The following is a 70,556-nucleotide window of genomic DNA, read 5'->3' as shown; positions in this document are numbered from 1 at the left end:
GCTGTGCCGGGCTCAGCCCTGGCCGGGGCTGTGTGGCAGCAGCTCTTCCCCCAGGGCCTGCCCTTGCCCGGCCCGGCAGCAGCCAAAGCTGGAGGCGCCACGGCTTCCAGGCCTCTGGAGCTGGTTCAGAGCCCCGGGGAAACGGGACTGGTGCAGCAAGGTCCCTGGCGCTGCAGCTGCTGCGGAGCTGGCCCTGAGTGCCCAGAGGCCCAAGGCACAGGAGCAGCCCCGAGCGGGAGCCCTGCCACCAGCCCAGGGCCAGAGCCAGCCCTGGCTCCTGACTGGGCAGGGGCTGCGCTGGGTCCTGACAGGACCTGAGCCTGTCCCCTGGGGCTGGGGGAGCTGTCACGGGGCAGGGAGGGCCAGGGGTGGCAGTGGCTGCTCAGGGATGGCTTTGGCCCGTGTCCCTGGCAGCAGCCACTGCCCAAGCAGCTGTGCTGCCCCCGGGCTCTCCTCCCGGCCTGCTGGGCTTTGTTGGCTGGCACAGCCTGTGCCAAGGGCCGGCAAGGTGCCTGCAGGCCCCAGCTCTGGGGGAAACAGAGAACGTCCTGCCCGTATCCACCGCGCTGCCAGCTCAGCAGTGCAGCACAGCACGGGCTCACGCTCCCCATTGCTCCCACAGATGCAGCCAGCACCACAACACGTCTTCCCCATACCCAGGAAGGCCTCGGAAGTGTCTTCTATATGGGAACAGGCTGCTGGGCAGGGTTAATGGCAGCCCTGCTTCTGTTGGACCTTATTCTCATATTGTTCTGTGTCAGAATCTGATGTAACTGGAAGAAGAAATGGTGAGTGGTCATCTTTCCCTGAAAGAGTTTCTTTTGAAAGTCTAATGTAGACAGGAAGCATTCCCACTGAGGCTGCATTGGTGCTGTGGCCAGTCCATGATTGTCCAAATAACTCTGCTGAGGGATCTGCTGCTGCCCAGTGCTTCCATTGGCCTCTCAATTGCTGGGCCTTGTCCTGAGGGCCCACTGGGGCAGCAGCCAGTGCTGGCTCCCACTGAGGCTGCCTGGCCAAGAGCAGCCCCAGGGGCACGGGGCAGAGGCAGAGGGAGGTGGGGAGGAGAAAGAGCAGGGCCGAGGTTGCCCTTGAAAGGCAGAGGCGCTCTGGGGCCCGCTCCTGGCCAGGGACCCTGCCCAGAGCCGTGCCCTGCTGGCCGGGGCCTTGAGGGGCAGCTGTCCAGCTGGGCCCAGCTGTGCCAGCAGCTCCAGCCGTGCTGGGGAGCCTTGCCAGCTCTGGGCCCTGCTGTGCAGGAGGGTCCCTGTGTGCCACTGGCAGCTGGGGCCTCAGCCACCTCCTCTCTCCACAGGAGCACCTCTGGACAGGAGTTTAAAGACGGTGGCTGCACCTCACTCCCAGACAGTTTGAGCTGCTCCTCTGGCCGTCATAAGGGCCTGGACAGCCCTCTCACCTGTTCTGTGTAGGGAACCCAAGATCAGCCATCTACAAGGAAACCTCCTCCTACCCTGTAGATCCCACTGCCACCTGCTCTCCCCGTACGTCTCCCTAAGATGACTTCATCCCTTTTTTGATCTCCCTGCATCCCATCCCAGCCAATTCTCAAGTTCTTCTGGAGACCCCAGGCCCAGCTGAGCACACTCCAGCCCCTCCTGAGACCAACACATCCCTTCCTCTGCCCCTCAGCTCCCTGGCCTTGCCCTCTAAACAACACTGGAGTTAAGCCCTGCTGCCCCGCCAGGGTAGGCGATGGCCCCTTCTTCTCTTGCACTACAGAGATGGAGCTGCCGCCCCAGTGTCTGGGAGGTAGCAGCAGCAAAGCCCACCCGGCAGCAGCACTGGCTGAGCTCCGTGCCCAGGGGCAGCTGGGGATGGCCACGGTGTGGGCAGGCAGGAGCCAGGCAGAGGCTGCTGTGACCAGCGGCGGGGCTCCGAGGGGATGGGGGAGCCCGGGGGGCAGGCAGCAGTGTGGGGCTCCTGAGAACAAGTGACACTATTTTGTCTTTGTTTTTCATTTTTAGAAATTTGACTTTTTAAAAAATATTTTAAAATTTATTTACTGTAGAGAGACATCCCTAAATATTTATTCCCGAGTAGTGTAGTAGTTAAGGACTTTACAAAATAGTATTAAAATCCTGAAAAGGCAAACCTATTTTTTCTTCACTTTTAATTTTTAGAAATATTTAGAAATATTTTTTGTAGAGACATATCACCAAAATATTCATCCCTTTTTCCAGAATACATTTGTATTTTTAAAGTAGTTTTACAGTTCTGGAAAGTTTTTTACACTTATACAATAAAAAATAAAATGGCATTTCTGTGGTCATCTTTACTCTGTGAAGAACTAAGACACCCTAAGACACCCAGCCTGATGCTTAGGCAAAGATCTTTTCCCACGGGAACTTTGTACCTAGTCACAACCAAGTGACGTAAAACCATTTCCCAGATATTTCCAGGGATTCTTGACCAGCTCAACTCTTAGTCTTCAGAGGCAAACCTTGAGCACATTGGGAATCTTTTCAAGTCACCATCTTTGTTTGCTTGTGCAAGAACTGCCTCAGTTCCAGAGCAGGGGCTTCTCTCAGCTTCCTGCTCGCCCCGGGCTCTCCTCCCGGCCTGCTGGGCTTTGTTGGCTGGCACAGCCTGTGCCAAGGGCCGGCAAGGTGCCTGCAGGCCCCAGCTCTGGGGGAAACAGAGGATGTTGTGCCCACATCCACCGTGCTGCCAGCTCAGCAGTGCAGCACATCACGGGCTCACTCTCCCCACGGATCTTGTAGAGGTTCAAAGCAAGACAGGAACACGTGCCCTGATTCCACTTTGATGAATCTCAATGATTTTCTGCTTGCAGGATGGGCACAAGCAGTGCATGATAGGTATAGCAGAGCCTCTGTTCCCTGTGTCTCTTGCCATGGCCTCTTTCACAGTTGTATCTTTCTCCCTTCATATGTCCTGCCAAACACCTAAGGGAGAACTGGACCTCTAATTGCATCGCACATCTCCATGCCCATGCCCGATGTCCCTGTGCCAGCTGCTTTAACAGCTTGTGGCTGTGCAGATGCTGCCTCCAGCCAGACAAGGTCCTCTCCCCGTGAAGGCACTGGCCCTGCTCTCTGGCCCCCACTGAAGGTGGGCAGGGCTTGGCCCAGCTCTTCTCTTGCACTAAAGAGATGGAGCTGTCACCCCAGTGTGCGGGTGGTAGCAGCAGCAAAGCCCAGCCAGGATCAGCACTGGCTGAGTTCCGTGCCCAGGGACAGCTGTGGATGGCCACGGTGTGGGCAGGCAGGAGCCAGGCAGGGGCTGCTGTGACCAGTGGCGGGTCCCCGGGGAGGATGGGGCAGCCCATGCTGAGCGTCCCTGGGCTGAGGGACCTTTCCTTCCCTGGGACCAACTGGGACTGGACCTCCTCCAGTGGCATGCCCAGGAAAAGAGGGAAGCCATCAAGCGCCTGTGAGTTACGCAGGGATGGGCTGCAGCTTCCTCCCTCCTTGGTTAGCCAGCGGATTAAAAGAGGCCTCTAGGGTTTGCGGCAAACAGGAGTGGGCAAACAGGGCCGTGGCATGTCTCTGAGGGACAATTCACGAGGCAGTGTGCACAGGCAGGGCAAGCAGGCAGGGTTGCAGGTTTTCTTGTTAGGAAGTTTTACTGTGTGTTGTTTGCAGTGTTTCTGTTGGTTGCTTGGTTTTGGTGTTTCTGGCAGTAGTGGTTTTTACGCAATCGAAAACTGTAGTTAGTACAAGTAACTAGATGGAACCCTCCAAAAAGGATGTGTCTGTCCTGACCCATTCCTGTGCAGAGTGTTTGAGCTTAGCAGTGGTTTCAGGGGGCAGTGAGGAGAAAAGCTGCCTGCGGTGTGAACAGGTGAATGATCTCCTTTCACTGGTGGCCAAGTTTAGGGAGGAAGTTTAAAGACTAAGGAGTATCAGGGAAAGTGAAAGGGAAATAGATTGATGGAGTTCAGTCCTTCCATCTTTACGGAAGGCCCAGCAAGAGTCACAGGACTCCTATGCCGCACACTGTCAGGCAAGAGAAGGACACCTGGTAGATGAAGGGGAGTGGAAATTGTCCTTGCACGGGGAGGTTATGATAAAAATTCCTCCCGACCCCCGTCCCCTAGCCAGGGGCCACTTCAGAATAGGTATGAGCCCCTGGATCTAGAGAGTCAGCCAAGTGATTAAGAAGAAAATTATCTGCCCAGAGAGCCTCCCAATTATGATTAATCTGTAACATGGATTGCCATCTCTAACATCAAAAAGGAAAGACGGGTAATCGTGGTGGGTGATTCCCTTCTGAGGGGAACAGAGGGCCCCATGTCAACCGGACCCACCCCACAGAGAGGTCTGCTGCCTCCCTGGGGCCCAGGTGCAGGATATTCCTGAGGGACTTCCTGGGCTGATTCAGTCCTCTGATTATTATCCACTGTTGAAACTCCAGGCTGGCAGTGATGAGATTGAGGAGTGTCAGGACCATTGAAAGGGACTTCAGGCCACAGGGACAAGTGGTTGATAGGACAGGGACACAGGTAGTCTTTTCCTCAGTCCCTTTGGTGGCTGAGAAAAATGGTGAAAGCAATAGGAGAGCTCATATCATCAACAAGTGGCTCAAGGGCTGGTGTCATTGGCAGAATTTTGGATTCTTTGATCATGGCTCAGCTTTGATGGCACCTGGCCTGCTGGAACCAGATGGGCTCCAGCTCTCTGTTAAGGGCAGAAGGTTTTTAGCTGATGAGCTTGCAGAACTTGTTGAGAGGGCTTTAAACTAGGTTTGAAGAGGGAACGGGATGCGGCTGGGCTGTCTGGAAGCAGGCCCAAGGGTGGTAAGCCTGAGTTAGGGATGAAATCAGCAGCCCAGCTGAGGTGCATGGATAGCAGTGCACACAGCATGGGTAACAAACAGCAAGAGCTGGAGGCCATGGTCCAGCAGCAGAGCTGTGATGTCATTGCCATCACAGAAACGTGGTGGCATGCCTCACATGGCTGGAGCACTACACTGGATGGCTACAAGCTCTTCAGGAGAGACAGGAAAGGGAGAAGAGGTGGAGACGTGGCTTTTTTTTATATTAGAGAGGCTTTGGACACCATGGATATTGAAACTAATGATGATGAAGTGGAATGCCTATGGGTGAGAATGAGGGGGAAGGCCAACAAGGCTGACATCCTACTGGGAGTCTGTTATCATCCACCCAACCAGGAAGAAGTGGTGGACATCTCATTCTATAAACAGCTAGAGGATGTTTCAGGATCATCAGCCCTTGTTCTTGTAGGTGACTTCAACTTGTCAGACATCTGCTGGGAACTTAATACAACAGAAAAAAAGCAGCCCAGGAAATTTGTAGAGTGTGTGGAGGACAAGTGTTGGTTGCAGCAGGTGGGTGAGCCCAGCAGGGGAGGGACTATGTTAGATCTGCTGTTTGCAGATAGAGGTGGGCTGGGGGGACATGTGGTGGCTGGAGGCCGCTTGGGGCACAGTGATCATGAAATGATAGAATTTGTTGCATTGCAAGCTGATCTGTAGTCAGCATTAATCAACTTCTAAGAAGCAGTCCAGCTCAGCTCCATGAACTAGCCTCTGTGTCTGACTGACAGAAGCTCACATGCAGTGGGAACTCTCCTAGGATGCAGACATTGTCTTGGTTCAGAGTCTGGGGGCACACAGATAGACCAATGAGCTGTCTCGGCCCAGGAGATTTGAATGGGCTATAAAAGAACGCTCCAGACAATAAACAAGGCTGTTTTTCTGAGGAAACACGAGTGGTCTGTTGTATGTTATGTCTCAGACAGGGGAACACCAATGTATGAAGAATTCTTGGTATTTTGTGAAAACAGGAGGAACATCAAGAAGACTTTTACACATGACTTCCAGAGGGCAGACTTTGGCCTGTTTAGGAGACTTCTTCAGAGAGTTCCTTGGCAAGCAGCCCTTAAAAACCAAGGAGTCCAGGAAAGGTGGGCATGCTTCAAACCAGAGATCTTGAGGGCACAGGAACAGTCTGTCCCTGGGTGCCAAAGAATGAGTCAATGAGGCAAACGCCCAGCCTGGATGGGCAAGGAGGTTTTGGAGGAATTTAGGAATAAAAAGAGGATGTGTCATCTTTGGAAGGAGGGTCAAGTCTCTCAGGAAGTTTTTAAAGGAGCTGCTAGAGCACGTAGGAAAAAAAAAATTAGGGAGGCCAAAGCTCAGTTTGAAATTTAAATGGCGACTTCTGTAAGGGATAATAAAAAAATGTATTTACAAATATATCACCGATAAAAGGAAGGGTAAGACCAACCTTTGTTCTTTGTTTGATGTGGGAGGGAATTTAGGAACTGCAGATGAGGACAAGGCAGAGGCGCTGAACACCTTCTTTGCCTCAGTCTTTAGTAGGAAGACGACTTGTCCTCAGGACAAGTGTCCTGCTGGGCTGGTAGATGGTGTCCGGGAGCAGAATGGGCCCCCTGTTAGCCAAGAGGAGGCAGCCAGAGAACTGCTGAGCTGCTTGAATGTTCCTAAATCTATGGGGCCAGATGGGATCCACCCCAGGGTGATGAGGGAGCTGGCAGATGAGCTGCTGAAGCCGCTCTCCATCATTTATCAGCAGTCCTGGCTCACTGGTGAGGATCCAGATGACCGGAAGCTTCCCAATGTGACGCCCATGTACAACAAGGGTGGGAAGGAGGATCCTGGTAATTATAGGCCAGTCAGTCAGACCTCAGTACCCACTGAGGTGATGGAACAGTTTATACTGAGTGCCATCACACAGCACTTACAGGATGGCCAGGGTAGCAGACCCAGCCAGCAGGGGTTTAGGAGGGGTACGTCGTGTCCAACCAACCTGATCTCCTTTCATGAACAAGTGACCTGCCTGGTGGATGCAGGAAAGGCTGTGGATGTGTCTATTTGGACTGCAGAAAGGCCTTTGCACTGTCTCCCACAGCACACTCCTGGAAAAGCTGCAGCCCAGGGCTTGGAGAGGAACACTCTTTGCTGGGCTCAGAACTGGCTGGATGGCTGGCCCAGAGAGGGCTGGTGAACGGTGCTGCACCCAGCTGTCAGCCAGCCACCAGTGGTGTCCCTGCGGGCTCTGTGCTGGGGCCAGCTCTGATCAATGGTTTTATTGACAACATGGATGAGGGGATTGAGTCTTTCATTAGCAAATCTGCAGACAACACTAAGCTGGGAGAGTGTGTTGATCTGTTGGAAGGTAGGAGGGCTCTGCAGGGAGACCTGGAATGGTTGGAGGGATGGGCAGAGTCCAGTGGGATGAAGCTCAGTAGGTGCAAGTGCCCAGTGCTGCACTTTGGTCACAAGAAGCACCTGCAGTGTTCTAGTCTGGGGATAGTGTGGCTGGACAGTGGCCAGGCAGAAAGGGACCTGGGGGCACTTGGTCACAGCCAGCTGAACATGAGCCAGCAGTGTGGCCTGGTGGCCAAGGAGGCCAATGGCTCCTGGCCTGTGTCAGGAACAGCGTGGCCAGCAGGAGCAGGGAGGTCATTCTGTCCCTGTTCTTGGCACTGCTGAGGCCGCACCTCGAGTGCTGTGTCCAGTTCTGGGCCATCAGATTGGGAAGGACATTGAGTCGCTCGAGCACATCCAGAGGGGGCAACGAGGATGGTGAGGGGCTGGGAGCACAAGCCCTGGTGAGGAATGACTGAGGGAGCTGGGGGTGTTTACCCTGCAGAAAAGGAGACTCCGAAGTGACCTTAATCACTCCACAGCTTCCTGAAGGGTAGTTGTAGTCAGGTGGGGTTGGTTTCTTTCTCCAGACAGCACTGACAGAACCAGAGGACACAGTCTCAAGCTGCATCAAGGGAAATGTAGGTTGGATATCATGAAAATATTTTCCACAGAAAGAGTGATAAAATTCTGGAATGGCCTGCCAGGGGAGGTGGTGGAGACACCATCCCTGGATGGGTTTAAATAAGACTGAATGTGGCACTCGGTGCCATGGTTTAGCTGTGGTGTTGGGACATGGGTTGGACTGGATGATCTTGAAGGTCTCTTCCAACCTGGTCATTCTGTGAATTCTGTATGAATACTGAGCATCTCCAGGGACACAGCCTGACCTGCAATGTCAGTAGGCGAAAAATAAGTTTTGTGAATGGCCCTTTGATGAAGCAAAACATTTACAATCAGGGCAGTCCATTCATAGAGATGGGGGCACACTCTGGGGGTACAGCTGAGGCCATGAGGTCACAGCAGGGCTCTGGGGTCACAGCAGGCTGAGCTCACAGCAGGCCCTGAGGTCACAGAGGTGCCAGAGCCCCGTGGTTGCACAGCAGCACAAGGAGCCAGCAGTCAGTCCCTGAGCACAACTGTTGCGGCAGCAGCGGCGGTGGCAGCAGCGGTGCTGACATTGGGACAGCGGTGTCGGGACAGCGGTGGCAGCAAGAGCTGTGGGACTGGCGGAGGACAAGGCACCATGGCCCTTGTTCTGCGCCTCCTACTCCTGCTGCTCCTGGCTGTGGCCTTGCCTGCCAGGGCTGCCCAGGCTGCTCCGCTGCAAGCGCGGGGAGCAGGTGAGCCGGCAGCCTGGCTGCCCTTTCCCAGGACAGCGCTCCCTGCTCCCTGGGAAGCGCTGGGGATGGTTTTGCCCAGGGCATTAGGGAGGGTTTCCTCTGTGGGAGGGAGAGGGTCCCAAGGGGCCCTGGACAGCCCCATTTCCCTTTCCTCTCCCAGAATGTTAGACAGGGCAGGGAAAGAGGGTGGAGAGTGGCCAGGAGCCAGCCCAGTGTTCCCCAGGCCCCTGTGCAGCTTTGGCCATGTCCATTCACAACTGGCTCCCATGGCCTTTCCTTTCCCATTTCCTGTACCCAGCTCCCTGAGGCAGAATGGGATAAAACACAGCATGGAAATAGTTATGATCTCTGCTCTCTCTAGATTTGGATGGCGACATAAATTATTTGCAAGTACTGGTGAATGACACTTTAAAGATCTTGGAAAATGCTGGAGGCAAGTTCTGAATTTCTGTTTTATCTGATAGAATAATCAGTGTCAATGTGGCAAGAGCTCATTCATGCCACTTTCCTCAAGGTTCTGTCAGGGTTGAAAGGCTGAAAAATTTGCTCTGCTCCCTTCTGGAGCCCTGAGGGATCCCACAGGATCGCTGTCAGTGGGAGGAAGGAGCATTTAGCTTTCAGTCTTCCTCCTGTGTGCAATGCCAGTGTGTCCTTCTGTGTGCTCTGTGCAGACACAGAGAAGAGCAGAGAGGGAAGGGGCCGGGCCCAGGGCTGTGCCCCGGGGCTGAGCCTTGTGGGCAGCCTGAGGATCTCCTGCAGTGCCACAGGAGCTCTTCTGTCCTGCCTTTCTTTGCAGCTGAACCTGCTGGTGAAGTTGGTGCAGCTTCCCAAGCCACGTCCAGGACTGAGGCTCTGGGAGATGCTGAGGGTAGGTCAAGGCCTTTCCCCCTGGGAGAGCTGCCAGCTCAGAGCCCAAAGCTGGGCCAGGGGGGCATCACTGCAGGTGCCAGCACAGAACCATGCACGTGTGTGCCCTCGCCCTGCGCCATCCCCTCACCGCTGCTGCGGCTCAGTGGTGCCCGTGCAGATCAGCAGAGATGGCAGAAGCTTCTGTGGCTGTTGTGTTACAGGTGTGTCTGCAGGGAGGACTTCTCCAGCTCCTTTGCTGATTCCTACAGAGAAGCCTGCCTCCCATGGCAGGGGTGAGTAGTGTGTCCCTGCTGACCCCACAGGCTGATCCCTGATTTTGTGGGATCTGTTCCGAGGAAATAGAAATATTCCTCTTAAGGTCCCCTGAGAATGGAGAACAAACCCAGAAGGAACAGTAAATCCCTGGAGGCATCCAAACACATGGAGAAGATGCTGAGTGATCTGGAATGATGCCATGGAGGATGCATTTCCCTCATGCTTCCCCTGGGACTCAGCATCTGGGGGCTTTGGCTGCACATCTGGACACGCCGTGCCAGGCACAGTGGGAAGGGATCCATGGCAGCCTCTCTGCCCCGCTGCTGCTTTCATGCCCTGCAGGGCTGTTTCCCAGCCTGGCCTGGCTGCGGCTTCTACCCAGCCTCTGCAGGAAGGCATTTGGCATCAGCTGACAGGCAGCCGAAACTGCACCACAGGCCATGCCCACCCTGAGAGCCCCTGCGATGTTGCAGTCTCCAGGCTGATCACTAATGGCGGGTGTTTTGATGAAAGTGGGCCCTGTCCTACCTAGGATGTTTATGTCTTTGACAAGAATTGCCTCTTGAAGATGCCGCCTCTCCAGTGGGGATCAGTCTTACCTGATGAGCTGTTGCTTTTCCTTTCTCCACAAGTGGATGGAGAGGCTGTACAGAAGGCGGCGTTTTCCAAAGGAAGCAGTGGCTCCGTGCCAGCCTCTGCTGCAGGAAGAGAGGCGATGCCAGGCACAGGCATGGGAGGTAATTGCTGTGCCTCTGGACTTGAGACCTGCTGCGGTTTGAGCTGCCCTCTCTGCTGCCTGGCAGTGCAGGCACAGCCCAGGGGAATTATCCCGAGCAGGCTCAGGGCACTCGGTACTGAGCAGTCCTGCTGGGGTCCCTGCGTGGGAGGCAGATCCTGAAACCTAGGAGCGACTGCATTCCCATGGTGGGGAATTGACAGAGCAGGACAGGAAGTCTCCAGTGTGTCCTGAGGGGCCTGGTTATGTCCTCTCCATTCAGGGAGGAATTTCAGGGGGGAGAGGAATAGAGGGAGAGAAGAAATTAGGAAGGGAGGGAGAGAGGGCAGAGGGAGGGAGGGATGATTGTGGCAGTGCCTGCTGCATTTTTTCACTAGTGCTTTAGCAAGAGTTTTAGCTCTGGGAGTGGGAGAGCCCAAATGCACCCCGGGCTGCTCCAGCCACCTCGCCAGGGATGTTACACAGGGCCTGCAGAGAGGATGGGGATTGGCCAGGAGCCTGCCCAGAGCTCCCCAGGCCCCTGTGCAGCTTTGGCCACATCCATTCACATCTGGCTCCCACAACCTTACCCAACCCACTTGCAATGCCCTGTTATCTGAGGCAGAGGGGGCCACAATACACCAGGGAAATGGTTCTGATCTGTGCTCCCTTCTAGATCGGGATGGCAAATTGCACTATTTGGATGCCCTGCTGGATGATGGCTTAAGGCTCTTGAAGAATGCTGGAGGCAAGTTGTCCCTGTGCCTTTCTTAACAATATCCTGACAGCGCTGCAGGTGCCAGCACAGATCCATGCACGTGTGTGCCCTCGCCCTGCACGATCCCCTCACAGCTCCTGCGGCTCAGTGGTGCCTGTGCAGATCAGCAGAGATGGCAGAAGCTTCTGTGGCTGTTGTGTTACAGGTGTGCCTGCAGGGAGGACTTTCCCAGGTCCTTTGGTGGATGTTGCACGCAAGCCCAGCTCCCATCGCAGGGGTGAGTAGTGTGTCCCTGCTGACCCCACAGGCTGATCTCTGCTTTTGTGGGATCTGTTCCTGGGAAATGGAACTCTGTTGCTCTAAGGTCCACCGAGGCGAAAGAACAAAGCTACAGGACACCAGAAACCCCATGAGCCACTCAAAATCACGGGACAAATGGTGAAAGAATTACTGCAAACCGAACAAGGTGGGTGCATTTCCCTCATGCTTCCCCTGGGACTCAGCAGTCAGGGCCTTCGGCTGCACATCTGGACACACCGTGCCCGGCACAGTGGGAAGGGATCCATGGCAGCCTCGCTGCCCCACTGCTGCTTTCACGCCCTGCAGGGCTACTTCCCAGCCTGGCCTGGCTGCAGCTTGTGCCCAGTCTCTGCAGGAAGGCATTTGGCGTCAGCTGACAGGGAGCCCAAACTGCACCACGGGCCTGAGATTCCCTGAAATTTCATAGTCTCCAGGATGATCACTAAGGGCGGGTGTTATCATGAAAGTGGACCCTGGCCTACCCAGAAAATTGTGTGGATTCCTGATCCTTAACCATGACTTTCACAAGTACTGGCTGCAGAAGATGCCACCTCCCCAATGGGGAACAGCCCCACCTGATCCAGCCGTCCCTCTTCCTTTCTCCAGAACTGGATGGAGAGGCTGGGCAGAAGGCGGCGTTTCCCGAAGGAAGCAGTGGCTCCATGACAGCCTCTGCTGTAGGACTGGAGGCGATGCCAGGCACAGTCACAGGAGGTAATTGCTGTGTCTCTGGGCCTGAGCCCTGCTGAGGCTTGAGCTGCTGTCTCTGCTGCCTGGAAGTGCTGGCAAAGCCCAGGGGAATTATCCCGAGCAGGCTCAGGGCACTCGGGTACTGAGCAGTCCTGCTGGGGTCCCTGTGTGGGAGACACTTCCTGAAACCTGGCAGTGACTGCACGGGGTGCCCATGGTGGGGAAAGGACAGAGGGGGAGAGCAAGGTTCCAGTGTGTCCTGAGAGGGCCTGGCTGGGTCCCCTTGGGCTGTGGGAGCTCTCCCAGCCCAGATGGAGGAAGGGCGGCTGGGAGGACAGGCAGGAGGGAGTTTGCGAGGGATACTTGCAGCACTGCCTGCTGCAGTTCTCCCCAGGGATTCAAGGAGCATTTTCCTTGTGCGACTGAGAACTGCCACGGGCCCTGGGCTGCTCCAGCCACCTCTCCAGGGATGTTGCACAGGGCCTGCAAATAAGATAGGGATTGACCATGAGCCTGCCCAGAGCTCCCCAGGCCCCTGAGCAGCTTTGGCCTTGTCCATTCACATCTGGCTCCCATGGCCTTACCTGACCTACATGCAGTGCCCAGTTCCCTGAGGCAGAAGGGGATCCCAGCACATCATGGAAATGGTTCTGATCTTTGCAAACTTCTAGGCTGGGATCAAGACATGGATTATCTGGGAAAGCTGCTGGATTATGGCTTGAGACTCATGGGAAATCCTGGAGGCAAGTGCTCAATGTACCTTTCCTGAGAGAATACACAGTGACCAGGTGGCAAGAGCTCATACATTTGCCCTTTCACTTAAGATCTTCTGAAGGTTGATGGAATATGGAAAATTTGCTCTGCTCCCTTCTGGAGCCCTGAGGGATCCCACAGGATCACTGTCAGTGGGAGGAAGGAGCATTTAGCTGTCCATCTACCTCCCGTGTGCAATGCCCATGTGTCCTTCCATGTGCTCTGTGCAGACACAGAGAAGAGCAGAGAGGGAAGGGGCCGGGCCCAGGGCTGTGCCCCGGGGCTGAGCCTTGTGGGCAGCCTGAGGATCACCTGCAGTGCCACAGGAGCTCTTCTGTCCTGCCTTTCTTTGCAGCTGAACCTGCTGGTGAAGGTGGTGCAGCTTCCCAAGCCACGTCCAGGACGGAGCCTCTGGGAGATGCTGAGGGTAGGTCAAGGCCTTTCCCCCTGGGAGAGCTGCCAGCTCAGAGCCCAAAGCTGGGCCAGGGGGGCATTGCTGCAGGTGCCAGCACAGAACCATGCACGTGTGTGCCCTCGCCCTGCGCGATCCCCTCCCTGCTCCTGTGGCTCAGGCATGGCAGCTGTTTGGAAACAGGAGAGCCCTGACACTGCCCTGAAAGCCAAGACATTTTCTGAAACGTATCCCCATGTTTAATGCACATGACATCCTGAAGATGCCAGCACCCAAATCAGGAACTCTTCCATCTAATCCAACTGTCCTTTTTCCTGTCTGAAGTGATGGACCAAACATCTGTGCAGAAGGAGGCACATCCTGGAGGAAGCATATCCTCATGGGTAGCCCATGCTGCAGGAAGGAAGGCGATGGCAGACACGGGCACAGGCACAGCAGGTAATTGCTGTGCCGGGCTCAGCCCTGGCTGGGGCTGTGTGGCAGCAGCTCTTCCCCCAGGGCCTGCCCTTGCCTGGCCCGGCAGCAGCCAAAGCTGGAGGCGCCTTGGCTTCCAGGCCTCTGGAGCTGGTTCAGAGCCCCGGGGAAACGGGACTGGTGCAGCAACGTCCCTGGCGCTGCAGCTGCTGCGGAGCTGGCCCTGAGTGCCCAGAGGCCCAAGGCACAGGAGCAGCCCCGAGCGGGAGCCCTGCCGCCAGCCCAGGGCCAGAGCCAGCCCTGGCTCCCGACTGGGCAGGGGCTGCGCTGGGTCCTGACAGGGCCTGAGCCTGTCCCCTGGGGCTGGGGGAGCTGTGACAGGGCAGGGAGGGCCAGGGGTGGCAGTGGCTGCTCAGGGATGGCTTTGGCCCGTGTCCCTGGCAGCAGCCACTGCCCAAGCAGCTGCGCTGCCCCCGGGCTCTCCTCCCGGCCTGCTGGGCTTTGTTGGCTGGCACAGCCTGTGCCAAGGGCCGGCAAGGTGCCTGCAGGCCCCAGCTCTGGGGGAAACAGAGAACGTCCTGCCCGTATCCACCGTGCTGCCAGCTCAGCAGTGCAGCACAGCACGGGCTCACGCTCCCCATTGCTCCCACAGATGCAGCCGGCACCACAACACATGTTCGTGATGCCCAGAAAGGCCTCAGAAGTGTCTTCCATATGGGAACAGGCTGCTGGGCAGGGTTAATGGCAGGCCTGCTTCTGTTGGACCTTGTTCTCATATTGTGCTGTCTCAGAATCTGGTGTAACTGGAAGAAGAAATGGTGAGTGGTCATCTTTCCCTGAAAGAGCTTCTTTTGAAAGCCTAATGTAGACAGGAAGCATTCCCACTGAGGCTGCAGTGGAGTTGTGGCCAGTCCATGGTTCTCCAAACAACTCTGCTGAGGGTTGTGCTGCTGCCCAGTGCTTCCATTGGCCTCTCAATTGCTGGGCCTTGTCCTGGGGGCCCGCTGGGGCTGCAGCCAGAGCTGGCTCCCACTGAGGCTGCCTGGTCAAGAGCAGCCCCAGGGGCACGGGGCAGAGGCAGAGGGAGGTGAGGAGGAGAAAGGGCAGGGCCGAGATTGCCCTTGAAAGGCAGAGGCGCTCTGGGGCCCGCTCCTGTCCAGGCACCCTGCCCAGAGCCGTGCCCTGCTGGCCGGGGCCTTGAGGGGCAGCTGTCCAGCTGGGCCCAGCTGTGCCAGCAGCTCCAGCCGTGCTGGGGAGCCTTGCCAGCTCTGGGCCCTGCTGTGCAGGAGGGTCCCTGTGTGCCACTGGCAGCTGGGGCCTCAGCCACCTCCTCTCTCCACAGGAGCACCTCTGGAACTTCACAAGACCAGCCAAAGGCCTCAGTGCGGGAGAACTGGGCCTGTCATCATGCATCTCTGTGCCAGTGTCCATTGTCCCTTCCAGAGGTGTATTACCAGCTTATTGCTGGAAATATGCTGCAGCCAGTACCTAGAAAAGAACCGTCTCTCCCTGAAGGGCCTGGCGTCGCTCTCCATCCAGGACAGGACGTGCAGCCCTCTAGCCAGGGAATGGATTGTTCCAGAAGTTATATTTACTTGTAAAAATTTTAAATGTTTATTAAAAACCTTATTAGAAATATAACAGGACACTGAATAAGGAAAATGTTATGTCGTTGGGAGTAGAGGTTTTTTCCCACCACATGCTCATCCACACCATGGAGGTTTCACCTTTTAACTCTTTTGCCCTTCTTAAAGTTCTGTCCATCGACTCCTTCTTTGATGTCCAGTGCTGGAGTTTACTTCCTTACATCTCACTTGGAGGTCAGGTGCTGCTGTCGTAGCAATTTGACCCTCTTATATGTCCCAAACTTAGGTAACGCCAAGATAACACATCAGGGGGTAAAACATATCTATAAATATATAAAACTTCTCTTAACATATATACATGACATTTATCCTTTAATTGTGAGAGTCAACTGTCGCATTATTCATCTATCACAGGCTTGAGTCCAGCTTCAGCTCAGGCGTCGGTGTGCTACCACCCGCACTGGCGGAGCTGCTCGTCTGGGCACAGCCAGGCATGGGCAGGCAGCAGCTGGGCATGGGGCTCATTCGACCAACAGCACTCTCATGTTATCTTTGTCTTTTCTTTTGAAACATTTAGATATGTTTTTCCTTTGTAGCATTGAGAAATGTTTTTCATAGAATACGGACACCAGATATTTGTTCCCCTTTCCTCCAACACTTCTGTATTTGTCCAAGTAGTTTTACAGTCAGGGAAACCTTGAATCTTCTGACACATTGGCAATAAATAGTAAAATTGCTTTTAATTCTTAATGTTTAGTCTTACTCAGCCTGGAAAGATTGGCATAGCTCAGGGGAATTATCCCAAGCAGGCTCAGGGCACTCAGGTTCTGAGCAGTCCTGCTGGGGTCCCTCCGTGGGAGACACATCCCGAAACCTGGGAGTGACTGCACGAGGTGCCCATGGTGGGGAAAGGACAGAGGGGAAGAGCAAGGCTTCAGTGTGTCCTTAGTGGGCCTGAGCCTGTCCCCTGGGGCTGGGGGAGCTGTCACGGGGCAGGGAGGGCCAGGGCTGGCAGTGGCTGCTCAGGGATGGCTTTGGCCCGTGTCCCTGGCAGCAGCCACTGCCCAAGCAGCTGCGCTTCCCCGGGCTCTCCTCCCGGCCTGCTGGGCTTTGTTGGCTGGCACAGCCTGTGCCAAGGGCCGGCAAGGTGCCTGCAGGCCCCAGCTCTGGGGGAAACAGAGAATGTCCTGCCCATATCCACCGTGCTGCCAGCTCAGCAGTGCAGCACAGCACGGGCTCATGCTCCCCATTGCTCCCACAGATGCAGCCGGCACCACAACACCTGTTCCTGATGCCGTGGATGGCCTGGGAAGGGGCTTCTATATGGGAACAGGCTGCTGGGCAGGGTTAATGGCAGGCCTGCTATTTTTGGACCTTATTCTCATGTTGTGCTGTGTCAAAATCTGGTGTAACTGGAAGAAGAAATGGTGAGTGGTCATCTTTCCCTGAAAGAGCTTCTTTTGAAAGTCTAATGTAGACAGGAAGCATTCCCACTGAGGCTGCAGTGGAGTTGTGGCCAGTCCATGGTTCTCCAAATAACTCTGCTGAGGGTTGTGCTGCTGCCCAGTGCTTCCATTGGCCTCTCAATTGCTGGGCCTTGTCCTGGGGGCCCCGCTGGGGCTGCAGCCAGTGCTGGCTCCCACTGAGGCTGCCTGGCCAAGAGCAGCACCAGGGGCATGGGGCAGAGGCAGAGGGAGGTGGGGAGGAGAAAGAGCAGGGCCGAGGTTGCCCTTGAAAGGCAGTGGCGCTCTGGGGCCCGCTCCTGGCCAGGGACCCTGCCCAGAGCCGTGCCCTGCTGGCCGGGGCCTTGAGGGGCAGCTGTCCAGCTGGGCCCAGCTGTGCCAGCAGCTCCAGCCGTGCTGGGGAGCCTTGCCAGCTCTGGGCCCTGCTGTGCACGAGGGTCCCTGTGTGCCACTGGCAGCTGGGGCCTCAGCCACCTCCTCTCTGCACAGGCATCACATTGAAGAAAAACTGAAAGCTACTGGCTGGTCACAAGATCTCTACTGCTGGAAGAGCAATAGCAGCATCTCTGATTCGGACGAGTTTTCATTTTAGCTCCACCAAGCTCTACGGTGACTTGAGGCCCCCTCCTTCCAGGGCCGAAGGCGAAAGCCCCCAGGAAAGGCTGTGGGAAGTTCTCAAGTGAAGATTGAATGAGAGCTTCCAAAATCAGCTTCCAAATTTTCAAAGTAGTTTTCGAATCCTGAGAAAGCAATCCTATTTTCTATTTGCTTTTCATTTTTAGAAATATTTAGAAATAGTTATTGTAGAGACAAATCCCCCATAGTTTCTTCCCCACTTCCACAATATGTCTGTGTTTTTGAAAGTAGTTTTACAGTTCAGGAAAGTTTTTTTTGCACTTATACAATAAAAAATAAAATAAAATGGCATTTCAGTGGTAAACTTTACTCTGCAAAGAACTAAGACACCCTAAGACACCCAGCCTGGTGCAGAGGCAAAGATCTTTTCCCACAGGAACTTTGTACCAATCACAACCAAGTAATGTAAAACCTTTTCCCAGATACTTCCTGGGATTCTTGACCAGCTCACCTCTTAGTCTTCAGAGGCAAACTTTGAGCACAGTGAGAATCTCTTCAAGTCACCATCTTTGCTTCTGCAAGAACTGCCTAAGTTCGAGAGCAGGGGCTTCTCTCAGCTTCCTGCTGCCCCCGGGCTCTCCTCCCGGCCTGCTGGGCTTTGTTGGCTGGCACAGCCTGTGCCAAGGGCCGGCAAGGTGCCTGCAGGCCCCAGCTCTGGGGGAAACAGAGAACATCCTGCCCGTATCCACCGTGCTGCCAGCTCAGCAGTGCAGCACAGCACGGGCTCACGCTCCCCATCACTCCCACAGATGCAGCCGGCACCACAACACATCTTCCCCATGCCCAGAAGGAAATTGGTTTCTGCCAGGGAACACACTGCTGGCTAGAGTTAATGCCAAGCCTGGCTTTTCTATGGCATGCAGGGCACTAGGGGACACCTGTAAGGATGGCAGTTGGCCAGGGTCCCTCATGTGGCACACCAGCTGGAGGGGGTGTTTTGTAGGTGTTGGGTTTTGCAGGAAGGCATGCAGGGCTTTGCGTCCTTTGTAAGTGGTGCATGGGGCATGGGGTTCCTCGTGAGGTTCTCAGGGGATTTGAGATCTCTTCTGTGGCACACAGGTGACTGGAGACATCTGTAAGGCTGGCAGGAGCTTGAGTTCCTCGTGATTAACATGGCGGTTTAGTGCTTGCCGTCAAGGCCTGGAGAGGAGCTGAGTCCTTCCTAAGGTGGGCAGGAGGCTGGGCTCTTTTGTGAGGCATACGAGGCTGCCCTGGGGTCTCTGCATTGGTGAGCACGGATTCCCTGCGAGGCACGCAGGGATATTTTGGGGTCTGTGCTGAGGGGTGCAGGGATCCCTCAGGAGGCACAAAGGAGTATTGATGGTCTCTACTAAGGTGTGCAGGGATCCCTCATGAGATATGCAGCGGGGTTTTTCAGTCTCCTCAGGGCAGCAAAGGGCCACTCTGGGTGGAGGCTGTGCAAAGTGGGCAGAAAGCTTCCTGCCAAGCCTTGCGGCCGGCGGGCGGAGCCCATCCTTGGGGGTCGGGCGGGGCCTCTGGAGCCGCCGCGCCCTTGTCGGGCAGGTCCCAGCCCCGGCGGGGAAGGGCCGCGGCCCCGGGCTCCGGCGGTGCTGCCGAGCAGCGGCGGAGGCACAACAAGGGCCCCGATCCGGCCTGGCCCTGTGCTGCAGCCGAGCACAGGGACAGCCACGGCCGCTCCCTGCGCCACAGGCGGCACCGGGGCTGCAGCTGAGGCCGTGCTACGTGTGGATGGGTTCTGCTGCTGCCCAGTGCTTCCAGTGGCCTCTCAATTGCTGGGCCTTGTCCTGGGGGCCCCGCTGGGGCTGCAGCCAGAGCTGGCTCCCACTGAGGCTGCCTGGCCAAGAGCAGCACCAGGGGCATGGGGCAGAGGCAGAGGGAGGTGGGGAGGAGAAAGAGCAGGGCCGAGATTGCCCTTGAAAGGCAGAGGCGCTCTGGGGCCCGCTCCTGGCCAGGGACCCTGCCCAGAGCCGTGCCCTGCTGGCCGGGGCCTTGAGGGGCAGCTGTCCAGCTGGGCCCAGCTGTGCCAGCAGCTCCAGCCGTGCTGGGGAGCCTTGCCAGCTCTGGGCCCTGCTGTGCACGAGGGTCCCTGTGTGCCACTGGCAGCTGGGGCTTCAGCCTCCTCCTCTCTCCACAGGAGCGCCTCTGCAGCTTCACAAGACTGGCCAAACAGTTCCATCAGGGAGACCTGTACCTGTACCTGTGCTTCTCATCAGCCTTCTCTAAGCCAGTGTCCAAAGACCCTGCCACGGCTGCATTACCAGCTTGTTGCTAGGGACATGCTGCCACCACTCAGAACAGGAGCCTCTGTCCCTGAACGTGCTGGCCCTGGTGTCCGGCCAGGACTGAAGGTGGGACTCGCCTGCCAAGGAAGGGCTTGAGCAACACCTTTCACCTCTGCTCTCTGGGTGGTAGCACCAGTTCTGCCTTTGCTGATTTTCTGGGCACAGCCAGGTTTGTGCAGGCAGCAGCTGGCCATGGGTCTCCTGAGACTAGGAGCTACTATAGTTATTTTTAATTTTGCAAGATTTAGGAACATTTGTCATAGAATATTCCCCTAATGATTCTTCCCTGTTTCTACAATAGTTCTATATTTTTCAACGTAGTTTTAGAATTGGGAAAAACACAGGATATTTTCACACTTCTAGAATAAAACATAGAATTGCATTTAATTGGTAATCTTTATTTCTGGAAGAGCTAAGACAGCCAAAAGCACCTGTGTACTGCCGAGGCTCATTTCCTAGGGCAGATTTGTGTCTTGTCAAAACAACTAACGAAAAACCTTTTCCCTTATATTTTCTGGGATTTCTGACTAGCTCTCCTCTTAGTCTTCAGAGGCAAACTTTGAGCACAGTAGGAATCTCTTCAAGTCACCATCTTTGTTTGTTTCTGCCAAGAACTGCCTCAGTTCCAGAGCAGAGGCTTCTCTCAGCTTCCTGCCGCCCCGCTCCGCCCCAAGCCTGTCCTGAGCCCTCTCCTGCAGCTGCTGTGCTGCCCTGGAGCTGCTGTAAAACACAACAGCTCTGCCACAGCCGCTCAGCTGGATTGGAGAAGCTTTCTGGCCGTGTTTACATTAGGCTGGTGGCTTCTTGAAACACAAGCTGAGCTTCTGAATGCTGTGTTTCACCTGGCACAGGAACTGATGCTGCCTTTCTCATGGAGCCTAAACTCCCATGGGTTTTCAACGCTTTCTGGCCAGCATACGGCCTGGAAAACCATTTAATGCAGCCATTTAGTACTGAAAATGGCCCAGTCTGTGTACCAAAGGAACTTGTTTAAATGCTGGAGCACACCAGCGCATCCTTCCAGGGCATATCTTTCTCCCCCACACCTCTCCCTCCATGACTGCCAAACAGCACCTTTGACAGTTCTTTCCTCCAGAACATGAATGGCACCATTTTATTTGGGGGAGGAAAATAAAGGAAATGTTCTGGGATACCATCATCATCATCATTGTCGTCATCATCATCATCATCATCATCATCACAATGAGCTGCAAATCAGTTAAATGACATCAACAACTCAGACTGTGGACTTACTTCTCAGGGTGCAGCACTGGCTGTACTACCTCCTGAAACTGCAGATGTGCTACAGTCTTTAAAATCAGGTGGATGCAGACAAACTTTGGAGCCAAGCCCAGCTCTGGGAGAGCTTTACGGACTGGGCCTCCACGGGCACCGCTGTGTGCCTGGAGTAACCTGCCCCAAGCCATCTGCCACCTGAAGAGCCAAGTGGGGCACGGAAAAGCACAGGCTGCAGAGGGGCTGGGAGTGCAGGGAGCCCATCCTGGTCAGGACTAACTCGCTCATCCCACCTTTGGACTGGGTTTGGATGGAGACCAGAGCTAATAGCTCGCAAAAGAAAAAGAGGGTACAAAGGTCCCTGGAGTCCCCTGCCCCAGGAAAGGAAGAGGGCAATATGTGGCTGGGGGTTTAAAAGGAGGCTGTGTTCCCCACTAGTTGAGAGAGACAACCCCACAAGCGGATGTCCCAATGGACTCGCTCCCTATGTTCAAACAAAGCTGCAGGACTCCTCTGGCTCCTTTATGGACACTGGCTTTTCACAGCGTGATTTTTATGCACACCTGTTTCCTTGTATCAGACTATCAGCAGCCTGCAGTGACTCACTGCCACTCTGGTCTGCAGGGGAAATGGAACTAATTTTCATTGGGGCCCTCCCAGAGGGACGAACAAACCCAGAGGAGACAAGCAACCCCTGCAGGCATCCAAACTTCTGCACCAGAGGCTGAGTGAGCTGCAGAGGGGGCCTAGTGGGTGCATTTCCCTCAGCCTTCTCCCGAGACTCAGCAGCTGGGCACTTGCACTGCACATGGGTGTTGGACAATATGCTAAGTTTAATTTTTGTTTCATGTCTCCAGTCAGGCTTGGTTTGCCTTTGCCTTGGGGAAAGGAATTCTCATGGCTTTTTTAAGGGATCTTGCACCACTCTCAAGGGAAATGAGCTTAACATCTCAACGAACTGGGAATAACCCAAAAGGTCCACAAAAAGATAATGACCATCAAGAACACATCAATGACCATCAGCAAACATCAAGGAACATCTGCCCCAGACACTGCCCCCTGGCATAGTTGGAGACACCTGGTCTGCAAGAGGCTGAGACGAAAATCAAGGAGGGTGGACTTTTTATTAACATCAGAGGCCAAGAAATCTGGGTCCAGGAGGAAAACAAATACTAAAAACTATGTGACTTGAGACCAACAAATATTAAATGAATGGAAAATTGCATCTAGTTGAATATTAGGAAGTCTGAAGCTTAATTATGGAGCTCTGTGTATTGTGATGTGTTTTTTCTTTTATTAATTTGATTTGTAATTTTGAAGTTTCCTTATGCTGTTCCTTTTGTCCCTGCCCTTTTCCCAGAACTTTCAGCACTTTTCTTTTATTAGATGCCAGTTTCTCCCAGAGCCTGCCTCCCCTCGAGAATTTTCAGTTTTGTATTTCTTCAAACTTTATTTGTTCACTGAAACTGTTTTGCTCCCTTGAAGTTCTTTATTGGTTTCTACATTGTATTTCCCGCCTTGTTTTTACTCCCAATTTTCCTGATTTGTTAAAGGTTGTATCCTCCCGCTGGGACCTGCCCCTGTCTATAAGTTACTGTTTGCCCTCAGTTCAGGGTCCTGGGATGATGAAGAGGGGAACTTTTACCATCAAATAAAGTTACCCCAGGACCCGTGTTGCTGTTCCTTTGTTTCATGCTGTGCCATCACTGGCAGCTGGGATTTAGTGGAGCTCGGGGGAGGGGGATTGTTGCCCCTCTGTCACCATCCAGCTGGGCCAAGCAACAGTGATGTGTAGTTATGTTATTTTAGTTTAGATGTCCTCTGTTCTCCCCATAGTTCCCTTTCCCCCATGTCTTGTTACCATCAGGCAGCCGGGGTTGTCAAGGCCAGGTAGAAGAAGGCGTGCACGTGTCCCTTACCTGGGGCAGTTGGGAATGGAGAAGCTTGTTGCCAAGGGGGTGCAGCATGGCAACACCTGATCTCCCATCAAGTTACAAGAAAGCAATCTCCACCAATAAATGGCAAAGAAGAGCTGACTGACAGACTTTGGCAGGGCCCAGGGCTGTCGGAAGCAACTCTCAGGGGTAGAAAAGTCTGAGTACCAATCTTGAAAATTAATCAGACACGTGGTCTCCATGAGGGCAGTTCCCAGCACTGCAAATTTTTTCTTATGTTGTCCTTTGCTGTATTTTTGTTAAGGTTTAATAAACCTTTTTTAAATTTTCAAAGTGAGCAGTTGTTTCTCACTGATAGAACTACTGTCAATATGCTTTTGCTTTGTGTGATTGGTCAAAAACTTTTGAAGTAAGTTGTAACATTAAGTTCTTGGTCTGCTGCCAGGGATGTGAGCTGCTGGCATCTTCCCATTGTCATAACCATGTAATGGGACTGATGCTGGAAAAGAAACAGCTCGAGACGTGTTCCCCAGCAGTCCCATCCCGTTCGTGATTTGTACGTAGACGCCCCCGGCCGGCAATAAATGGTGCTCCTCAGTGAGGAGGATTTTTAGACTAGGGGCATTTAAAACATAAAAAATAAGACCGTGGACAGTGCTATTGCCTGAGGCCCAGGCTGTTAAAAGAAGGAATGGATCATGCCCTTTGTTGTCTGTAGCTGGTATCCTTGTAAGTAACAAGTAGCAGTTTTAGGGGCTCCTGGGCAATGAGATGGGAAACCATCTATCTAAAACAGGAGGGGACGTCTTTTACCAGCTTCAGACAATTTTACAGAAAAAAGGATATTCAGACAGCTCAAAACATGAACTAAAAGACTTATTAATCTGGGTAAAAGTGAATACTCAAAATATAGACTTGAAGTCTGCTTTTGCCTTTGATTTCTGGGACCGGATAAACTGGAAAATTTACAATCTAGTCTCTCTGAAAAGGAAGAGACTTTAATCAAACCTGTTTCCAGAGCTTTATCATAGAGCTTTAAACAGAATGATCGTAATAGAGACTTTCTCAAACACCAAAACAGAACACCTAGTTCTAAGATGTTAATTCCGAGTGTTTCTAGGTCTTTGTCCTCCTCTGGGAGGATCTGGGGTTGTGCTTATAGCTCTTGCCCTTCTCCTGGCAGGTCCGGGGTTTCCCCAGGCAGTGTGAACAGCATCCCAATCCCCGCAAAAGGGGAATCAGATCAGCTTCCAGCTTCGGTCGTGTCCTCTGTTTCTTCCAGGATTCCCTGTGCCTCTGATGCTGTCACCGGGTGTCCTGCATTCCTCCACAAAATCACCCACCCCTGGATTTCCCGGGAAAGCATGTGGGATTTTCGTTGCGCTGCGAGAATTTGGGGGGTCAGGAGTCGTGTTCTGGGGAGATTGGGAGTCAAACGGGTGTGAGAGATGAGAGTTTGGGGAAGGTTTGCAAAACAAGGGCTGCTGTTTCTGCGCCCTGTTCCTCTTCCAAACAAGTTGTGGTTGGATCTTGTTCTGAAGTTGTTCAGCGGGGTCTGCCAAGGGGGGCTCCAGATCCACTTTGCCTGGCCAAGGGGCTGTGGGAATCACCCCTGCCATGGTTTCTTCCCGGGAAGTCATTCCCTCAGATTGGGCTCAGGCGGGCAGATTGTTTTGCAGTTCTGAGAATTCTTTTCATAGAGATTCCTCCACCAAGCCTCTTCCAGGGTGTTTGCCACTTTTAGCACCCCAGACTCTGGTTACAGCTGCTGGGCAGGCTTTAGATTTAGCTCTGCCTGCAGGGAAGCAGGCAGGGGACAAACAGAAGCAGCGGGAGGCAGCCAGGAGTCGAGCAGAGCTGGGATGGCTCTGCCCAGAGAGACTGTCAAAAATGCGTATTTTATGATTGGCTTTTCGTAAATATTAAAATGAATCTTTTATGTGTTATGCTACAACGTTATGCTGTATTAATTTTCTTAAGTAGTGTGTTAAATATAGTTGGAGGTTTTATCATAATAGAAACTTAAAATAGAAAGTATGCTATGTATGACATTTTTTTAAAGAAAGGACTTGCACCAGCTAGCAGCCACTGGACACCTACAACTTTCCGAGAAAGAGAATTTATTGTTCCCTTATCAGCAGTAAACTAACTTCTTCCTGTCTCACTCAGACATGAAGCTGGCATTAGCATTAAGACAAAGAAGTTGACCATGAACAGACAGAATCCTGTGTTTGAATAGAATTTATGCATCATGTATGAGATGTATGAATATGCAATAGGCTGTTGTTTTTAAGGGTTGGTCCTCTGTTAACAGGTGTCCTTTTTCGGGCTTGTGTTGCCCAGAAAAAGGTACACGAAAGTCTGTAACTTTGTCTCATATTATCTGAATCCAAATTGTCCAAATTTTTATTACTCTAATTATATTACTATTGTTATAACCATTTTATTATGATTAAACTTTTAAAAATTTTAAAAACAAGTGGTTGGCGTTTTTCACAGCAATTATTAAAATGAATGCTATATGTGTTATGTTAGAAAGTTATGTTGTATTAATCCTTTTAAGTAGTGTGGTAAATAAAGTTTTTCATCTACAGCATAATATTAAAATAGACCCTATATGATGTAAGATATGTTTTGTAACTAGCTCAAGGAATCTGTGAGAGAATGAAGAAATTCTGCGCATAGATATAACAGCTCCAAGACACCAAAATTCCACGAGAAGAATTATTAACTTCTTATCGGGAAGAACCAGACTTCCTCCAGACTCGAAAGAGGCAGAGGAATTGATTTACAAGATGAGGGGGGAGCAGAAGTTAAGCAGAAGACACCCTTTGTTTGAAAAGAATTTTTGAATCATGTATGAGATATATGAATATACAACAGGCTATTGCTTTTAAGGGTTAATCCTTTGTTAGCAAGCCATGCTTTTGGGGCCTTGGTGCCCAAGAAGCATCTGGACAATCAGAGTTAGGACAATAAAGGAGAATAAAAAGAAAAAAATTGCTTTTTATTCTCCTTTATTGTCCTAACTCTGATTGTCCAAATTAATATTGCTCTAATTTTTATTACTCATTTTAAAACTATTTTATTTACTATTAAACTTTTAAAATTTTAGAACAAGTGACTGGCATTTTTCGCAAGTGGTTATGTAATTTATTATATCAGCAAGTGTGTAACCAAGAAAGCCCTAATGCAGAAGAAGTAGAGTTAGTTACTTGCTGGGTCAAATTCTTAGAAGGAGATTCAAAGGTATACAAAGTAAAAAAAGATAAAGAGCAGAAATCTGAGGGAAAGGATAAAGAAAACAAGAGAGTTATTCAAAAGAGGTGGGATCCCCTTGATTATGTAGCCCCACCAACTCTTCTTCCCAACTATCAAGCCACCCCCCCCTGCTTAACACCCAGCCTCCTGCTTCTCAAAACCAACCTTTACCCCCTCCAGTGATCCCCACCTCTCCTCTGTATCCTCAGGGAATCTCCATGTCATTTTTACCCCCTCCAACAACTCCACTCCCCCATATATATCCACCCCTTGATGCTTTTCCTCTGCTGCCCCCTACACCCACTAACCTGCAGCATGCTCAACCTCTAAGTCAGAATACAACACTTTTCCCTGAGAAAAAGCCTCTGCATATATCCTCCAACCTAACAACTGCACCTTTCCGAAAATGATAACAAAGAATTAGAGAGCCAGTCGAATAACCCTTCAGATGCTGGCCCTTACTGTAATACCAGATCAAAAAGGGGTGTAAGGCCAGAGGTAAATCTGGACAAGCTGTTTCCCCTGAGGGAAGTCCCTCTAGGAGGGGGTGTGAGAGGAATAGGTTTGTAAATGCACCCCTGACAGCCTCTGAAGAAAGAACCTTGAAAAAGGAACTGGGTAACCTGGTAGAAGATCCCATTGGGACAGCACAGCAATGAGATCAGTTCCTGGGTCCCAATATATATACCTGGGGGGAGCTGCATTCTGTTATGAACATCCTCTTCTCCCCAGAGGAGATATGCCTCATTAGGCCAGCAGGGTTAAGATCTGGGAGAAGGAAAACTGCACCAGACCCCCAGGTGAGCAAAAACTGCCTGTAGTGGACCCAAATTGGAATCCCATCCAGGAAGAGGGCCAGGGAAACATGCAAGACTACAGGAACCTAATTGTAAGAGGCATAAAAGAATCTGTACCCAAAAGCAGCAATTAGCATTTGATGGGAGTCAAGAAAAGGATGAGTCCCCGGGGGCATGGCTAAATCGATTAAAACAAAATTTTCAGTTACATTCCAGCATTGATCTTGATGGACCAGAGGGCCAAGTATTATTAAAAGTATGGTTTGTTACCAAAGGTTGGCCTGACATCAGGCAGAAATTAGAAAAATTAAAAGACTGGAAAAATTGGAAGACTGGCAAGAAAGGGGAATTAAGGATCTGGGAAACTCTGAAAATTTATTTAAGGAGACATGAGGAGAACAGAACAAAAGCAAAAATTATGGTGGCAGTAACAAGAGGAAGCCTAGAAGTGGGAAGAGGGGAGCCAAAAGGGGGAGCAGAAAATAAAGTGAAGCTGGGTAAATGGAAAAAACCACCATTAGATTATGTGTATTGCTGTTACTGTGGCTAAAGAAAGCATGTTAAGCAGTCCTGTAAAAAAAATTACAAATGGATGAAGCAATTGAGAAAGAACAGGACACCCTAGTATTGTAAACAAAGGGCCCCAATGTAGGCAGGGATGACGTGGAGGACTCCATGTTCTCAAAAAGCAAATTTATTACTTTATAATACTATATTATATTAAAGAATACTATACTGTACTATACTAAAGAATACGGAAAAGATACTTACTCAATGCTAAATAGATAATAATGAAAACTTGTGACTCTTTCCAGAGTCCCAACACAGCTTGGCACTAATTGGCCAATGAGTCAAAACAACTCACACCAGAGTCCAAAGCGGCAATCACCCTTGGGTAAACAATGTCCAAACACATTCCAGACGAGCACAACACAGGAGCAGCAAAGGAGATAAGAACTGTTTTCCTTTTCTCTGAGGCCTCTCTCACTACCTTTCAGCTTCCCAGGAGAAAAACCCTGGGCAAAGGGTTTTTTCAGAGAATGTGAATGTCACATCCTAGAGAAGATTCTGAGAGGAGATGATGATTAGGGGTGTCAGGGGTCGACGCTGTGGGGGATGAGATTGGACACTAGATAGAGCCCCTGATAAACTTAGAAATTGGTCCCCAGAGTGAAGAATATGAGTTTTTAATGGACACAGGTGCTGATCGATCCTGTGTGACAAAGCTTCCCAGAGGGGCTCAGCTAAGCAAAAAGATCTGCCAAATGTGGGGAGCAAAAGGGGAACCGTTCAGAGCCCAGGTTACAGAGAGCATAATTATAAAAGGCAATTCAAAGGAATGTAGGGATGATTTCCTTTATATCCCAAAAATAACTTGTAACTTACTGGGGCGAGGCTTGCAAGTAAAGATGGGAATTGCAGTAGTGCCAAAGGAGGGGAGGATTTGGTGCCCCAAATAATGTTAACTGGACAGGATTTGGGAGAAATTAACCCAGTAGTCTGGGCGGAAGGAGGAGGGCCAGGGTTGTTAAATATCCCACCAATTAAGACAGAAATGCAGTCAGAAATTCCCCCTGCTCAGGTTAAAGAATACCCCATCTCCCCTGAAGGCCAGAGAGGACTAACAGCTGTGATCCAGGGACTCATGGAAGAAGGCATACTAGAACCATGCATGTCACCACATAATACACCAATGTTAGCTGTCAAGAAGGCTGACGGAACCTATGAATTGGTGCAGGATTTGAGGGAAATTAACAAACAATTTCCAGATAGCCAATAGTATCAAATCCATATCCTCTTCTCAGTCAAACTCCACAAGAGCATGCATGGTTCTCAGTAACAGATTTGAAGGATGCCTTCTGGGCCCGTCCATTAGAGGTGGGGAGCAGGAATTTGTTTGCCTTTGAACGGGAAGACCCACACTGCAAATGTAAACAACAACACAGGTGGACCTGCCTCCCACAGGGATTCACAGAGTCCCCTAACCTATTTGGACGAGCCTTAGAGGATCCTTTAAAATCCTCTGTACCTGGGGAAGAAATACAAATTCTACAATATGTGGATGACCTGCTAATATCAGGCAAAGATCAAGAACAAGTCAAACAGGCCAGTATAAGTTTACTAAACTTTCTGGGAGATAAAGAATTAAAAGGATCAAAGAAAAACCTCCAATTTGTAGAAGAAGAGATAAAGTACCTGGGACATCTAATTGGAAAAGGGTAGAAAAAGCTCAGTCCTGAAAGAGTTGTGGGGATCCTGTCAATTCCACCACCCAAGACTAAAAAAGATGTAAGAAAGCTAATAGGTCTAATGGGCTCTTGTATATTATGGATTGATCAGTATACTCAAGCTGTAAAATTTTTGTATGAAAAATTAACAAGCACAGAACCTGTAGTCTGGACTCTGGAGGATACCGAACGGTTCCAAGACTTAAAGGCTCGATTGACGAAAACCCCAGTTTTGAGTCTGCCTAATTGAAGAAAACCATTTGATCTGTTTGTTAATGTTAATGAATGGATAGCATATGGAGTGATAACCCAAGGCTGGGGGGGAAGCAGGAAGCTGGTGGCTTATCTGTCAAAATTATTGGATGTGGTTGCAAGAGGGTGGCCAGCCTCTATTCAAGCTGTGGCAGCCACAGCTACCTTATTAGAAGACACTCCAAATCCTACATTAAATGGAAGGATTTCAGTACACACATCCCATTATTTGAGGACAGTGTTAAGCCAAAAACTCCCCAGTGGCTAACACACAGCTGAATCCTGAGGTATGAAATAACCCTGATGAATGTCAAGAATCTAGAGATTGTTACCTCAAAAGGTTGAAATCCTGCTCAATTCTTAACCAGGGAACCAAAAATGGAAAATTTAGAGCATAATTGTATAGAGCTAATTGAGATGCAAACAAATGTAAGAGAAGAGCTAGAAGAAGACCCCTTACCATATGGAAGGATCCAGTATATAGATGGATCCTCCCAAACAGTAATGGGAAAATGGGCATCAGGATACGCCATTATTGAAGCAGAGGAAAACAAAGAAAAAGGGAAATTACCCTCAAATTGCTCTGCACAAACTGCGAGGTATATGCCCTAAAGAGAGGTTTTGATTTATTAGATGATATAGGGACAATCTACGTGGATTCTCAATATGCCTTTGGGATAGCTCATACCTTTGGAAAAATCTGGCCAGAGAGGGCATACCTTAACTCAAAGGGGAAAAATCTGGCACATGAAAGTCTGATAGGGAAGCACTTGAATCCCTCAGAGGACCAAAAGAAATTGCCACAGTCCATATTAAAGGCTACTAAAAAGGGGATACCCCTGAAATCCAAGGAAACAAATTAGCAGACCGGGCAGCCAAAAAAGCAGCCTTTGAAATGCTGGACTCAGTCATAGTCCTAAGGGTAAAAAAAGACCGGGGAAAATAAAGGAAGAGGGGGTTCCAGTTTTCAAGGACAAGGAGCTAAAAGAAATAGAGCAAATGGGAGCAGTAAAAACAGGGGATGGAAAGTGGTGGACCCCAGATGGATGATAAATATTCAACTGAATAATAACCAGGAAAGTGATGGAAGAGATATACCAATTAACTCACTGGGGAACACAATGAATATATGATCATTTCCTGAAATATTGCATGGGGACAGGAATATATGAAATGGCCAGATCCATCACAGGAGAATGTCTAACCTGCCAAAAAGTCAACAAAAAGGTAATGTGAAAAACAACTCCAGGAGGGAGGAAATTAGCCATAAGACCTTTCCAGAGTATTCAGGTTGATTTTACTGAATTAACTCCAGCCCCAGGGTATAAACACCTATTGGTCATAGTTAACCACCTAACCCACTGGGTTGAAGTGTTCCCCACAAGAAACTCAAACTGTGACAAAAGTTCTCTTGGAAGAAATTCTTCTGAGATATGGGCTAGTAAATCTTATTGATTTGGACTGTGGCCCCACTTTACATCCAGTGTTCTGCAACAAGTCATCAGGGCCCTGGGAATAAAGTGGGAGTTACACACCCATTGGCACTCTCGGAGTTCTGGGAAGGTCTAGAGGGTGAATCAAACCTTAAAGCATATCTTAACAAAATTGGTCTTAGAAACCCAATAGAACTGGGTCAAATGTTTACATCTAGCCCTATTACAAATAAGAACAAGAGCCAGAACAGATCTAGGGGTCTCTCCTTATGAAATGCTGCTTGGGCTGCCTTTCTTGCTTACCCTGTACAGTACCAGGGAACATCTAGAAGGGGGCATGACAATGCAAAAATACTTAGAAACAGTAACAGCAACCCTGGAAGAACTAAGGGAAAAGGGACACCTTCCCCAAACTTCCCCACTGAACTGTAAAATACGTAGTATTAACCCAGGAGACCGGGTATTGATTAAATCATGGAAAACCTCTCCACTCACTGCTCGCTTTGAGGGCCCCTTCCAGGTGCTGCTTACAACAAACACCGCAGGAAGAGCAAAGGAGCGGGGGTGGACACATGCAAGTCCAGTGAAGGGTCCAGTACAACCCCCAAATGAGGCAAGCAAATGGACTATAGGCAGCAGAGACAATAAAGACTTGAAATTGGTCCTGAGGAAAACAGCAAAAGAAGCGCAACCCTGAACACAACCCCCCACGGGAAGCATCTACATTGTTATCCTTAAATCCTTAAAGCTTGTTAATGTTTGTTATAGTACAAGGTCAAGTTTTGTTCAGCTAAGAATGACAATCAAAATAAGATCTCAGTTTCCGGTACTGTTCCATAGAGCACTCTCCTTGCAACCCTAATTGGGACCAAATTGAAGAAAGGGAGTCGGTACAATAAAGGTCATGGCAGAATGTCTCCAGAAGAAGGGAAAACCAGAAGTGGGAGGCAAGACTGGATTGGGAACTACCTCCAGGAAATACTCTCTGGGCACCGAGAAAACCCCTGTGGTTCGAGAGGTGAGGAGGCCAGCCCGTACCAGACTCCCACTGGTAGCAATGCTACTACTCACCCACTTTGGAGGAAGTGGAGGAAACACTTGTGAGAAGTGTTACTGTCCCTTGTATAGAGGAGATACAGTACGTGTATTCATCAGAGTACACACAGACATGAATCCCAAATGCATCAATCACTCCCAGTTAACAACCTGTAAAGAAGAAAATAAACTATATGGGCTGGCTAAAAATATTGCAAACCCAAGCCAGAGGATGTCAGGAGAGTGCCCTGTGAAAGAAAGATGGGTATGCTTTGAACAAGGAAGTGAAACCAACTCAGAGGATACATTCAAAGAGAAAGAAGTGCAATTGAAAAGACAAAGGGGTAGAGAGGGACAAATATACAGAAAGAATCTTTTTTATCAATATGGTATAAACGAATTTAATTTGATTCATTGTTGAGTGTGCAGGGGGACACACTTAAGTGAAATTTGGCCATGGGACAGTATCAGTTTAGGTCCCCTAGACATTTTTAAATGGATTACATCAAGAAAAAGCACAGTGGTACCCAAAAGAAGGTAAGGTGAGTGGAAGCTTAAATCAACAACAACAGAGGAAGAGTTCAATAACATTAAAAAGTGTGTGCTGGATTGGCACGGCTAACAAATCAGCCATGGCATTGCCTTCTGCTAAAAAATCTGGAAGAGAAGAATGTAAGTGAATGTGCATTACAAAGTAAAGTTCTTGTTGAATGGAAAGAAGTAGGATTAACTTTTTAAGCAAACCGTATAACTGATCATCAGAAACTTCTTTCAGCAGAGATCCTTCTGCTCTTTCCACCACACCTGCAACGTAAATTGAATCCGTTACTAAATTAAAAGGAAATGTGAATTTTGAAAAGACCTGTACAACTGCTGCTAGCTCTGTAATCTGTGCAGAACCATCTACTTCCTCAATATCTGATTCCCATTTTTTTGTCTCTGAATTTTGCCAAGCAATCACAGACCTTTTAGACATCCCAGAACCGTCTGTAAAAAATGTGATTGCCTCGAGGGGTGCATTACTTCTTAAAGGCTTATGAATTAATTTTAAAGATGAACTTAATAGCTCATGTTTGGGACAATTGACTGAAATTTTTCCTGCAAAATTTTCCAAAGCAAATTGCATGACTTCTGAATTTTGAATTAACCATTCTAAATAGATGGATGTGACAGGCAGGAAGATTTCTGCAAAATCTTTTCCTGCAAGGGAAAGCATTCAAGATCTAGCCTTGATAATCAATTGTGAAATAATTTCAGGGCAAGTTGTTATAGTTTTACCCAATTGACGAGACAGGAAAACCCACTCTAAGATTATCAGATGGTCCTTCTTCTCTAGATCCCACTGGAATATCAAACCATGAAGTTGTGGACTCTCTCCTAGAACTGCAAACAAAAAAGACAGGTTAGGATTATACCGATGAGCCTGGCACATCTGGATGGCTCTCATCACTTTGTCCAAAGCATTTTGAGTTTCTTTGTTGAATTCTCACGGTGAGTTTAAGGCTGTGTCTCCTCTCAACAAGTCTGCCAGAGGAGCCAAGTCCTGATTTGAAAGGCCTAGTAGTGGACGAAGCCAGTTCAGAGTCCCCACGAGCTGCTGCACTTCATTCCATGTCTTTGGATTTGTCCTTAGCTGGAGTGGCTGCGGGGTTACCGTTTGTTCTGTCATCCTGTATCCTAAATATTTCCAGGGAGGAAGTGTCTGTATTTTTTCCTTTGCTACAGCGAGTCCTGCTTTCTCCACTGCTGAGATGACCTGATCTGTTGTCTCCTGCATTGATGCTTGGTCCTTGGCTGCTACTAAGATATCTTCCCTGTAATGTAATATGAGAGAATTTGGATATTGTGCACGAACTGAGGAAAGTATTTTTGCAACCTACCACTGGCATATACTCGGGGAATTTCTCATTCCTTCTGGTAGAGAAAGCCAATGATATCTTTTCAAGGGTGCTTGCTGATTTATGGATGGGATGGAAAATGCAAATCTTGGTGCATCATCTGGATGCAAGGGAATATTGAAAAAACAGTCTTTTAAATCAATAACAGTTAACTTCCAATCTTTTGGAATCATAACAGGAGAGGGTAAACCTGGTTGTAAAGAACCCATTTCTTGAATCACTTCATTAACTTTTCTGAGATCCTGCAACAACCTCCACTTCCCACTGTTTGGCTTTTTGATTACAAAACCTGGGGTGTTCCAGGGACTAGTAGTTGGAGTTAAGTGACCTTTGTTTAACTGTTCCTGTACCAACTGCTCTAAAGCAGCAAGTTTCTCTTCGGGTAAGGGCCACTGGCTGACCCAGACGGGTGGATTAGATGTCCATGTCAGTTTTAAAGTGTTATGTCCATCAACAGCTTTTGTTAAAATCCAGTTTCTAACCTCAGACCCCATTGCGACAAAATGTCCCGGCCCCAAAGAACAAAATCAGCTCCTACAATGAATGGTCTTGTGGTGGCAACACGACCTGCAGGCCCCTCAAATGTGCCTGAGTGGGAGCTTCGAGAGCTCTCACAGTGACCACCAATAGCTGCCAGCTGAGCCAGCGCAGGCACCGTGGCCCAGTCCTGTGGCCATTCCGGTGCCAGATGCCGTCTGCTCCGGGATCTGTCAGGCCACTGAGGGTGATGGCTGCCCGAGGGGCTGCAGCACACAGGTGAGCTGAGGCCGCCCGCGGCTGATGAGCCTGGTCCAGGCCATGGCAGCTGTGCTGTTCTGGGACTCTGGTAGGAGGAAAGCTTGTGCTGTGGTCAGTCCTTTGGGTAAAAAGCATGGAGGGTCTGGACACAAAGCTAAGACTGTAATTTCCTGTGAACAGGTGACAGAGAGCACAGCTGGAATGACATAAAAACCTTCTGCATGGGATCTGCTCACTCCCACGATGAGGAACTGACGTGGTTGTGGTTCAGGCCCCAGCTGTCCTGTGGGCGCTGTGTGAGCAATGGCATTGGTCAGCACCACTGGCTGGGCTGGGGACAGCTCCAGTCTGGCACCTGGGGACATTGTGGTCGGCAGTCCTGCACAGACGTGCTGCAGCTCTGACCCTGGTGGCCTGTGGTGCTCTCTGCCCCTGGTGCAGGGTTCCTGTGTCATGGCAGCCACTGCCCCGTGCCGGGCTGCACGTTTCCCGGCAGATGGCACGGACAGCCCTGTGCTGGGTGACAGCTGTTAGCACGTGACAGAAACCTCTGCATCCACTGTTTCTGGGCAGTGGCCTTCTGCGGGCCCCAGGACATCCCCTTTGAAATGACCTCTCTGGCCACACGAATGGCACGTGTCCCTTGGAGTCTGCTGGTTTTCAATTGCACCTCTGAATGCTCTTAGAGCCTCTGCTAGGGCTTGTGTTTGCATTGCTGCTGCTTTTTCCTGCTGCTTTGGGGTGTTTTCCTGAGCTGCTGTGATGGCACTGGCCAGCACCTCTGCCTGCATGGCTGCTGCAGGCTCAGGGGTGCCCAGGCGGTTCAAGCATCCACGAGCTGGGTCAGGCTGGGCTCAGGATCCTGTGGCATTGCACCTAATACTTTTTTGCAGCTCGGGTTTGCATTAGAATTTGCGAGCCATTTTAATAACTCTTGTCTGGCTCGGTCTATTGGAATTTGCTTTTCTAATGCCATTTTCAAACAGTCCAAAATCTTAATATAAGGCTCATCTATTCTGTGTTTTATTTCTGTGAAATCTAATTCTGGTTTGTTGCCATCAGGAACCTGTAACAAAGCTGTTTTTGCTGCTTCTTTGATATCCTGTAATACTTGTTTATTGAGAGTTCGGGCTTGTGTTTGAGGATCTGTATGAGCTCCTTCACCCGAGAGCTGATCTATAGTCAAATTTGCAGTGGCTGGAGTTCCTGCATAACCTCCTAAAAGGTCATTTAACAAACATTTCCATGCCAGTTCCCACTGAGAAAATTCCGTTGGGGACAGCAGGGATGTGCAAAGCTGCTTTAAATCGTGTGGAGTAAATACATTTGCTGTAAAGGTGGCTTGTAAAAGACTTCTGAAATATGCAGAATTGCTACCATACAAACGAGAGGCTTTGCAAATCTCTTTTAACTCAGCAAAACTGATCTGCTGCCAGCTCCCTCTTGGTGCAGGACCTGCTGTGCACCTCACAGGAAAAACTTTTAACTTTGATGCAATTCCCCACTCTCCTTCCTGAACTGCATCCTTTCTTATCCTCTGCCAGGTATCTGTGACTCCTTGTGTGTTAAACTCTTCCTTAGATTATTTGGAATTACATTGTGGAACATAGGAATAATTCATTTTTTGTTCTGGCAAGGTGTCTGACATGGGCGCCGCCATCTTGGACAGGGTGACTTCCGGGGCATCACATCCGGTTCCCACGCTCGGCAGGGAGGGGGCGTGCCCTCCCGGGCTGTGGGCGGGGAGCAGGGGCGGGGACACCACCCGGGCTCCGCCCACAAAAGGGGCGTGTCCCTGCTCTGATGGGCAGGAGCTCAGGGAGGAGCCACCCAGGGACTGCTGGGAGCCCGAGGAGGAGGGCGAGCCACGCCCACGAAGGGCGGGGCTGGGCCGGGGCCATCATGGCGTCTGCCATGAGCTCCTCTGTTCTCAGAGCGGGCACAATCGGCTCGGCTTTTTTCCATTGTACTGCCAAAATCACCAATTTCGAGCGCCAAAGGGAGCTTTTCAGAGGGAATACAGAGGACTTAGGTATGGCAGGGATTCTGAAAGATGTGGTTTGCAGAGGAGCCTGGCCAGGGCTGGTCTGCTCCCCTCTCTCCCAGGACGGGGGTGGGGAAGGGGGAGGGCGGCTGGCCTGGCCACCTCCCGGCCACTCCTCCGGGGTTTCTGGTTCTCGACTGGGATAAGGGAAGGCTTCTGGGTCCCCTCAGAACTCCTCTTTCTCCTCTCCTCCCGGTCCTGCTGTTGCTGCCTGCATTCTGCCCTCTCCCTGATCTTTGCTTGCTTGTGTGCATTCTTTGCTTGCTTTGCACTTTCCATTGTTACAAATTTTAACACCGTCCTGAATATTGGACGCAGCTTTAAGTTGAACTTCTTATTCTTTTCCATGTTATATAATTTCAGTCCAACCAAATCCCAGAAGTCTGGATCGAGTTTCTGAGATATGTCTGAGTTTGGGAACTCTGTTAAGACCCATTTTACAAGCTTTTTAAGCTGTTTCTTGTCAAACTGAATATCTTGAATTTCTAACTTATAATTGAAATATGAAAAAAAATCCTGCTCAGCTAAAGACAACCGATTTCCCATGGTGGCACTCACCAGAGTTTTCCAGTTGTCCTTCTTGGTATGAAATTCTTCCCCGGTCCTGGGTCACAACAGTGACAAATCAGCTGAGCTGAGTGGCAGAGTCCTCTGAGGCTGCGGTGCTGCTCCAGTCCCGTCTCTGATTACAGCCTCCTCTTCACCAGTATGAGGCTTTGATTCGAGATTCCCTCTCAATCTCAAATGCCTTCTTCTGGGTTTTCTATTTTAAAGCGACAAAAAACTCAGGTGCAGGCCTGCTCCCCCAAAACACGCAATTATCAAGTAAAAATGTCCTATTTTGATGGAGGTAATCAAAAAATCCCTAGACCATCTTCCTCAATATGAGAAATACTGTCCGGGCGCCACGTGCTGGGTTCTTTTTTCTGGGGCCAGGTGTTATAAACCTTCAAAAAGGGAACCCAGCACACCCAAGGATAGCTCAGCTATTACCTTTGGAGGCAAATAATGAGCAGGATGGCTTCTGCTGCAGTGTTAGAAAAAAAAAGGTTTAATAAAAGGCAAAATGACAAACAGAAAAATCCGATGCAGGTACAGCAGTCTGCCACTGGTATAAACACCTTCACGAAAGCCCTTTGGTTCTTTTGTCCTCCCCTTTTCTACCTGATGGGTCAGGCAGGACTTTTTGGCTACTATCCAATTAGGTGACCCAGAGTTTTTAGTGAAGCCTCTGGGGTCTTACGAGGTGGCTTGTCACCTGATCGTTGGGAGAAACTTCTGGGCTTCTTTCCTTTTTTGGGGGACAAAGGCTAGCTTTGCCACTCTGTCATTAGGGGGGCACTCTCCTACACCTCCCCACTGGGGAACAGCTCCATCTGATCCAGCTGTGCCTCTTCCTTTCTCCAGAAATCAAAGGAGAGCCTGTGCAGATGGAAGCATTTCCCCGAGGAAGCAGTGCTTCCATGCCAGCCTCTGCTGCAGGAAGGGAGGCCATGCCAGGCACAGGCACAGGAGGTAATTGCTGTTCCTCTGGGCCTGAGCCCTGCTGAGGCTTCAGCTGCCCTCTCTGCTGTTTGGCAGTGCAGGCACAGCCTGGATTGGACCGGCACAGCCCAGTGGGAATTATCCCGAGCAGGCTCAGGGCACTCGGGTCCTGAGCAGTCCTGCTGGGGTCCCTCCGTGGGAGACATGTCCTGAAACCTGGCAGCGACTGCACGGGGTGCCCACGGTGGGGAAAGGACAGAGGGGGAGAGCAAGGCTCCAGTGTGTCCTGAGAGGGCCTGGCTGTTTGCCCTTGGGATCTGGGGGGTTTCCCCACAGAAGGAGGGCAGGAGGGACAGAGGGAGGGCAGGATGGATAGCTGTGGCACTGCCTGCTGCAGTTTTCCCCCATGCTTTAGGGAGGATTTCTTCTGTGTGTGAGGGGGAGAGTTCCAGGTCCCTGCACTGCTGCAGCCACCCCTCCCAGGGATGTTGCTGAGGGCAGGGAAAGAGTGTGGAGAGTGACCAGGAGCCAGCCCAGAGCTCCCCAGGCCCCTGGGCAGCTTTGGCCATGTCTATTCACATCTGGCTCCCATGGCCTTAGCCGACTCCCTGGCAGTGCCCAGTTCCCTGTGGCAGAAAGAGATCCCAGCACACACTGGAAAATGTTCTCATCTGTGCTGCATTGTAGATGAGGGTGCTGGGAAGGCTTCTCCATCAGCTTGGATGAATAAAGTTTTGAAGCCCTTGGAGCCTCCTGCAGGTATGTTCTCAGTGTGCCACCAAGGAAGAATTGTAGACAAGCGGGCAGGCACCAGGTGACAGAAGCTTCTGTGGCTGTTGTGTTACAGATGTGTCTACAGGGAAGACTTCTCCAGCTTCTCCAGCTGCTACCTTGGATGCTGCACTCAAGCCCAGCACCCATCTCAGGGGTGAGTAGTGTGTCCCTGCTGACCCCTCAGGCTGAACCCTGCTTTTCTGGGATCCATTCCTGAGAAATGGAAATATTTTTCTCTAAGGTACTCCAACAGGGAAAGTCCAAGATACAACAGATAAGATATCCCTGGAACCATCCAAACAGATGAGGCAAGAGCTGAAGGAACCCCTGCCGACAAGAGAAGGTGGGTGCATTTCCCTCATGCTTCCCCTGGGAGTCAGCAGCCGGGGGCTTTGGCTGCACATCTGGACACGCCGTGCCCGGCACAGTGGGAAGGGATCCATGGCAGCCTCGCTGCCCCGCTGCTGCTTTCATGCCCTGCAGGGCTGTTTCCCAGCCTGGCCTGGCTGCAGCTTCTGCCCAGCCTCTGTAGGAAGTTATTTGGCATCAGCTGACAGGCCATGCCCAAACTGTAACACACCCTGAGATCCCCCACAATATCTAGCCCTTCAGATTAGGAAAAGGGTGGCTGTTTGGTGGTGGAAGTGCTCTCATCATGCCACTGTAACCTGGCCATTTTCCTGCTCCATAAATTTCACAAATATTACCTCTGATGCCACCACCCAAGTGGGGAACAGCTCCATCTGATGCAGCTGTCTCCCTTCCTTTGTCAAGAGATGGACATAGTGCTTCAGTGGAAGGTGGTATTTCTTGAAGGATGTACTCCATCTTCGGTGCCAGCCCCTGCTGCAGGAAGGAAGGCGATGGCAGACACGGGCACAGGCACAGCAGGTAATTGCTGTGCCGGGCTCAGGCCTGGCCGGGGCTGTGTGGCAGCAGCTCTTCCCCCAGGGCCTGCCCTTGCCCGGCCCGGCAGCAGCCAAAGCTGGAGGCGCCTCGGCTTCCAGGCCTCTGGAGCTGGTTCAGAGCCCCGGGGAAACGGGACTGGTGCAGCAACGTCCCTGGCGCTGCAGCTGCTGCGGAGCTGGCCCTGAGTGCCCAGAGGCCCAAGGCACAGGAGCAGCCCCGAGCGGGAGCCCTGCCGCCAGCCCAGGGCCAGAGCCAGCCCTGGCACACAATGGAAACAGTTCTCATCTTGGTTTGCTTCCAGACTGGGATGCTGGGAAGGATTCTCCATTAGCCTGGCGCTCTGAAGTTGTGAAGCCCTCTGAGCATTTTGCAGGTATGTTCTCACTGTCCCACCAAGGCGTAATGTTTGACTGACTGGTAAGAAGCAGGTGACAGAAGCTTCTGTGGCTGTTGTGTTACAGGCGTGTCTGCAGGGACGACCTCACCAACTCCTACCTTGGATGCTGCACAAAAGCCCAGCTCCCATGGCAGGGGTGAGTAGTGTGTCCCTGCTGACCCCTCAGGCTGAGCCGTGCTTTTGTGGGGTCCATTGCTGGGAAATGGAACTACTTTCTCTTAAGGTCCTCTGACAGGAAAGACCAAAGACATGGCAGGCAGGAAATTCCAGGACCCATTAGAAATCATGTGGCAAATGCTGAAGGAATGTCTGCAGAGAAGACAAGGTGGGTGCATTTCCCTCATGCTGCTCCTGGGACTCAGCAGCCGGGGGCTTTGGCTGCACATCTGGACACGCCGTGCCCGGCACAGCGGGAAGGGATCCATGGCAGCCTCGCTGCCCCACAGCTGCTACTGCTGCTTTCACGCCCTGCAGGGCTGTTTCCCAGCCTGGCCTGGCTGCAGCTTCTGCCCAGCCTCTGCAGGAAGGCATTTGGCATCAGCTGGCAGACAGCCCCAATTGCACCACAGGCCATGCCCACCCTCAGATGCCCTGCAATTTCCTGGTGTCCAGACAGATCAGATGTTGGGGCTGTTTGGGGAAGGAAGCAGCCTTGGGTTGTCCCAAAATCCTGGGTGTTTTCTGATCCTTATGTATTCCTTTCACAAGTGATGCCTCCTGAAATTGTCCCCTTCCCCATTCCCAGTCAGGAATGTTTTCATCTGATGCAGCTGTCTCTTTTCCATTCTCCAGAAATGAAAGGAGAGCCTGCGGAGAAAGAAGCATTTCCCGGAGGAAGCAGTGGTTGCATGCCAGCCTCAGCTCCAGGAAGGGAGGCCATGCCAGGCACAGGCACAGGAGGTAATTGCCGTGCCTCTGGGCCTGAGCCCTGCTGAGGCTAGAGCTGCCCTCTCTGCTGTTTGGCAGTGCGGGCACAGCCTGGACTAGAGCAGCACAGCCCAGGGGAATTATCCCGAGCAGGCTCAGGGCACTCGGAACTGAGCAGTCCTGCTGGGGTCCCTCCATGGGAGACATGTCCTGAAACCTGGCAGCGACTGCACGGGGTGCCCACGGTTGGGAAAGGACAGAGGGGGAGAGCAAGGCTCCAGTGTGTCCTGAGAGGGCCTGGCTGTTTGCCCTTGGGATCTGGGGGGTTTCCCCACAGAAGGAGGGCAGGAGGGACAGAGGGAGGGCAGGATGGATAGCTGTGGCACTGCCTGCTGCAGTTTTCCCCCATGCTTTAGGGAGGATTTCTTCTGTGTGTGAGGGGGAGAGTTCCAGGTCCCTGCACTGCTGCAGCCACCCCTCCCAGGGATGTTGCTGAGGGCAGGGAAAGAGTGTGGAGAGTGACCAGGAGCCAGCCCAGAGCTCCCCAGGCCCCTGGGCAGCTTTGGCCATGTCTATTCACATCTGGCTCCCATGGCCTTAGCCGACTCCCTGGCAGTGCCCAGTTCCCTGTGGCAGAAAGAGATCCCAGCACACACTGGAAAATGTTCTCATCGGTGCTGCATTGTAGATGAGGGTGCTGGGAAGGCTTCTCCATCAGCTTGGATGAATAAAGTTTTGAAGCCCTTGGAGCCTCCTGCAGGTATGTTCTCAGTGTGCCACCAAGGAAGAATTGTAGACAAGCGGGCAGGCACCAGGTGACAGAAGCTTCTGTGGCTGTTGTGTTACAGATGTGTCTACAGGGAAGACTTCTCCAGCTTCTCCAGCTGCTACCTTGGATGCTGCACTCAAGCCCAGCTCCCATCTCAGGGGTGAGTAGTGTGTCCCTGCTGACCCCTCAGGCTGAGCCCTGCTTTTCTGGGATCCATTCCTGGGAAATGGAAATATTTTTCTCTAAGGTACTCCAACAGGGAAAATCCAAGATACAACAGATAAGATATCCCTGGAACCATCCAAACAGATGAGGCAAGAGCTGAAGGAACCCCTGCCGACAAGAGAAGGTGGGTGCATTTCCCTCATGCTTCCCCTGGGAGTCAGCAGCCGGGGGCTTTGGCTGCACATCTGGACACGCCGTGCCCGGCACAGTGGGAAGGGATCCATGGCAGCCTCGCTGCCCCGCTGCTGCTTTCACGCCCTGCAGGGCTGCTTCCCAGCCTGGCCTGGCTGCAGCTTCTGCCCAGCCTCTGCCGGAAGTTATTTGGCATCAGCTGACAGGCCATGCCCAAACTGTAACACACCCTGAGATCCCCCACTATATCCAGCCCTGCAGATTAGGAAAAGGGTGGCTGTTTGGTGGTGGAAGTGCTCTCATCATGCCACTGTAACCTGGCCATTTTCCTGCTCCATAAATTTCACAAATATTACCTCTGATGCCACCACCCAAGTGGGGAACAGCTCCATCTGATGCAGCTGTCTCCCTTCCTTTGTCAAGAGATGGACATAGTGCTTCAGTGGAAGGTGGCATTTCTTGAAGGAAGCACTCCATCTTCGGTGCCAGCCCCTGCTGCAGGAAGGAAGGCGATGGCAGACACGGGCACAGGCACAGCAGGTAATTGCTGTGCCGGGCTCAGGCCTGGCCGGGGCTGTGTGGCAGCAGCTCTTCCCCCAGGGCCTGCCCTTGCCCGGCCCGGCAGCAGCCAAAGCTGGAGGCGCCTCGGCTTCCAGGCCTCTGGAGCTGGTTCAGAGCCCCGGGGAAACGGGACTGGTGCAGCAACGTCCCTGGCGCTGCAGCTGCTGCGGAGCTGGCCCTGAGTGCCCAGAGGCCCAAGGCACAGGAGCAGCCCCGAGCGGGAGCCCTGCCGCCAGCCCAGGGCCAGAGCCAGCCCTGGCACACAATGGAAACAGTTCTCATCTTGGTTTGCTTCCAGACTGGGATGCTGGGAAGGATTCTCCATTAGCCTGGCGCTCTGAAGTTGTGAAGCCCTCTGAGCATTCTGCAGGTATGTTCTCACTGTCCCACCAAGGCGTAATGTTTGACTGACTGGTAAGAAGCAGGTGACAGAAGCTTCTGTGGCTGTTGTGTTACAGGCGTGTCTGCAGGGACGACCTCACCAACTCCTACCTTGGATGCTGCACAAAAGGCCAGCTCCCATGGCAGGGGTGAGTAGTGTGTCTCTGCTGACCCCTCAGGCTGAGCCCTGCTTTTGTGGGGTCCATTCCTGGGAAATGGAACTACTTTCTCTTAAGGTCCTCTGACAGGAGAGACCAAAGACATGGCAGGCAGGAAATTCCAGGACCCATTAGAAATCATGTGGCAAATGCTGAAGGAACGTCTGCAGAGAAGACAAGGTGGGTGCATTTCCCTCATGCTGCTCCTGGGACTCAGCAGCCGGGGGCTTTGGCTGCACATCTGGACACGCCGTGCCCGGCACAGCAGGAAGTGATCCATGGCAGCCTCGCTGCCCCGCTGCTGCTTTCACGCCCTGCAGGGCTGTTTCCCAGCCTGGCCTGGCTGCAGCTTCTGCCCAGCCTCTGCAGGAAGGCATTTGGCATCAGCTGGCCGACAGCCCCAATTGCACCACGGGCCATGCCCACCCTCAGATGCCCTGTAATTTCCTGGTGTCCAGGCAGATCAGATGTTGGGGCTGTTTGGGGAAGGAAGCAGCCTTGGGTTGTCCCAAAATCCTGGGTGTTTTCTGATCCTTGTGCATTCCTTTCACAAGTGATGCCTCCTGAAATTGTCCCCTTCCCCATTCCCAGTCAGGAATGTTTTCATCTGATCCAGCTGTCTCTTTTCCATTCTCCAGAAATGAAAGGAGAGCCTGCGGAGAAAGAAGCATTTCTCGGAGGAAGCAGTGGTTGCATGCCAGCCTCAGCTCCAGGAAGGGAGGCCATGCCAGGCACAGGCACAGGAGGTAATTGCCGTGCCTCTGGGCCTGAGCCCTGCTGAGGCTTGAGCTGCCCTCTCTGCTGTTTGGCAGTGCGGGCACAGCCTGGACTAGAGCAGCACAGCCCAGGGGAATTATCCCGAGCAGGCTCAGGGCACTCGGAACTGAGCAGTCCTGCTGGGGTCCCTCCATGGGAGACATGTCCTGAAACCTGGCAGCGACTGCACGGGGTGCCCACGGTTGGGAAAGGACAGAGGGGGAGAGCAAGGCTCCAGTGTGTCCTGAGAGGGCCTGGCTGTTTGCCCTTGGGATCTGGGGGGTTTCCCCACAGAAGGAGGGCAGGAGGGACAGAGGGAGGGCAGGATGGATAGCTGTGGCACTGCCTGCTGCAGTTTTCCCCCATGCTTTAGGGAGGATTTCTTCTGTGTGTGAGGGGGAGAGTTCCAGGTCCCTGCACTGCTGCAGCCACCCCTCCCAGGGATGTTGCTGAGGGCAGGGAAAGAGTGTGGAGAGTGACCAGGAGCCAGCCCAGAGCTCCCCAGGCCCCTGGGCAGCTTTGGCCATGTCTATTCACATCTGGCTCCCATGGCCTTAGCCGACTCCCTGGCAGTGCCCAGTTCCCTGTGGCAGAAAGAGATCCCAGCACACACTGGAAAATGTTCTCATCTGTGCTGCATTGTAGATGAGGGTGCTGGGAAGGCTTCTCCATCAGCTTGGATGAATAAAGTTTTGAAGCCCTTGGAGCCTCCTGCAGGTATGTTCTCAGTGTGCCACCAAGGAAGAATTGTAGACAAGCGGGCAGGCACCAGGTGACAGAAGCTTCTGTGGCTGTTGTGTTACAGATGTGTCTACAGGGAAGACTTCTCCAGCTTCTCCAGCTGCTACCTTGGATGCTGCACTCAAGCCCAGCTCCCATCTCAGGGGTGAGTAGTGTGTCCCTGCTGACCCCTCAGGCTGAGCCCTGCTTTTCTGGGATCCATTCCTGGGAAATGGAAATATTTTTCTCTAAGGTACTCCAACAGGGAAAATCCAAGATACAACAGATAAGATATCCCTGGAACCATCCAAACAGATGAGGCAAGAGCTGAAGGAACCCCTGCCGACAAGAGAAGGTGGGTGCATTTCCCTCATGCTTCCCCTGGGAGTCAGCAGCCGGGGGCTTTGGCTGCACATCTGGACACGCCGTGCCCGGCACAGTGGGAAGGGATCCATGGCAGCCTCGCTGCCCCGCTGCTGCTTTCACGCCCTGCAGGGCTGCTTCCCAGCCTGGCCTGGCTGCAGCTTCTGCCCAGCCTCTGCCGGAAGTTATTTGGCATCAGCTGACAGGCCATGCCCAAACTGTAACACACCCTGAGATCCCCCACTATATCCAGCCCTGCAGATTAGGAAAAGGGTGGCTGTTTGGTGGTGGAAGTGCTCTCATCATGCCACTGTAACCTGGCCATTTTCCTGCTCCATAAATTTCACAAATATTACCTCTGATGCCACCACCCAAGTGGGGAACAGCTCCATCTGATGCAGCTGTCTCCCTTCCTTTGTCAAGAGATGGACATAGTGCTTCAGTGGAAGGTGGCATTTCTTGAAGGAAGCACTCCATCTTCGGTGCCAGCCCCTGCTGCAGGAAGGAAGGCGATGGCAGACACGGGCACAGGCACAGCAGGTAATTGCTGTGCCGGGCTCAGGCCTGGCCGGGGCTGTGTGGCAGCAGCTCTTCCCCCAGGGCCTGCCCTTGCCCGGCCCGGCAGCAGCCAAAGCTGGAGGCGCCTCGGCATCCAGGCCTCTGGAGCTGGTTCAGAGCCCCGGGGAAACGGGACTGGTGCAGCAACGTCCCTGGCGCTGCAGCTGCTGCGGAGCTGGCCCTGAGTGCCCAGAGGCCCAAGGCACAGGAGCAGCCCCGAGCGGGAGCCCTGCCGCCAGCCCAGGGCCAGAGCCAGCCCTGGCACACAATGGAAACAGTTCTCATCTTGGTTTGCTTCCAGACTGGGATGCTGGGAAGGATTCTCCATTAGCCTGGCGCTCTGAAGTTGTGAAGCCCTCTGAGCATTCTGCAGGTATGTTCTCACTGTCCCACCAAGGCGTAATGTTTGACTGACTGGTAAGAAGCAGGTGACAGAAGCTTCTGTGGCTGTTGTGTTACAGGCGTGTCTGCAGGGACGACCTCACCAACTCCTACCTTGGATGCTGCACAAAAGGCCAGCTCCCATGGCAGGGGTGAGTAGTGTGTCTCTGCTGACCCCTCAGGCTGAGCCCTGCTTTTGTGGGGTCCATTCCTGGGAAATGGAACTACTTTCTCTTAAGGTCCTCTGACAGGAGAGACCAAAGACATGGCAGGCAGGAAATTCCAGGACCCATTAGAAATCATGTGGCAAATGCTGAAGGAACGTCTGCAGAGAAGACAAGGTGGGTGCATTTCCCTCATGCTGCTCCTGGGACTCAGCAGCCGGGGGCTTTGGCTGCACATCTGGACACGCCGTGCCCGGCACAGCAGGAAGTGATCCATGGCAGCCTCGCTGCCCCGCTGCTGCTTTCACGCCCTGCAGGGCTGTTTCCCAGCCTGGCCTGGCTGCAGCTTCTGCCCAGCCTCTGCAGGAAGGCATTTGGCATCAGCTGGCCGACAGCCCCAATTGCACCACGGGCCATGCCCACCCTCAGATGCCCTGTAATTTCCTGGTGTCCAGGCAGATCAGATGTTGGGGCTGTTTGGGGAAGGAAGCAGCCTTGGGTTGTCCCAAAATCCTGGGTGTTTTCTGATCCTTGTGCATTCCTTTCACAAGTGATGCCTCCTGAAATTGTCCCCTTCCCCATTCCCAGTCAGGAATGTTTTCATCTGATCCAGCTGTCTCTTTTCCATTCTCCAGAAATGAAAGGAGAGCCTGCGGAGAAAGAAGCATTTCTCGGAGGAAGCAGTGGTTGCATGCCAGCCTCAGCTCCAGGAAGGGAGGCCATGCCAGGCACAGGCACAGGAGGTAATTGCTGTGCCTCTGGGCCTGAGCCCTGCTGAGGCTTGAGCTGCCCTCTCTGCTGTTTGGCAGTGCGGGCACAGCCTGGACTAGAGCAGCACAGCCCAGGGGAATTATCCCGAGCAGGCTCAGGGCACTGAGCAGTCCTGCTGGGGTCCCTCCATGGGAGACATGTCCTGAAACCTGACAGCGACTGCACGGGGTGCCCACGGTGGGGAAAGGACAGAGGGGGAGAGCAAGGCTCCAGTGTGTCCTGAGAGGGCCTGGCTGTTTGCCCTTGGGATCTGGGGGGTTTCCCCACAGAAGGAGGGCAGGAGGGACAGAGGGAGGGCAGGATGGATAGCTGTGGCACTGCCTGCTGCAGTTTTCCCCCATGCTTTAGGGAGGATTTCTTCTGTGTGTGAGGGGGAGAGTTCCAGGTCCCTGCACTGCTGCAGCCACCCCTCCCAGGGATGTTGCTGAGGGCAGGGAAAGAGTGTGGAGAGTGACCAGGAGCCAGCCCAGAGCTCCCCAGGCCCCTGGGCAGCTTTGGCCATGTCTATTCACATCTGGCTCCCATGGCCTTAGCCGACTCCCTGGCAGTGCCCAGTTCCCTGTGGCAGAAAGAGATCCCAGCACACACTGGAAAATGTTCTCATCTGTGCTGCATTGTAGATGAGGGTGCTGGGAAGGCTTCTCCATCAGCTTGGATGAATAAAGTTTTGAAGCCCTTGGAGCCTCCTGCAGGTATGTTCTCAGTGTGCCACCAAGGAAGAATTGTAGACAAGCGGGCAGGCACCAGGTGACAGAAGCTTCTGTGGCTGTGTGTTACAGATGTGTCTACAGGGAAGACTTCTCCAGCTTCTCCAGCTGCTACCTTGGATGCTGCACTCAAGCCCAGCTCCCATCTCAGGGGTGAGTAGTGTGTCCCTGCTGACCCCACAGGCTGAGCCCTGCTTTTCTGGGATCCATTCCTGGGAAATGGAAATATTTTTCTCTAAGGTACTCCAACAGGGAAAATCCAAGATACAACAGATAAGATATCCCTGGAACCATCCAAACAGATGAGGCAAGAGCTGAAGGAACCCCTGCCGACAAGAGAAGGTGGGTGCATTTCCCTCATGCTTCCCCTGGGACTCAGCAGCCAGGGGCTTTGGCTGCACATCTGGACACGCCGTGCCCGGCACAGTGGGAAGGGATCCATGGCAGCCTCGCTGCCCCGCTGCTGCTTTCATGCCCTGCAGGGCTGTTTCCCAGCCTGGCCTGGCTGCAGCTCCTGCCCAGCCTCTGCCAGAAGTTTTGGCATCAGCTGACAGGCCATGCCCAAACTGTAACACACCCTGAGATCCCCCACAATATCCAGCCCTTCAGATTAGGAAAAGGGTGGCTGTTTGGTGGTGGAAGTGCTCTCATCATGCCACTGTAACCTGGCCATTTTCCTGCTCCATAAATTTCACAAATATTACCTCTGATGCCACCACCCAAGTGGGGAACAGCTCCATCTGATGCAGCTGTCTCCTTCCTTTGTCAAGAGATGGTCATAGTGCTTCAGTGGAAGGTGGTATTTCTTGAAGGAAGCACTCCATCTTCGGTGCCAGCCCCTGCTGCAGGAAGGAAGGCGATGGCAGACACGGGCACAGGCACAGCAGGTAATTGCTGTGCCGGGCTCAGGCCTGGCCGGGGCTGTGTGGCAGCAGCTCTTCCCCCAGGGCCTGCCCTTGCCCGGCCCGGCAGCAGCCAAAGCTGGAGGCGCCTCGGCTTCCAGGCCTCTGGAGCTGGTTCAAGCCCCGGGGAAACGGGACTGGTGCAGCAACGTCCCTGGCGCTGCAGCTGCTGCGGAGCTGGCCCTGAGTGCCCAGAGGCCCCAGGCACAGGAGCAGCCCCGAGCGGGAGCCCTGCTGCCAGCCCACGGCCAGAGCCAGCCCTGGCACACAATGGAAACAGTTCTCATCTTGGTTTGCTTCCAGACTGGGATGCTGGGAAGGATTCTCCATTAGCCTGGCGCTCTGAAGTTGTGAAGCCCTCTGAGCATTCTGCAGGTATGTTCTCACTGTCCCACCAAGGCGTAATGTTTGACTGACTGGTAAGAACCAGGTGACAGAAGCTTCTGTGGCTGTTGTGTTACAGATGTGTCTGCAGGGACGACCTCACCAACTCCTACCTTGGATGCTGCACAAAAGGCCAGCTCCCATGGCAGGGGTGAGTAGTGTGTCTCTGCTGACCCCTCAGGCTGAGCCCTGCTTTTGTGGGGTCCATTCCTGGGAAATGGAACTACTTTCTCTTAAGGTCCTCTGACAGGAGAGACCAAAGACATGGCAGGCAGGAAATTCCAGGACCCATTAGAAATCATGTGGCAAATGCTGAAGGAACGTCTGCAGAGAAGACAAGGTGGGTGCATTTCCCTCATGCTGCTCCTGGGACTCAGCAGCCGGGGGCTTTGGCTGCACATCTGGACACGCCGTGCCCGGCACAGCAGGAAGGGATCCATGGCAGCCTTGCTGCCCCGCTGCTGCTTTCACGCCCTGCCGGGCTGTTTCCCAGCCTGGCCTGGCTGCAGCTTCTGCCCAGCCTCTGCAGGAAGGCATTTGGCATCAGCTGGCAGACAGCCCCAATTGCACCACGGGCCATGCCCACCCTCAGATCCCCTGCAATTTCCTGGTGTCCAGGCAGATCAGATGTTGGGGCTGTTTGGGGAAGGAAGCAGCCTTGGGTTGTCCCAAAATCCTGGGTGTTTTCTGATCCTTGTGCATTCCTTTCACAAGTGATGCCTCCTGAAATTGTCCCCTTCCCCATTCCCAGTCAGGAATGTTTTCATCTGATCCAGCTGTCTCTTTTCCATTCTCCAGAAATGAAAGGAGAGCCTGCGGAGAAAGAAGCATTTCCCGGAAGAAGCAGTGGTTGCATGCCAGCCTCAGCTCCAGGAAGGGAGGCCATGCCAGGCACAGGCACAGGAGGTAATTGCTGTGCCTCTGGGCCTGAGCCCTGCTGAGGCTTGAGCTGCCCTCTCTGCTGTTTGGCAGTGCGGGCACAGCCTGGACTAGAGCAGCACAGCCCAGGGGAATTATCCCGAGCAGGCTCAGGGCACTGAGCAGTCCTGCTGGGGTCCCTCCATGGGAGACATGTCCTGAAACCTGGCAGCGACTGCACGGGGTGCCCACGGTGGGGAAAGGACAGAGGGGGAGAGCAAGGCTCCAGTGTGTCCTGAGAGGGCCTGGCTGTTTGCCCTTGGGATCTGGGGGGTTTCCCCACAGAAGGAGGGCAGGAGGGACAGAGGGAGGGCAGGATGGATAGCTGTGGCACTGCCTGCTGCAGTTTTCCCCCATGCTTTAGGGAGGATTTCTTCTGTGTGTGAGGGGGAGAGTCCCAGGTCCCTGCACTGCTGCAGCCACCCCTCCCAGGGATGTTGCTGAGGGCAGGGAAAGAGTGTGGAGAGTGACCAGGAGCCAGCCCAGAGCACCCCAGGCCCCTGGGCAGCTTTGGCCATGTCTATTCACATCTGGCTCCCATGGCCTTAGCCGACTCCCTGGCAGTGCCCAGTTCCCTGTGGCAGAAAGAGATCCCAGCACACACTGGAAAATGTTCTCATCTGTGCTGCATTGTAGATGAGGGTGCTGGGAAGGCTTCTCCATCAGCTTGGATGAATAAAGTTTTGAAGCCCTTGGAGCCTCCTGCAGGTATGTTCTCAGTGTGCCACCAAGGAAGAATTGTAGACAAGCGGGCAGGCACCAGGTGACAGAAGCTTCTGTGGCTGTGTGTTACAGATGTGTCTACAGGGAAGACTTCTCCAGCTTCTCCAGCTGCTACCTTGGATGCTGCACTCAAGCCCAGCTCCCATCTCAGGGGTGAGTAGTGTGTCCCTGCTGACCCCACAGGCTGAGCCCTGCTTTTCTGGGATCCATTCCTGGGAAATGGAAATATTTTTCTCTAAGGTACTCCAACAGGGAAAATCCAAGATACAACAGATAAGATATCCCTGGAACCATCCAAACAGATGAGGCAAGAGCTGAAGGAACCCCTGCCGACAAGAGAAGGTGGGTGCATTTCCCTCATGCTTCCCCTGGGACTCAGCAGCCGGGGGCTTTGGCTGCACATCTGGACACGCCGTGCCCGGCACAGTGGGAAGGGATCCATGGCAGCCTCGCTGCCCCGCTGCTGCTTTCATGCCCTGCAGGGCTGTTTCCCAGCCTGGCCTGGCTGCAGCTTCTGCCCAGCCTCTGCCGGAAGTTATTTGGCATCAGCTGACAGGCCATGCCCAAACTGTAACACACCCTGAGATCCCCCACAATATCCAGCCCTTCAGATTAGGAAAAGGGTGTCTGTTTGGTGGTGGAAGTGCTCTCATCATGCCACTGTAACCTGGCCATTTTCCTGCTCCATAAATTTCACAAATATTACCTCTGATGCCACCACCCAAGTGGGGAACAGCTCCATCTGATGCAGCTGTCTCCCTTCCTTTGTCAAGAGATGGACATAGTGCTACAGTGGAAGGTGGTATTTCTTGAAGGAAGCACTCCATCTTCGGTGCCAGCCCCTGCTGCAGGAAGGAAGGCGATGGCAGACACGGGCACAGGCACAGCAGGTAATTGCTGTGCCGGGCTCAGGCCTGGCCGGGGCTGTGTGGCAGCAGCTCTTCCCCCAGGGCCTGCCCTTGCCCGGCCCGGCAGCAGCCAAAGCTGGAGGCGCCTCGGCTTCCAGGCCTCTGGAGCTGGTTCAAGCCCCGGGGAAACGGGACTGGTGCAGCAACGTCCCTGGCGCTGCAGCTGCTGCAGAGCTGGCCCTGAGTGCCCAGAGGCCCAAGGCACAGGAGCAGCCCCGAGCGGGAGCCCTGCTGCCAGCCCAGGGCCAGAGCCAGCCCTGGCACACAATGGAAACAGTTCTCATCTTGGTTTGCTTCCAGACTGGGATGCTGGGAAGGATTCTCCATTAGCCTGGCGCTCTGAAGTTGTGAAGCCCTCTGAGCATTCTGCAGGTATGTTCTCACTGTCCCACCAAGGCGTAATGTTTGACTGACTGGTAAGAACCAGGTGACAGAAGCTTCTGTGGCTGTTGTGTTACAGATGTGTCTGCAGGGACGACCTCACCAACTCCTACCTTGGATGCTGCACAAAAGGCCAGCTCCCATGGCAGGGGTGAGTAGTGTGTCCCTGCTGACCCCTCAGGCTGAGCCCTGCTTTTGTGGGGTCCATTCCTGGGAAATGGAACTACTTTCTCTTAAGGTCCTCTGACAGGAGAGACCAAAGACATGGCAGGCAGGAAATTCCAGGACCCATTAGAAATCATGTGGCAAATGCTGAAGGAACGTCTGCAGAGAAGACAAGGTGGGTGCATTTCCCTCATGCTTCCCCTGGGACTCAGCAGCCGGGGACTTTGGCTGCACATCTGGACACGTCGTGCCCGGCACAGCAGGAAGGGATCCATGGCAGCCTCGCTGCCCCGCTGCTGCTTTCACGCCCTGCAGGGCTGTTTCCCAGCCTGGCCTGGCTGCAGCTTCTGCCCAGCCTCTGCAGGAAGGCATTTGGCATCAGCTGGCAGACAGCCCCAATTGCACCACGGGCCATGCCCACCCTCAGATCCCCTGCAATTTCCTGGTGTCCAGGCAGATCAGATGTTGGGGCTGTTTGGGGAAGGAAGCAGCCTTGGGTTGTCCCAAAATCCTGGGTGTTTTCTGATCCTTGTGCATTCCTTTCACAAGTGATGCCTCCTGAAATTGTCCCCTTCCCCATTCCCAGTCAGGAATGTTTTCATCTGATCCAGCTGTCTCTTTTCCATTCTCCAGAAATGAAAGGAGAGCCTGCGGAGAAAGAAGCATTTCCCGGAAGAAGCAGTGGTTGCATGCCAGCCTCAGCTCCAGGAAGGGAGGCCATGCCAGGCACAGGCACAGGAGGTAATTGCTGTGCCTCTGGGCCTGAGCCCTGCTGAGGCTTGAGCTGCCCTCTCTGCTGTTTGGCAGTGCGGGCACAGCCTGGACTAGAGCAGCACAGCCCAGGGGAATTATCCCGAGCAGGCTCAGGGAACTCGGAACTGAGCAGTCCTGCTGGGGTCCCTCCATGGGAGACACGTCCTGAAACCTGGCAGCGACTGCACGGGGTGCCCACGGTGGGGAAAGGACAGAGGGGGAGAGCAAGGCTCCAGTGTGTCCTGAGAGGGCCTGGCTGTTTGCCCTTGGGATCTGGGGGGTTTCCCCACAGAAGGAGGGCAGGAGGGACAGAGGGAGGGCAGGATGGATAGCTGTGGCACTGCCTGCTGCAGTTTTCCCCCATGCTTTAGGGAGGATTTCTTCTGTGTGTGAGGGGGAGAGTTCCAGGTCCCTGCACTGCTGCAGCCACCCCTCCCAGGGATGTTGCTGAGGGCAGGGAAAGAGTGTGGAGAGTGACCAGGAGCCAGCCCAGAGCTCCCCAGGCCCCTGGGCAGCTTTGGCCATGTCTATTCACATCTGGCTCCCATGGCCTTAGCCGACTCCCTGGCAGTGCCCAGTTCCCTGTGGCAGAAAGAGATCCCAGCACACACTGGAAAATGTTCTCATCTGTGCTGCATTGTAGATGAGGGTGCTGGGAAGGCTTCTCCATCAGCTTGGATGAATAAAGTTTTGAAGCCCTTGGAGCCTCCTGCAGGTATGTTCTCAGTGTGCCACCAAGGAAGAATTGTAGACAAGCGGGCAGGCACCAGGTGACAGAAGCTTCTGTGGCTGTGTGTTACAGATGTGTCTACAGGGAAGACTTCTCCAGCTTCTCCAGCTGCTACCTTGGATGCTGCACTCAAGCCCAGCTCCCATCTCAGGGGTGAGTAGTGTGTCCCTGCTGACCCCACAGGCTGAGCCCTGCTTTTCTGGGATCCATTCCTGGGAAATGGAAATATTTTTCTCTAAGGTACTCCAACAGGGAAAATCCAAGATACAACAGATAAGATATCCCTGGAACCATCCAAACAGATGAGGCAAGAGCTGAAGGAACCCCTGCAGACAAGAGAAGGTGGGTGCATTTCCCTCATGCTTCCCCTGGGAGTCAGCAGCCGGGGGCTTTGGCTGCACATCTGGACACGCCGTGCCCGGCACAGCAGGAAGGGATCCATGGCAGCCTCGCTGCCCCGCTGCTGCTTTCACACCCTGCAGGGCTGTTTCCCAGCCTGGCCTGGCTGCAGCTTCTCCCCAGCCTCTGCCGGAAGTTATTGGGCATCAGCTGACAGGCCATGCCCAAACTGTAACACACCCTGAGATCCCCCACTATATCCAGCCCTGCAGATTAGGAAAAGGGTGGCTGTTTGGAGGTGGAAGTGCTCTCATCATGCCACTGTAACCTGGCCATTTTCCTGCTCCATAAATTTCACAAATATTACCTCTGATGCCACCACCCAAGTGGGGAACAGCTCCATCTGATGCAGCTGTCTCCCTTCCTTTGTCAAGAGATGGACATAGTGCTTCAGTGGAAGGTGGTATTTCTTGAAGGAAGCACTCCATCTTCGGTGCCAGCCCCTGCTGCAGGAAGGAAGGCGATGGCAGACACGGGCACAGGCACAGCAGGTAATTGCTGTGCCGGGCTCAGGCCTGGCCGGGGCTGTGTGGCAGCAGCTCTTCCCCCAGGGCCTGCCCTTGCCCGGCCCGGCAGCAGCCAAAGCTGGAGGCGCCTCGGCTTCCAGGCCTCTGGAGCTGGTTCAAGCCCCGGGGAAACGGGACTGGTGCAGCAACGTCCCTGGCGCTGCAGCTGCTGCGGAGCTGGCCCTGAGTGCCCAGAGGCCCAAGGCACAGGAGCAGCCCCGAGCGGGAGCCCTGCCACCAGCCCAGGGCCAGAGCCAGCCCTGGCACACAATGGAAACAGTTCTCATCTTGGTTTGCTTCCAGACTGGGATGCTGGGAAGGATTCTCCATTAGCCTGGCGCTCTGAAGTTGTGAAGCCCTCTGAGCACTCTGCAGGTATGTTCTCACTGTCCCACCAAGGCGTAATGTTTGACTGACTGGTAAGAACCAGGTGACAGAAGCTTCTGTGGCTGTTGTGTTACAGATGTGTCTGCAGGGACGACCTCACCAACTCCTACCTTGGATGCTGCACAAAAGGCCAGCTCCCATGGCAGGGGTGAGTAGTGTGTCTCTGCTGACCCCTCAGGCTGAGCCCTGCTTTTGTGGGGTCCATTCCTGGGAAATGGAACTACTTTCTCTTAAGGTCCTCTGACAGGAGAGACCAAAGACATGGCAGGCAGGAAATTCCAGGACCCATTAGAAATCATGTGGCAAATGCTGAAGGAACGTCTGCAGAGAAGACAAGGTGGGTGCATTTCCCTCATGCTGCTCCTGGGACTCAGCAGCCGGGGGCTTTGGCTGCACATCTGGACACGCCGTGCCCGGCACAGCAGGAAGGGATCCATGGCAGCCTCGCTGCCCCGCTGCTGCTTTCACGCCCTGCAGGGCTGTTTCCCAGCCTGGCCTGGCTGCAGCTTCTGCCCAGCCTCTGCAGGAAGGCATTTGGCATCAGCTGGCCGACAGCCCCAATTGCACCACAGGCCATGCCCACCCTCAGATGCCCTGTAATTTCCTGGTGTCCAGGCAGATCAGATGTTGGGGCTGTTTGGGGAAGGAAGCAGCCTTGGGTTGTCCCAAAATCCTGGGTGTTTTCTGATCCTTATGCATTCCTTTCACAAGTGATGCCTCCTGAAATTGTCCCCTTCCCCATTCCCAGTCAGGAATGTTTTCATCTGATCCAGCTGTCTCTTTTCCATTCTCCAGAAATGAAAGGAGAGCCTGCGGAGAAAGAAGCATTTCTCGGAGGAAGCAGTGGTTTCATGCCAGCCTCAGCTCCAGGAAGGGAGGCCATGCCAGGCACAGGCACAGGAGGTAATTGCTGTGCCTCTGGGCCTGAGCCCTGCTGAGGCTTGAGCTGCCCTCTCTGCTGTTTGGCAGTGCGGGCACAGCCTGGACTAGAGCAGCACAGCCCAGGGGAATTATCCCGAGCAGGCTCAGGGCACTGAGCAGTCCTGCTGGGGTCCCTCCATGGGAGACATGTCCTGAAACCTGGGAGCGACTGCACGGGGTGCCCACGGTGGGGAAAGGACAGAGGGGGAGAGCAAGGCTCCAGTGTGTCCTGAGAGGGCCTGGCTGTTTGCCCTTGGGATCTGGGGGGTTTCCCCACAGAAGGAGGGCAGGAGGGACAGAGGGAGGGCAGGATGGATAGCTGTGGCACTGCCTGCTGCAGTTTTCCCCCATGCTTTAGGGAGGATTTCTTCTGTGTGTGAGGGGGAGAGTCCCAGGTCCCTGCACTGCTGCAGCCACCCCTCCCAGGGATGTTGCTGAGGGCAGGGAAAGAGTGTGGAGAGTGACCAGGAGCCAGCCCAGAGCACCCCAGGCCCCTGGGCAGCTTTGGCCATGTCTATTCACATCTGGCTCCCATGGCCTTAGCCGACTCCCTGGCAGTGCCCAGTTCCCTGTGGCAGAAAGAGATCCCAGCACACACTGGAAAATGTTCTCATCTGTGCTGCATTGTAGATGAGGGTGCTGGGAAGGCTTCTCCATCAGCTTGGATGAATAAAGTTTTGAAGCCCTTGGAGCCTCCTGCAGGTATGTTCTCAGTGTGCCACCAAGGAAGAATTGTAGACAAGCGGGCAGGCACCAGGTGACAGAAGCTTCTGTGGCTGTGTGTTACAGATGTGTCTACAGGGAAGACTTCTCCAGCTTCTCCAGCTGCTACCTTGGATGCTGCACTCAAGCCCAGCTCCCATCTCAGGGGTGAGTAGTGTGTCCCTGCTGACCCCACAGGCTGAGCCCTGCTTTTCTGGGATCCATTCCTGGGAAATGGAAATATTTTTCTCTAAGGTACTCCAACAGGGAAAATCCAAGATACAACAGATAAGATATCCCTGGAACCATCCAAACAGATGAGGCAAGAGCTGAAGGAACCCCTGCCGACAAGAGAAGGTGGGTGCATTTCCCTCATGCTTCCCCTGGGAGTCAGCAGCCGGGGGCTTTGGCTGCACATCTGGACACGCCGTGCCCGGCACAGTGGGAAGGGATCCATGGCAGCCTCGCTGCCCCGCTGCTGCTTTCATGCCCTGCAGGGCTGTTTCCCAGCCTGGCCTGGCTGCAGCTTCTGCCCAGCCTCTGCCGGAAGTTATTTGGCATCAGCTGACAGGCCATGCCCAAACTGTAACACACCCTGAGATCCCCCACAATATCCAGCCCTTCAGATTAGGAAAAGGGTGTCTGTTTGGTGGTGGAAGTGCTCTCATCATGCCACTGTAACCTGGCCATTTTCCTGCTCCATAAATTTCACAAATATTACCTCTGATGCCACCACCCAAGTGGGGAACAGCTCCATCTGATGCAGCTGTCTCCCTTCCTTTGTCAAGAGATGGACATAGTGCTACAGTGGAAGGTGGTATTTCTTGAAGGAAGCACTCCATCTTCGGTGCCAGCCCCTGCTGCAGGAAGGAAGGCGATGGCAGACACGGGCACAGGCACAGCAGGTAATTGCTGTGCCGGGCTCAGCCCTGGCCGGGGCTGTGTGGCAGCAGCTCTTCCCCCAGGGCCTGCCCTTGCCCGGCCCGGCAGCAGCCAAAGCTGGAGGCGCCTCGGCTTCCAGGCCTCTGGAGCTGGTTCAGAGCCCCGGGGAAACGGGACTGGTGCAGCAACGTCCCTGGCGCTGCAGCTGCTGCAGAGCTGGCCCTGAGTGCCCAGAGGCCCAAGGCACAGGAGCAGCCCCGAGCGGGAGCCCTGCTGCCAGCCCAGGGCCAGAGCCAGCCCTGGCACACAATGGAAACAGTTCTCATCTTGGTTTGCTTCCAGACTGGGATGCTGGGAAGGATTCTCCATTAGCCTGGCGCTCTGAAGTTGTGAAGCCCTCTGAGCATTCTGCAGGTATGTTCTCACTGTCCCACCAAGGCGTAATGTTTGACTGACTGGTAAGAACCAGGTGACAGAAGCTTCTGTGGCTGTTGTGTTACAGATGTGTCTGCAGGGACGACCTCACCAACTCCTACCTTGGATGCTGCACAAAAGGCCAGCTCCCATGGCAGGGGTGAGTAGTGTGTCCCTGCTGACCCCTCAGGCTGAGCCCTGCTTTTGTGGGGTCCATTCCTGGGAAATGGAACTACTTTCTCTTAAGGTCCTCTGACAGGAGAGACCAAAGACATGGCAGGCAGGAAATTCCAGGACCCATTAGAAATCATGTGGCAAATGCTGAAGGAACGTCTGCAGAGAAGACAAGGTGGGTGCATTTCCCTCATGCTTCCCCTGGGACTCAGCAGCCGGGGGCTTTGGCTGCACATCTGGACACGCCGTGCCCGGCACAGCAGGAAGGGATCCATGGCAGCCTCGCTGCCCCGCTGCTGCTTTCACGCCCTGCAGGGCTGTTTCCCAGCCTGGCCTGGCTGCAGCTTCTGCCCAGCCTCTGCAGGAAGGCATTTGGCATCAGCTGGCAGACAGCCCCAATTGCACCACGGGCCATGCCCACCCTCAGATCCCCTGCAATTTCCTGGTGTCCAGGCAGATCAGATGTTGGGGCTGTTTGGGGAAGGAAGCAGCCTTGGGTTGTCCCAAAATCCTGGGTGTTTTCTGATCCTTGTGCATTCCTTTCACAAGTGATGCCTCCTGAAATTGTCCCCTTCCCCATTCCCAGTCAGGAATGTTTTCATCTGATCCAGCTGTCTCTTTTCCATTCTCCAGAAATGAAAGGAGAGCCTGCGGAGAAAGAAGCATTTCCCGGAAGAAGCAGTGGTTGCATGCCAGCCTCAGCTCCAGGAAGGGAGGCCATGCCAGGCACAGGCACAGGAGGTAATTGCTGTGCCTCTGGGCCTGAGCCCTGCTGAGGCTTGAGCTGCCCTCTCTGCTGTTTGGCAGTGCGGGCACAGCCTGGACTAGAGCAGCACAGCCCAGGGGAATTATCCCGAGCAGGCTCAGGGAACTCGGAACTGAGCAGTCCTGCTGGGGTCCCTCCATGGGAGACACGTCCTGAAACCTGGCAGCGACTGCACGGGGTGCCCACGGTGGGGAAAGGACAGAGGGGGAGAGCAAGGCTCCAGTGTGTCCTGAGAGGGCCTGGCTGTTTGCCCTTGGGATCTGGGGGGTTTCCCCACAGAAGGAGGGCAGGAGGGACAGAGGGAGGGCAGGATGGATAGCTGTGGCACTGCCTGCTGCAGTTTTCCCCCATGCTTTAGGGAGGATTTCTTCTGTGTGTGAGGGGGAGAGTTCCAGGTCCCTGCACTGCTGCAGCCACCCCTCCCAGGGATGTTGCTGAGGGCAGGGAAAGAGTGTGGAGAGTGACCAGGAGCCAGCCCAGAGCTCCCCAGGCCCCTGGGCAGCTTTGGCCATGTCTATTCACATCTGGCTCCCATGGCCTTAGCCGACTCCCTGGCAGTGCCCAGTTCCCTGTGGCAGAAAGAGATCCCAGCACACACTGGAAAATGTTCTCATCTGTGCTGCATTGTAGATGAGGGTGCTGGGAAGGCTTCTCCATCAGCTTGGATGAATAAAGTTTTGAAGCCCTTGGAGCCTCCTGCAGGTATGTTCTCAGTGTGCCACCAAGGAAGAATTGTAGACAAGCAGGCAGGCACCAGGTGACAGAAGCTTCTGTGGCTGTTGTGTTACAGATGTGTCTACAGGGAAGACTTCTCCAGCTTCTCCAGCTGCTACCTTGGATGCTGCACTCAAGCCCAGCTCCCATCTCAGGGGTGAGTAGTGTGTCCCTGCTGACCCCTCAGGCTGAGCCCTGCTTTTCTGGGATCCATTCCTGGGAAATGGAAATATTTTTCTCTAAGGTACTCCAACAGGGAAAATCCAAGATACAACAGATAAGATATCCCTGGAACCATCCAAACAGATGAGGCAAGAGCTGAAGGAACCCCTGCAGACAAGAGAAGGTGGGTGCATTTCCCTCATGCTTCCCCTGGGAGTCAGCAGCCGGGGGCTTTGGCTGCACATCTGGACACGCCGTGCCCGGCACAGCAGGAAGGGATCCATGGCAGCCTCGCTGCCCCGCTGCTGCTTTCACACCCTGCAGGGCTGTTTGCCAGCCTGGCCTGGCTGCAGCTTCTCCCCAGCCTCTGCCGGAAGTTATTGGGCATCAGCTGACAGGCCATGCCCAAACTGTAACACACCCTGAGATCCCCCACTATATCCAGCCCTGCAGATTAGGAAAAGGGTGGCTGTTTGGAGGTGGAAGTGCTCTCATCATGCCACTGTAACCTGGCCATTTTCCTGCTCCATAAATTTCACAAATATTACCTCTGATGCCACCACCCAAGTGGGGAACAGCTCCATCTGATGCAGCTGTCTCCCTTCCTTTGTCAAGAGATGGACATAGTGCTTCAGTGGAAGGTGGTATTTCTTGAAGGAAGCACTCCATCTTCGGTGCCAGCCCCTGCTGCAGGAAGGAAGGCGATGGCAGACACGGGCACAGGCACAGCAGGTAATTGCTGTGCCGGGCTCAGGCCTGGCCGGGGCTGTGTGGCAGCAGCTCTTCCCCCAGGGCCTGCCCTTGCCCGGCCCGGCAGCAGCCAAAGCTGGAGGCGCCTGGGCTTCCAGGCCTCTGGAGCTGGTTCAGAGCCCCGGGGAAACGGGACTGGTGCAGCAACGTCCCTGGCGCTGCAGCTGCTGCGGAGCTGGCCCTGAGTGCCCAGAGGCCCAAGGCACAGGAGCAGCCCCGAGAGGGAGCCCTGCCGCCAGCCCAGGGCCAGAGCCAGCCCTGGCACACAATGGAAACAGTTCTCATCTTGGTTTGCTTCCAGACTGGGATGCTGGGAAGGATTCTCCATTAGCCTGGCGCTCTGAAGTTGTGAAGCCCTCTGAGCATTCTGCAGGTATGTTCTCACTGTCCCACCAAGGCGTAATGTTTGACTGACTGGTAAGAACCAGGTGACAGAAGCTTCTGTGGCTGTTGTGTTACAGATGTGTCTGCAGGGACGACCTCACCAACTCCTACCTTGGATGCTGCACAAAAGGCCAGCTCCCATGGCAGGGGTGAGTAGTGTGTCTCTGCTGACCCCTCAGGCTGAGCCCTGCTTTTGTGGGGTCCATTCCTGGGAAATGGAACTACTTTCTCTTAAGGTCCTCTGACAGGAGAGACCAAAGACATGGCAGGCAGGAAATTCCAGGACCCATTAGAAATCATGTGGCAAATGCTGAAGGAACGTCTGCAGAGAAGACAAGGTGGGTGCATTTCCCTCATGCTGCTCCTGGGACTCAGCAGCCGGGGGCTTTGGCTGCACATCTGGACACGCCGTGCCCGGCACAGCAGGAAGGGATCCATGGCAGCCTCGCTGCCCCGCTGCTGCTTTCACGCCCTGCAGGGCTGTTTCCCAGCCTGGCCTGGCTGCAGCTTCTGCCCAGCCTCTGCAGGAAGGCATTTGGCATCAGCTGGCCGACAGCCCCAATTGCACCACAGGCCATGCCCACCCTCAGATGCCCTGTAATTTCCTGGTGTCCAGGCAGATCAGATGTTGGGGCTGTTTGGGGAAGGAAGCAGCCTTGGGCTGTCCCAAAATCCTGGGTGTTTTCTGATCCTTGTGCATTCCTTTCACAAGTGATGCCTCCTGAAATTGTCCCCTTCCCCATTCCCAGTCAGGAATGTTTTCATCTGATCCAGCTGTCTCTTTTCCATTCTCCAGAAATGAAAGGAGAGCCTGCGGAGAAAGAAGCATTTCTCGGAGGAAGCAGTGGTTGCATGCCAGCCTCAGCTCCAGGAAGGGAGGCCATGCCAGGCACAGGCACAGGAGGTAATTGCTGTGCCTCTGGGCCTGAGCCCTGCTGAGGCTTGAGCTGCCCTCTCTGCTGTTTGGCAGTGCGGGCACAGCCTGGACTAGAGCAGCACAGCCCAGGGGAATTATCCCGAGCAGGCTCAGGGCACTGAGCAGTCCTGCTGGGGTCCCTCCATGGGAGACATGTCCTGAAACCTGACAGCGACTGCACGGGGTGCCCACGGTGGGGAAAGGACAGAGGGGGAGAGCAAGGCTCCAGTGTGTCCTGAGAGGGCCTGGCTGTTTGCCCTTGGGATCTGGGGGGTTTCCCCACAGAAGGAGGGCAGGAGGGACAGAGGGAGGGCAGGATGGATAGCTGTGGCACTGCCTGCTGCAGTTTTCCCCCATGCTTTAGGGAGGATTTCTTCTGTGTGTGAGGGGGAGAGTCCCAGGTCCCTGCACTGCTGCAGCCACCCCTCCCAGGGATGTTGCTGAGGGCAGGGAAAGAGTGTGGAGAGTGACCAGGAGTCAGCCCAGAGCTCCCCAGGCCCCTGGGCAGCTTTGGCCATGTCTATTCACATCTGGCTCCCATGGCCTTAGCCGACTCCCTGGCAGTGCCCAGTTCCCTGTGGCAGAAAGAGATCCCAGCACACACTGGAAAATGTTCTCATCTGTGCTGCATTGTAGATGAGGGTGCTGGGAAGGCTTCTCCATCAGCTTGGATGAATAAAGTTTTGAAGCCCTTGGAGCCTCCTGCAGGTATGTTCTCAGTGTGCCACCAAGGAAGAATTGTAGACAAGCGGGCAGGCACCAGGTGACAGAAGCTTCTGTGGCTGTGTGTTACAGATGTGTCTACAGGGAAGACTTCTCCAGCTTCTCCAGCTGCTACCTTGGATGCTGCACTCAAGCCCAGCTCCCATCACAGGAGTGAGTAGTGTGTCCCTGATGACCCCACAGGCTGAGCCTTGCTTTTGTAGGATCCATTCCAGGGAAATGGAAATATTTTTCTCTAAGGTACTCCAACAGGTACAATCCAAGACACAACAGATAAGATATCCCTGGAACCATTCAAACAGATGAGGCAAGAGCTGAAGGAACCCCTGCAGACAAGAGAAGGTGGGTGCATTTCCCTCATGCTTCCCCTGGGACTCAGCAGCCGGGGGCTTTGGCTGCACATCTGGACATGCCGTGCCCGGCACAGTGGGAAGGGATCCATGGCAGCCTTGCTGCCCCGCTGCTGCTTTCACGCCCTGCAGGGCTGTTTCCCAGCCTGGCCTGGCTGTAGCTTCTGGCCAGCCTCTGCAGGAAGGCACTTGGCATCAGCTGACAGGCAGCCCAAACTGTAACACACCCTGAAATCCCCCACAATATCCAGCCCTGCAGATTAGGAAAAGGGTGTCTGTTTGGAGCTGCAAGTGCTCTCATCATGCCACTGTAACCTGGCCATTTTCCTGCTCCATAAATTTCACAAATATTACCTCTGATGCCACCACCCAAGTGGGGAACAGCTCCATCTGATGCAGCTGTCTCCCTTCCTTTCTCAAGAGATGGACATAGTGCTTCAGTGGAAGGTGGCATTTCTTGAAGGAAGCACTCCATCTTCGGTGCCAGCCCCTGCTGCAGGAAGGAAGGCGATTCCAGACACGGGCACAGGCACAGCAGGTAATTGCTGTGCCGGGCTCAGGCCTGGCCGGGGTTGTGTGGCAGCAGCTCTTCCCCCAGGGCCTGCCCTTCCCCATCAGCAGCCAAAGCTGGAGGCGCCTCGGCTTCCAGGCCTCTGGAGCTGGTTCAGAGCCCCGGGGAAACGGGACTGGTGCAGCAACGTCCCTGGCGCTGCAGCTGCTGCGGAGCTGGCCCTGAGTGCCCAGAGGCCCAAGGCACAGGAGCAGCTGCGAGCGGGAGCCCTGCCGCCAGCCCGGGGCCAGAGCCAGCCCTGGCACACAATGGAAACAGTTCTCATCTTGGTTTGCTTCCAGACTGGGATGCTGGGAAGGATTCTCCATTAGCCTGGCGCTCTGAAGTTGTGAAGCCCTCTGAGCATTCTGCAGGTATGTTCTCACTGTCCCACCAAGGCGTAATGTTTGACTGACTGGTAAGAACCAGGTGACAGAAGCTTCTGTGGCTGTTGTGTTACAGGCGTGTCTGCAGGGACGTCCTCACCAACTCCTACCTTGGATGCTGCACAAAAGGCCAGCTCCCATGGCAGGGGTGAGTAGTGTGTCCCTGCTGACCCCTCAGGCTGAGCCCTGCTTTTGTGGGGTCCATTGCTGGGAAATGGAACAACTTTCTCTTAAGATCCTCTGACAGGAAAGACCAAAGACATGGCAGGCAGGAAATTCCAGGACCCATTAGAAATCATGTGGCAAATGCTGAAGGAATGTCTGCAGAGAAGACAAGGTGGGTGCATTTCCCTCATGCTGCCCCTGGGACTCAGCAGCCGGGGGCTTTGGCTGCACATCTGGACACGCCGTGCCCGGCACAGCAGGAAGGGATCCATGGCAGCCTCGCTGCCCCGCTGCTGCTTTCACGCCCTGCAGGGCTGTTTCCCAGCCTGGCCTGGCTGCAGCTTCTGCCCAGCCTCTGCAGGAAGGCATTTGGCATCAGCTGGCAGACAGCCCCAAATGCACCACAGGCCATGCCCACCCTCAGATCCCCTGCAATTTCCTGGTGTCCAGGCAGATCACATGTTGGGGCTGTTTGGGGAAGGAAGCAGCCTTGGGTTGTCCCAAAATCCTGGGTGTTTTCTGATCCTTGTGCATTCCTTTCACAAGTGATGCCTCCTGAAATTGTCCCCTTCCCCATTCCCAGTCAGGAATGTTTTCATCTGATCCAGCTGTCTCTTTTCCATTCTCCAGAAATGAAAGGAGAGCCTGCGGAGAAAGAAGCATTTCCCGGAAGAAGCAGTGGTTGCATGCCAGCCTCAGCTCCAGGAAGGGAGGCCATGCCAGGCACAGGCACAGGAGGTAATTGCTGTGCCTCTGGGCCTGAGCCCTGCTGAGGCTTGAGCTGCCCTCTCTGCTGTTTGGCAGTGCGGGCACAGCCTGGACTAGAGCAGCACAGCCCAGGGGAATTATCCCGAGCAGGCTCAGGGCACTGAGCAGTCCTGCTGGGGTCCCTCCATGGGAGACATGTCCTGAAACCTGGCAGCGACTGCACGGGGTGCCCACGGTGGGGAAAGGACAGAGGGGGAGAGCAAGGCTCCAGTGTGTCCTGAGAGGGCCTGGCTGTTTGCCCTTGGGATCTGGGGGGTTTCCCCACAGAAGGAGGGCAGGAGGGACAGAGGGAGGGCAGGATGGAGAGCTGTGGCACTGCCTGCTGCAGTTTTCCCCCATGCTTTAGGGAGGATTTCTTCTGTGTGTGAGGGGGAGAGTTCCAGGTCCCTGCACTGCTGCAGCCACCCCTCCCAGGGTTGTTGCTGAGGGCAGGGAAAGAGTGTGGAGAGTGACCAGGAGCCAGCCCAGAGCTCCCCAGGCCCCTGGGCAGCTTTGGCCATGTCTATTCACATCTGGCTCCCATGGCCTTACCCGACTCCCTGGCAGTGCCCAGTTCCCTGTGGCAGAAAGAGATCCCAGCACACACTGGAAAATGTTCTCATCTGTGCTGCATTGTAGATGAGGGTGCTGGGAAGGCTTCTCCATCAGCTTGGATGAATAAAGTTTTGAAGCCCTTGGAGCCTCCTGCAGATAGGTTCTCAGTGTGCCACCAAGGAAGAATTGTAGACAAGCGGGCAGGCACCAGGTGACAGAAGCCTCTGTGGCTGTTGTGTTACAGATGTGTCTACAGGGAAGACTTCTCCAGCTTCTCCAGCTGCTACCTTGGATGCTGCACTCCAGCCCAGCTCCCATCTCAGGGGTGAGTAGTGTGTCCCTGCTGACCCCACAGGCTGAACCCTGCTTTTCTGGGATCCATTCCTGGGAAATGGAAATATTTTTCTCTAAGGTAGTCCAACAGGGAAAATCCAAGATACAACAGATAAGATATCCCTGGAACCATCCAAACAGATGCGGCAAGAGCTGAAGGAACCCCTGCAGACAAGAGAATGTGGGTGCATTTCCCTCATGCTTCCCCTGGGAGTCAGCAGCCGGGGGCTTTGGCTGCACATCTGGACACGCCGTGCCCGGCACAGTGGGAAGGGCTCCATGGCAGCCTCGCTGCCCCGTTGCTGCGTTCACGCCCTGCAGGGCTGTTTCCCAGCCTGGCCTGGCTGCAGCTTCTGCCCAGCCTCTGCCGGAAGTTATTTGGCATCAGCTGACAGGCCATGCCCAAACTGTAAGACACCCTGAGATCCCCCACTATATCCAGCCCTGCAGATTAGGAAAAGGGTGGCTGTTTGGAGGTGGAAGTGCTCTCATCATGCCACTGTAACCTGGCCATTTTCCTGCTCCATAAATTTCACAAATATTACCTCTGATGCCACCACCCAAGTGGGAAACAGCTCCATCTGATGCAGCTGTCTCCCTTCCTTTGTCAAGAGATGGACATAGTGCTTCAGTGGAAGGTGGTATTTCTTGAAGGAAGCACTCCATCTTCGGTGCCAGCCCCTGCTGCAGGAAGGAAGGCAAAGCCAGACACGGGCACAGGCACAGCAGGTAATTGCTGTGCCGGGCTCAGGCCTGGCCGGGGCTGTGTGGCAGCAGCTCTTCCCCCAGGGCCTGCCCTTGCCCGGCCCGGCAGCAGCCAAAGCTGGAGGCGCCTCGGCTTCCAGGCCTCTGGAGCTGGTTCAGAGCCCCGGGGAAACGGGACTGCTGCAGCAAGGTCCCTGGTGCTGCAGCTGCTGCGGAGCTGGCCCTGAGTGCCCAGAGGCCCAAGGCACAGGAGCAGCCCCGAGCGGGAGCCCTGCCGCCAGCCCGGGGCCAGAGCCAGCCCTGGCACACAATGGAAACAGTTCTCATCTTGGTTTGCTTCCAGACTGGGATGCTGGGAAGGATTCTCCATTAGCCTGGCGCTCTGAAGTTGTGAAGCCCTCTGAGCATTCTGCAGGTATGTTCTCACTGTCCCACCAAGGCGTAATGTTTGACTGACTGGTAAGAAGCAGGTGACAGAAGCTTCTGTGGCTGTTGTGTTACAGGCGTGTCTGCAGGGACGACCTCACCAACTCCTACCTTGGATGCTGCACAAAAGGCCAGCTCCCATGGCAGGGGTGAGTAGTGTGTCCCTGCTGACCCCTCAGGCTGAGCCCTGCTTTTGTGGGGTCCATTCCTGGGAAATGGAACTACTTTCTTTTAAGGTCCTCTGACAGGAAAGACCAAAGACATGGCAGGCAGGAAATTCCAGGACCCATTAGAAATCATGTGACAAATGCTGAAGGAATGTCTGCAGAGAAGACAAGGTGGGTGCATTTCCTCATGCTGCTCCTGGGACTCAGCAGCCAGGGGCGTTGGCTGCACATCTGGACACGTCGTGCCCGGCACAGCAGGAAGGGATCCATGGCAGCCTCGCTACCCCGCTGCTGCTTTCATGCCCTGCAGGGCTGTTTGCCAGCCTGGCCTGGCTGCAGCTTCTGCCCAGCCTCTGCAGGAAGGCATTTGGCATCAGCTGGCAGACAGCCCCAAATGCACCACAGGCCATGCCCACCCTCAGATCCCCTGCAATTTCCTGGTGTCCAGGCAGATCACATGTTGGGGCTGTTTGGGGAAGGAAGCAGCCTTGGGTTGTCCCAAAATCCTGGGTGTTTTCTGATCCTTGTGCATTCCTTTCACAAGTGATGCCTCCTGAAATTGTCCCCTTCCCCATTCCCAGTCAGGAATGTTTTCATCTGATCCAGCTGTCTCTTTTCCATTCTCCAGAAATGAAAGGAGAGCCTGCGGAGAAAGAAGCATTTCCCGGAGGAAGCAGTGGTTGCATGCCAGCCTCAGCTCCAGGAAGGGAGGCCATGCCAGGCACAGGCACAGGAGGTAATTGCTGTGCCTCTGGGCCTGAGCCCTGCTGAGGCTTGAGCTGCCCTCTCTGCTGTTTGGCAGTGCGGGCACAGCCTGGACTAGAGCGGCACAGCCCAGGGGAATTATCCCGAGCAGGCTCAGGGCACTGAGCAGTCCTGCTGGGGTCCCTCCATGGGAGACATGTCCTGAAACCTGACAGCGACTGCACGGGGTGCCCACGGTGGGGAAAGGACAGAGGGGGAGAGCAAGGCTCCAGTGTGTCCTGAGAGGGCCTGGCTGTTTGCCCTTGGGATCTGGGGGGTTTCCCCACAGAAGGGGAGGGCAGGAGGGACAGAGGGAGGGCAGGATGGATAGCTGTGGCACTGCCTGCTGCAGTTTTCCCCCATGCTTTAGGGAGGATTTCTTCTGTGTGTGAGGGGGAGAGTTCCAGGTCCCTGCACTGCTGCAGCCACCCCTCCCAGGGATGTTGCTGAGGGCAGGGAAAGAGTGTGGAGAGTGACCAGGAGCCAGCCCAGAGCACCCCAGGCCCCTGGGCAGCTTTGGCCATGTCTATTCACATCTGGCTCCCATGGCCTTACCCGACTCCCTGGCAGTGCCCAGTTCCCTGTGGCAGAAAGAGATCCCAGCACACCCTGGAAAATGTTCTCATCTGTGCTGCATTGTAGATGAGGGTGCTGGGAAGGCTTCTCCATCAGCTTGGATGAATAAAGTTTTGAAGCCCTTGGAGCCTCCTGCAGGTATGTTCTCAGTGTGCCACCAAGGAAGAATTGTAGACAAGCGGGCAGGCACCAGGTGACAGAAGCTTCTGTGAATGTTGTGTTACAGATGTGTCTACAGGGAAGACTTCTCCAGCTTCTCCAGCTGCTACCTTGGATGCTGCACTCAAGCCCAGCTCCCATCTCAGGGGTGAGTAGTGTGTCCCTGCTGACCCCACAGGCTTAGCCCTGCTTTTCTGGGATCCATTCCTGGGAAATGGAAATATTTTTCTCTAAGGTACTCCAACAGGGAAAATCCAAGATACAACAGATAAGATATCCCTGGAACCATCCAAACAGATGCGGCAAGAGCTGAAGGAACCCCTGCAGACAAGAGAATGTGGGTGCATTTCCCTCATGCTTCCCCTGGGAGTCAGCAGCCGGGGGCTTTGGCTGCACATCTGGACACGCCATGCCCGGCACAGTGGGAAGGGATCCATGGCAGCCTCGCTGCCCCGTTGCTGCGTTCACGCCCTGCAGGGCTGTTTCCCAGCCTGGCCTGGCTGCAGCTTCTGCCCAGCCTCTGCCGGAAGTTATTTGGCATCAGCTGACAGGCCATGCCCAAACTGTAAGACACCCTGAGATCCCCCACTATATCCAGCCCTGCAGATTAGGAAAAGGGTGGCTGTTTGGAGGTGGAAGTGCTCTCATCATGCCACTGTAACCTGGCCATTTTCCTGCTCCATAAATTTCACAAATATTACCTCTGATGCCACCACCCAAGTGGGAAACAGCTCCATCTGATGCAGCTGTCTCCCTTCCTTTGTCAAGAGATGGACATAGTGCTTCAGTGGAAGGTGGTATTTCTTGAAGGAAGCACTCCATCTTCGTTGCCAGCCCCTGCTTCAGGAAGGAAGGCAAAGCCAGACACGGGCACAGGCACAGCAGGTAATTGCTGTGCCGGGCTCAGGCCTGGCCGGGGCTGTGTGGCAGCAGCTCTTCCCCCAGGGCCTGCCCTTGCCCGGCCCGGCAGCAGCCAAAGCTGGAGGCGCCTCGGCTTCCAGGCCTCTGGAGCTGGTTCAGAGCCCCGGGGAAACGGGACTGGTGCAGCAACGTCCCTGGCGCTGCAGCTGCTGCGGAGCTGGCCCTGAGTGCCCAGAGGCCCAAGGCACAGGAGCAGCCCCGAGCGGGAGCCCTGCCGCCAGCCCAGGGCCAGAGCCAGCCCTAGCACACAATGGAAACAGTTCTCATCTTGGTTTGCTTCCAGACTGGGATGCTGGGAAGGATTCTCCATTAGCCTGGCGCTCTGAAGTTGTGAAGCCCTCTGAGCATTCTGCAGGTGTGTTCTCACTGTCCCACCAAGGCGTAATGTTTGACTGACTGGTAAGAACCAGGTGACAGAAGCTTCTGTGGCTGTTGTGTTACAGGCGTGTCTGCAGGGACGTCCTCACCAACTCCTACCTTGGATGCTGCACAAAAGGCCAGCTCCCATGGCAGGGGTGAGTAGTGTGTCCCTGCTGACCCCTCAGGCTGAGCCCTGCTTTTGTGGGGTCCATTCCTGGGAAATGGAACTACTTTCTCTTAAGGTCCTCTGACAGGAAAGACCAAAGACATGGCAGGCAGGAAATTCCAGGACCCATTAGAAATCATGTGGCAAATGCTGAAGGAACGTCTGCAGAGAAGACAAGGTGGGTGCATTTCCCTCATGCTGCTCCTGGGACTCAGTAGCCGGGGGCGTTGGCTGCACATCTGGACACGCCGTGCCCGGCACAGCAGGAAGGGATCCATGGCAGCCTTGCTGCCCCGCTACTGCTTTCAGGCCCTGCAGGGCTGTTTCCCAGCCTGGCCTGGCTGCAGCTTCTGCCCAGCCTCTGCAGGAAGGCATTTGGCATCAGCTGGCAGACAGCCCCAATTGCACCACAGGCCATGCCCACCCTCAGATCCCCTGCAATTTCCTGGTGTCCAGGCAGATCAGATGTTGGGGCTGTTTGGGGAAGGAAGCAGCCTTGGGTTGTCCCAAAATCCTGGGTGTTTTCTGATCCTTGTGCATTCCTTTCACAAGTGATGCCTCCTGAAATTGTCCCCTTCCCCATTCCCAGTCAGGAATGTTTTCATCTGATCCAGCTGTCTCTTTTCCATTCTCCAGAAATGAAAGGAGAGCTTGCGGAGAAAGAAGCATTTCCCGGAAGAAGCAGTGGTTGCATGCCAGCCTCAGCTCCAGGAAGGGAGGCCATGCCAGGCACAGGCACAGGAGGTAATTGCTGTGCCTCTGGGCCTGAGCCCTGCTGAGGCTTGAGCTGCCCTCTCTGCTGTTTGGCAGTGCGGGCACAGCCTGGACTAGAGCAGCACAGCCCAGGGGAATTATCCCGAGCAGGCTCAGGGCACTCGGGCACTGAGCAGTCCTGCTGGGGTCCCTCCATGGGAGACATGTCCTGAAACCTGGCAGCGACTGCACGGGGTGCCCACGGTGGGGAAAGGACAGAGGGGGAGAGCAAGGCTCCAGTGTGTCCTGAGAGGGCCTGGCTGTTTGCCCTTGGGATCTGGGGGGTTTCCCCACAGAAGGGGAGGGCAGGAGGGACAGAGGGAGGGCAGCATGGATAGCTGTGGCACTGCCTGCTGCAGTTTTCCCCCATGCTTTAGGGAGGATTTCTTCTGTGTGTGAGGGGGA

Source organism: Passer domesticus, chromosome 9 (genome assembly GCF_036417665.1).
Source record: "Passer domesticus isolate bPasDom1 chromosome 9, bPasDom1.hap1, whole genome shotgun sequence".
In the NCBI taxonomy this organism is placed as follows: Eukaryota; Metazoa; Chordata; class Aves; order Passeriformes; family Passeridae; genus Passer; species Passer domesticus.
This window is presented reverse-complemented; position numbering follows the sequence as displayed.